General features: G+C 36.5%; 3 protein-coding genes and 1 long non-coding RNA gene across 4 annotated transcripts; 2 read left to right on the top strand and 2 right to left on the bottom strand.

The window, feature by feature from the left end:
* Positions 1 to 3,307: 3,307 nt before the first annotated feature.
* On the bottom strand, positions 3,308 to 21,447 carry LOC129279399 (signal peptidase complex subunit 2-like). Its single transcript, XM_064111047.1, has 5 exons — positions 21,196 to 21,447; positions 18,810 to 18,887; positions 17,644 to 17,804; positions 16,411 to 16,545; positions 3,308 to 6,557 (listed from the first exon to the last, which is right to left on the bottom strand). The coding sequence occupies exons 1-5, from the start codon at positions 21,220 to 21,222 to the stop codon at positions 6,371 to 6,373; spliced, it is 588 nt and encodes a 195-aa protein (XP_063967117.1). The 5' UTR covers positions 21,223 to 21,447; the 3' UTR covers positions 3,308 to 6,370.
* On the top strand, positions 8,303 to 13,809 carry LOC129258793 (uncharacterized). The gene is made up of 3 exons (XR_010296008.1): positions 8,303 to 8,393; positions 11,805 to 11,927; positions 12,536 to 13,809. It is a non-coding gene; the product is annotated as an uncharacterized LOC129258793 (long non-coding RNA).
* Positions 21,448 to 32,507: 11,060 nt separating the features above from the next.
* Positions 32,508 to 48,892, top strand: LOC129279398 (intraflagellar transport protein 81 homolog). Its single transcript, XM_064111043.1, has 13 exons — positions 32,508 to 32,730; positions 33,889 to 33,983; positions 35,123 to 35,303; positions 37,857 to 38,012; positions 38,688 to 38,798; positions 39,307 to 39,391; positions 40,991 to 41,154; positions 41,757 to 41,999; positions 42,609 to 42,758; positions 43,552 to 43,680; positions 44,348 to 44,524; positions 44,875 to 45,078; positions 46,454 to 48,892. Exons 1-13 carry the CDS (start codon positions 32,587 to 32,589, stop codon positions 46,640 to 46,642), a joined length of 2,028 nt encoding a protein of 675 aa, XP_063967113.1. The 5' UTR covers positions 32,508 to 32,586; the 3' UTR covers positions 46,643 to 48,892.
* A 1,775-nt stretch (positions 48,893 to 50,667) lies between these two features.
* Positions 50,668 to 71,495, bottom strand: LOC129278632 (carbohydrate sulfotransferase 15-like). The gene is made up of 8 exons (XM_064111603.1): positions 71,430 to 71,495; positions 64,078 to 64,311; positions 60,808 to 61,015; positions 60,129 to 60,251; positions 59,124 to 59,277; positions 57,829 to 57,988; positions 55,791 to 55,935; positions 50,668 to 55,287 (listed from the first exon to the last, which is right to left on the bottom strand). Exons 1-8 carry the CDS (start codon positions 71,493 to 71,495, stop codon positions 55,067 to 55,069), a joined length of 1,311 nt encoding a protein of 436 aa, XP_063967673.1. The 3' UTR covers positions 50,668 to 55,066.
* Between the last annotated feature and the right edge of the window lie 594 nt (positions 71,496 to 72,089).

The raw sequence follows: 72,089 nt of genomic DNA, 5'->3' as shown, positions 1-72,089 counted from the left end.
TTATTCACAAAACAGTGATATGCACAACTACACTGTAGGTGACTCAGTCGATGATGTCAATCACTCACTATTTCTTTTGTTTTTTATTGTTTGAATTACCGGTATACAATATTTAATTTTTTATAGATTTGACAATAAGGACCAACTTGACTTAACCATATAGTATTAAACAATGCTAATTCCACATGTTCAGGGAGGAATTAATCGTTGTATCATTGACAATGAGGAGAAAATTATAATATTTCACAATTCATATAATAAAATACAAAAGAAATAGAGAGTGGATGATATGTCATCAGTCTGCCAATTTGCATACCAGCCAGGATGTGCATATAACTGTTTTGTGGATTTAAGCGTAACTTTAAATGTCATAATTTTCTTATTTTACATCCGATTTTGATGAAATTTTCAGTGTTATGCTTGTTGGATTTTTCTCTTCTTATTCAAATCAACTTTTTGTTCGGGTGGACTTGTCCTTTAAGAGCATCCAATAAGGAATGCAGGCTTTTATCACAACATGCTGAATTTATAAATGTTTTTAAGGTTACAGCATTAATGAGTCAACTAGTTTATCCTAACGGGGTCGTTTCATAAAGCCGTTCGTAAGTTAAGAGTGTCTTTAAGAACGACTGGTGATCCTTTCTGAATTACGTGAAAAAAACAAAGAGATTGGAATAAGAATATTCCACTGATCTCTCTCCATCTCTTTCTCTCTCTCTCTCATCCTTTTGTTCTGATGATTAGTGATAATTCTTAGACTACTAAAATTGAGCTTCGACCTAGCTTCTTATATAAGTTTGCATACTATGAAGTACAAAAACGCACATTTAATGGTGGTGGTATAACTAATCATAATTATATTGCACCTTGCTATATGACAGGTCAGACTAGTCTAACGCCGAGGACATTGATGCGGGAATTAAGCAACTAACTCGGAAACGACCTGGCGCAGATAATCTACCAGATTGAAGAGCGCCAACTTAACTCCAACACCAACCAACCAACCTTTCTTGTGGTAAATGATATTCACCATTAAATGTTCATTGGTAATTATTTAGCGCATAAGAAAGGTTCACCAGTCGTTCTTAAAGTCACTCTTAACTTACAAACAGCTTTATGAAACACCCAACAGGTCTACTGGCTTTGTTAATTAATTGACATAAATAGATCACTCACCAACCTAGTGGAAGGGGTGGCATTTAGTATGCTGAGATAAAATCCTCATTTGATGCGCTCTCAATATGCATGCCGAATAAAGCATAATCAGTGCATGAAATCTATATAAAATATTTTAGACCATGGATTCAAATCATTCAATACAACTTTTGAGAATTTGTGCTGCTAATGTTTTGAAGTGTGTCAATGCTGTTCTACATTCCAACTGGTATAATCATATAGAGTCTATAATTTAGCAATAAAAGTAATATAAATATCATATCAATGATTATGTGTATGTCAATTCTTAATGACTAGCTCAGTGTGTAGATTCTTTTAAACATTGTTCTCCATCGACAAGAAATTTACTCATGCCACATTAGGCGGTGCTGCACCATCCCGAGTTTGCTCAATCTTGAGATTTTAGCCCGATCGGCCCTCTTCGCGATTAATCTCGAGATTCAAGAAACCCTGTCTCCACCATCGCAAGAGCGATTCCTGCTCGAGCGAGGCATCGATGCATTATGGTCTGACGCCGTTAATAAATAATCCCGAGTGCGTCTGCACCTACGAATTAGCGCAATAATTCGTAAAATAGCGTGCTATTTTTGCAAATAATTTCGAGATTAATTCTACGAACTAGCGCGATAATTGCGTCTCCATTGCAAATAATCTCGAGATTGTTCAGATCGGGATAATATGCCGGATCAGAAATAGCGCGCTAATTTGAAAACTCGGGAGGGTGCAGACGGCCATATTGAGGGTAGAATTTAATAATCCATCTCTATAATTTATGAAGAAATGATTTTTGTGTGGGTAGATTTCAGGGGAAGGTTTGAAGGGCTCTGAAATTAGAGAATGCCCACAGGTCATAATGACGATATTCATAAGAGCCGCTAGGAAGAACTCGTAAGTTCCCATACCCAAATGATTGCTGGTCATAAAACAGAAAGGGGGTCACTTTTCATTATTCACTATGAGGGTCATTAATCATAAAATTGCTGTTCATAATCCAAATCAGGGTCCTTCAAATCTAATATGAAGGGTCAGAAGTCGCAAAATGGAAAGGGGATCAGGGGGCCCTTTTATAAAGAGTTAAACAACTGTTGTAACTGCCATTACGGCAACAGGGCTCAGCAGCCAATCAAAATCAAGGTTACCATGGTAGTCGAGATAATGGCAAAGTTACAACAGTTGTAACTCTATGAAAACGGCCCCTGGTGGGTGTTTCAGAAACCTGTTCGTAAAGTTATGCACAACTTTACGATCGATTGGAACATGTCCTTCATAAGGATGCATGTATATGTATATATATGTCATTTGGCACAAGAAATGGTTATCCAGTTGTTAGTTATAAAATAGCTTTATGAAACACCTAAATGTATTCATAATTCACAAGGAGGGTCACTCCTCAGTCATAGGGATTTCTATTCATAATTCATAATCAAAGTTCATCATGTAACTGAAGGGCAACTAATTGTAACATAAATTGAGGGTAACTAATAATGACCATTAGTCATAACATGGAATGAGGGTCTCTGGTCATAAGCAGAGAAAGGGGCCACTACTCATAAGAGGTTTGCTAATTTCAGGAGTTATTTTTATAAAGAATAGTGACCCTTGTATTTTTGGTCCATTATAGTGACTCAAATCATACTTAGTTATGAATGTCAAACACAGTGGCGGATCCGCCAGGGGGGGGGGGGGCACATTCGGCCTGTGCCTTCCCCCCTATTTAGAGTCATAATCAAAAATTTAATGTAAATATGCTTTATTTACACATGTGTGCCCCCCCCCTTTTGAAAGTCACAACATATATTTTGATGGGAATATGTCATTCATACACAAGTGAGGACCTTTTTTTCTTTTTTTTTTGCTTGTCATAATTTTTCCTCGGGAAAATGTGCCCCCCTTGGAAAATCCTGGATCCGCCTCTGATCATACATTAAATCTGTTTCCCATAATATGAATTGAGATCCTTATTATTGACAACTCCTCTTGCAAATTATTGCTAGCGACCCTTTTCTTTGATTTTGAATAGCAAGCCTCTTCTAGTGGATGGATCCCGTAATATCCTTTCCCTATAAACTTTACAGCCCTTGCCTCCCAAATTTATCAAAAATCAAAAGAATATATCAAATACAAATTAATATTGAATTGTGGAATGGAGCAACAATTTATTGACAAAACAAATGAAGGAACAATTTGACAAAACAAGTAAAACAAAGTATATGAATTACCTACTACATAGAAAGGAAATTGCCTCGTATAATTGTACATATTCTGAGCAATGGAGGCTCAAGTAAAAGAAGCTAACTAAAACCCATATCAGAACCGACCGGAACATATCCATGGAAATTACACACAGAATTTGTTCCTGCATTACATTCATATCCTCAAACCATTCCAATGAAATAGTAATTTAACAGTAGTTTAACAAATCAATTAATCATCAAGTATTTGTAGTTCAAGTAAAATTGGTATCTTAAAGGAGAATGAAACTCTTGGAGCAAGTTAGCTTTTGTGAAAGCAGAAAAATCAAAGAATAAGATCAACAAAACTTTGAGAAAAATAGGACTAGCAATAAAAGAGTTATGAGCATTTGAATGACGAGATCACTAATGCTATGGAGATCCTCCCATTGGCAATGCGACCAAGATCTGTGATGTCACACACGTACAACTCTCCCATTTGGACACTGAAAATATACCCCAAAACATCTCTTTTTGCTCATTCTAATCATATGACAAACGATTCATCAATGATATAATGTTGTGAAACCTCTGTACTTGTCATCTCATAAAGAGAACACCTCACCTTGTGATAGACTCTATAAAAGTGAGAATATAAGTGAAATAAGTACTAAAGTAATGAGGGAGTTGTACGTGTGTGATATCACAGATCTTGGTCGCATTGCCGTTGGGAGGATCTACATGGCACTAGTGATCTCAATATTCGAATGCTCATAACTTTCTTATTATTCATTCAATCTTCCTCAAACTTTCAACAATATGTTTCTTTGATTTTTCTCTTTGATATGGATTCAGCTGGTTTCAAGGGTTTCATTCTCCTTTAACATGAAAAACCTGTATGTGCATTGTGCACATATGTACTTGAGGTGGGAACTCTTTAGTCTGCTGGTTCATTCGACCTTTTAAAGGGCAATGTTATTTTTTAAAAATGCATATTCTGGTCTGAAATAAAGATTCTTATATGTCAGCAGGGTGCTACATAACTCATTAGAAGCGCTTGCCCGGTCGGGCAAGTAAATTTTCAAATAGTTGGAATATACTTGCCCAAAAATCTATTTCACTTGCCCGAAAAAATCCTTGAAAAAACAGTTTTACATGTACCTCTTCAAAAGAAAGTTTTGCGGTTTTGTAAACCATTGTCCTTTTTCTCTCTTTTGACATGAACTGATCTACCTTGTTATTGCATTTCTTTTTCCAAAGTGATTTTATCTTGCCTGCCATGACCAAAATTAGGGTCAAAATCATATATCGACCCTAATTTTGGTCATTCTACTGTGAGAATTTAGCTTTCTACTGTGTGAATTTTGCTTGCCCAATTCGGGCAAGTAGTTTTGGTCTTTACTTAAAAACACTTGCCCGACTCTAACTTTTACTTGCCCCAGGAAATCGGGCAAGTTCTTATGTAGCACCTTGGTCAGGAAGTACAAGTTATGTAGAGTCTACCGTACACATAGATTTACAACGTACTGTATGCTTCAGCTGACACTGCATTTACATTAAAATACACAATATGTTGAGATCATACATCTGAAATACATTATCTTGATTCTGTGGAAATAACGTTTGATAACAATAAATGCAATTGGTTGAAACACACACTAGGCACTCTAATGGTGTGTTGCAAGAAACCTGCAATTGATCGCAAGTCAATTTCACATCCTCAAATCAATTAAAATTAATCTATTTCATCGCAAATTTGCAATTGATCAATGGTCTGCTTCATACATCAACAAATATAATTTGATTTGCTCCAGTTAAAATCGATGTACCGTTTGTAAATCTGCATCTGAAATTTGTGATTGATTGCAAATATTTCCTTGCAACACCCCCTAAGAGCTTCAGATGTACAGTATTACATCTAAATAAATAGTTGGACTTAATGATACTACTGGTGAAGAAAAAATGTGAAATAAACATGATGCCAATGAGAACTATCCAGCAAATCATATTTCACTTCCAATGAAATCCAAAGATGGCCGACTGTAAAACAGGAATGACTCATTCTCTAAAGTAAAGGCAAATATAGGTATTCTGATAATTAAACCTTGGTTCAACCAAAGAATAAACAAGAAATATAGTCCATGCTTCTATGGAATGCTGGGTTTCAACTTAATCCTTCAATAATCATGATAAAGATAAGGTACAAGAAACTTTTGCAAGTAATTGCATTCTGAATAAAACATATTCGTCTCATTTCACAACACAATTTTTTTGGGGGACTGCTTTTTGCTGAAGGCTGATAACAACTTTTACTTAAAGGAGAATGAAACCTTTGGAACAAGATAGCTTGTGTGAAAATAGAAAAATCAAAGGAACAGATCAACGAAAGTCTTAGAAAAATCAGACAAATAATGAGAAAGTTATAAGCATTTGAATATTGCGATCACTAATGCTATGGAGATGCTCCCATTGGCAATGCGACAAAGATGCGTGATGTTACTTGTGAACAACTCTCCCCATTACTTTAGTATATATTTCACTTAAACTGCCTCTTTTATCACATCTATCAGTAGATCATGTGTTCTTTCTATAGGAGAGCATGTAATATAGATTTTCAAAGAATACATCATGGATGAAGAGTTTGTATCACCATAAGAAAAAGCAAAAAGAGACATTTTGGTTTTTTTTAGAGTCGATCAAAGGGAAAGTTGTTCACATGTAACATCATATATCCTTGTCGCATTGCCAGTGGGAGAATTTCCATAGCATTAGTGATTGCAATATTCAAATGCTAATAACTTTCTCATTTGTCCGATATTTCTCAAACTTTCTTTGTTCTTATTCTTTGATATTTCTGTTTTCACACAAGCCAACTTGTTCCAAAGGTTTCATTTCCCTTTAAAAGTTTATTGGTTGGCAACTAGCACTCCATAAATCTGTAGTCAAAGTTAACCTAGGATTAATTAAAAACCATGGCTATGAGTATTACCACCTAACAAGATGAAATGTGGGGGGGGGGGGGACTACTTGTCTTTCTTCTCCGCCAACAAACTATCGTGCAGCTTACATACATCACTTTGGAAACGGTCATGTAGAAGCAGACCACTCTCATCAAACCAGGCCCCGACCGATTTTGTGATGCTGCTTTCTCTTTTCTCCTTTGATATCCCATCCTCAAACTGAAGAACAAGATTGTACTCGTCGTCGAACCTGCAGGGAATTAACGAAAGTGGGGAGAGGTTTGAGATAATGTTGACCTGAACGGGGGATGGGGAGGCCCGGGAGGGGTTTCCAAAAGTAGGTGGTTGATTGAACCATGCGATCTGGTTGAGGAGGCATAGTTTATGGTTTAAATTTAGACAATGATGACCGAAATAGGAGGGGCTTCAAAGAAGTTGGTTCATTGGGATGCATGATATGGAGGAAAAGGCATAGTTCATGGTTTAAAATGAATGCTGAAATAATTACATTATATTGGATGGCTCAGATTGGAATATCAGAAATATTCCAGGAGTTAGGGCCAATATTCCACGAATAGCAGACGAGTGTAATATTGTCCCTAACGAGTGGAATATTTCTGGTATTGCATGATATATAGTCATCCAAAATAATTATTACTATCTATCACACCCATCCCACCTTACTTTTATGAGCAAGTCATGTAACGTTAAGGACAAATCCACCCCAAACAAAAAGTTGATTTGAATAAAAAGAGAAAAATCCAACAAGAACAACACTGAAAATTTCATCAAAATCAGATGTAAAATAAGAAATTTATGACATTTTAAAGTTTTGCTTAATTTCACAAATCAGTTATTATGCACATCCTTGTCGGTATGCAAATGAGGAGACTGATGACGTCATCCACTCACTATTTCTTTTGCATTTTATTATATGAAATACGAAATATTCTAATATTCTCTTCATTGTCAAGTGAAACAACGGATAATTCCTCCCTTAACATGTGGAATTAGCATTGTTTAATACTATATGGTTCAGTCAAGTTGGTCCTTATTGTCGAATCTGTAAAAAATGAAATATTGTCTAATTCAAACAATAAAAAACAAAAGAAAGTGAGTGAGGGACATCATTGATTGTACAACGCCTTCTAAGCATGTTGTACATGAGCAAATGGGAGGATGAATATCAAACATTTGTACCGTTGCACACAAGACGTACCATCCAAAATGTACCGTTGCACGGCTTTAGGAGGTGACGTCACAATACGATTTAATTCATTGCGCTCAGTAAAAATGAAGGTGCAATACGCGTATAAGCCTGCTGGCTTAATGCGCAATGCTGCCCAAGGTCATGTGCGCTTGTGGGATTTTGCTTTTTGCTTTCAATTTTTATGCTCCATTTTTCATAGATTACTGCAGGGAATTCGGACACCTCTTTTTTTTCATAATTTCGCTAAATTCCGAGGCGTTGTACAACACAAATAGCGAATATTCTTATTCATGCAATGGTGCGAGATTTCGCACCATCGCACTCATGCCTATTCGCTATTTGTATACTGTCTCATTTGCATGTCACTGAGTTGTGCATACATGTATCACTATTTTGTGAAAAATATTAGAAACTTAAAAATGTCATAACTTTCTTTTTACATCAGATTTTGATGAAATTTTCAGCGTTCTGCTAGTTTGATTTTTCTCTGTTTATTCAAATCAACATTTGTCTGGGGTGGACTTGACCTTTAAATGCAGTTTATTATGACATCATTTAGTATCATTGTGCTCTCTTCATATAAAAGTCACAATATCTGGGCCCTGTTGCAAAAAAATTTATGTCATAATGACATAAATTTCGATCATGACATAAAATCATGCATAGCTTATGCCGTTGACATAAATTCTGTTGCATAAAAATATTTATGTATTGTTTTAGCTTATGACGCGATTTAATCATCATTACATAAACTGAATAGTCATGAACGAGCCTGTTGACGTAAACTTGGCATAAGTTGTCATTTTTCAGCCGCAGCAAGTTCTTGCGAAAAAGGGTCATCGGCTTCCCATTTTGACGGGATAGAGGCATATTTTGGTATGTATCCAATTTCATTGTTATATATCATAGATAATAGATCTATCTCACGTTCTGACTAAAAATTAAAGTTTCTTAGTATAAAGAGATATTTTAAATTAATCATTATCGCCGTCAATTTTATGCAATGATTGCTTGTAAACTCTCCGGCTGCTTTTAGCCGTACAACGCCGGCAGTGCTAGCCGGAGGTTCCGGCGTCTGACACAGACAAATAATGCATGGAATCAACACCGTCAGAAAACAGTTTTAAATGATCTTCACGACATTGGACATTATTTTTAAGGTTCCTGTGTCGGATGAACATGCGTGTCGGATGAACATGCATGTCGGATGAACATGCGTGGAATGAACACCGACAGAAAACAGTTTTAATTCATCTTCACGACATATTAGACATTGATTTTTAAGGTTTTTTTTAGAGCACCCCCGCCCTTTCTGGAAAATTCTAAATCTAGTCAGTATATTGGTAGTCTTTCTAGAGTCTAAATTCTAACGTTAACAAGTTAGATCTAGTCTAGGCCTAATGTTAGATTCGACTAGACTAGTCTAGACCCTCTAGTTAGGGCCTAGACTAGAGTCTATCCAGCTCTGTCACTCACTGACCGTCGCGTCAGAGCCAGGCCCTAGACTTTCTAGCCCTCAGTAAAGTCTAAGACAAACTAAGTAAGAATAAGTTAGGGCCTAGCCAGGCCAGACCTATAATAAGTTATAACAGAGCCTATGTTAGTAGATAAAAAAGAATTAGGCTAGAGAGTAGAGCCTAGGTATGGCCTACCTCAAGCGAGGGTTCGTACATGTATAGGCTCCACTATAGATAGTACGTACTTCACTACCGCTACCGTCCGCTCCACTATCAGATACAAATGAGATAGGTTGAGTGGAGGGTAGCGGTAGTGAAGTGTATTGGAGCCTATAGTATACGAGCCCTCGCCTGAGGTAGACAGGGCCAGGCCCAAAGCCTATATGAGCTATATTAGCTTGGCCCCTTTTATTTAAGTTCTAGTCTAGATCTGCAGTAGTCAGTAGATATATTCTGATCTAGTTTTCTATCTAGGGTCTTAGTTAGACTTAGACTAGTCACTAGACCTCCCAGGTCTAGATCTAGATCTAAGAAATTTTAATTTGTCTTGGTTAGCCGAGCTGGCTCTACCATTGGATTACTGCTTTACTAGATCTACATGTAGGCCTACCCCGGTTTGGGCCTTGGTTCTGGCCAGGGAATGAGGTGGTGCAGCCCTGCCCCTGGACCGGGTCTGGCTTGGGTTTCTTCCATTCATGCTTTTATTATAGATCAAAATCGAGACCTAATTCGGGACCCAATCTAGTTTAGCAATACAAGAGATCTGAAATAGATGTAGCTCAGGCAGAACGAGCGATTGCTTGTAATTTATTTGTATATTCTAGGGCCCAAAATTGAAACTGTCTTTGCATCATTAGTAAGCTAATCATTTGTAGGGCCTATCTATCATAGATTATCTAACACTATGGATCTACTAGAACTACAAATGTTACTCTAGATCCATTCTATGTCTAATCTTTAGCCTGGCTTCTTAACTCTGACATTAAAATTCAAATTGAGTCTAGTACTGTAGGTTCTAACTTAGACCTTTGGAAGGCGGGGCCTCTGCTGCCTACGCTACGGTGGTGGAGCCCCCTGGGTTTATGATAGAGCTATGGAATAGGGTAGTCTAGCTCTAATATTGTTTTCTAATGACAGGGGTAGAGGCCTAGATCTAGTCAAGATTCATCAGTTGGAAGATGTGCACTACAATAACATGTAGAGTATTAGACCCTAGCCCTAGGAGCGAGTTGGGGGGGGGGGGGGTCCCTCTCTGTTAAGCAAAAAAAAAAATGAAATGATTGGTGTGTATTGTGATAAAATAATATAGAAAACCCTGGGACACCCTCTGTGTTAACAAAGACTGGAGACTACTGAACAGGATGGGAAAGAAGGGGGGGGGGGAAGAATTACGCACTGAACTAATTAATTTAAACACTGAACTGAAAAGACATGTAATTTCACAAAAAACTTGTCTGATGAGACTGATGACTACATTGTATGTTGATATCTAATATAGATATTAATGTACATCTTCGATTTATATTTTAGACTCTTCCAATTTTTAACAAAAGCAATGAGTTGAACATGCAGTAAAAAAAAAAGAGATCTACATGTATGTATCCTCTGTGTTTTCTGATTTGAATATATTCTCTGCAAGCTGGCTGCTGGCCTGTAGACAAGCTACCTGTTTGCTAAGTTTAATACACTTCTGAGGATATAGTGCACATTTTAGTTCTTTGATTTGTTTAACAGGTTAAAAACCTTATCAAATGCCTTTTCTATTAATTTTAAACCAATGCACAAGTAATATGTTTGGAGAAAAGGCATTTCCATTACCGGTAACTACAAGATTTGGTTTCTGATCTGTGGATAAAAATAACCATGATAATTGAAATTCTCTTGGTGACTGTTATGAAGAATTTTTTATACTATTTTCTATTTCCTTTACCTATTTACTCTAAAGGATTTTTCAGATAAATTATTAAAGGGGTGCTTTTTTTTAGAAAAAAAAACCTTGGCAATTTGAATTTTTAAAAATCCCAAATTTTTGTATAAATAATAGAATTATAAGGCCTACAATTTTCTTACCTATCAAAACCTATCTTCATTAGAAGTATTCACATATTGCGTGTGTAAATCATTTTTCTAACATATTTTTCTAACAGAAAAAAGGAATTTGAAGCCTTAATGAAACACTTGTACTCTCCTTGCAATATTGCATCCTAAGTGATAAAGGTGCAAAAATTGACCTTGTCATTATTGTTTGCACCCAGAAATGTTCGTTTGCACAATAAAAGGGGCAACATTTTACCTTTTAAGGTGCATAATAGTATTACTTAAACATTAAAAATGTTCAAATCTTTTAACCTTTATTACATGGTTCAAATCTGCTACACCCATAAAGGTGCACAAATGAGCATAATTGCGCTCATTGGCACTCCTTATTGTACCAACCCCTAAGGTTCAAATTTGAACCTTCTTAGTGTTTTCATCAAACCATTTCAAGGTTGAATGACTAGACCTTATTTGCCTTTGATTAGTATTCTCAATGCACTCATGGATAGAATTCATTTTTACACAGTTCTGAAAATAGCCAGTGAAACTGTCCCAACACCCCTGTCAAATATATTTGACAAAATCTGTAATGATTAAAATGTTTTTTTTTAAAGAAGGAACTTCAGTTGTTTATTGAAACTGTCCCAACACCCCTGTCAAATATATTTGACAAAATCTGTAATGATTAAAATGTTTTTTTTAAAGAAGGAACTTCAGTTGTTTATTCAAAATGTAAATATGAATTCATTCTCATATGTCACTATTAAAAATTTTGTATTCACTTTCCTAACAGTTGAACCACACAAACGGTGAGAAGAGGTAGAAATAAAGAGGGGGATTGCAACTGGAAGGAGATGGAAGTCCAGACACTCTGCCACTGTGTGCCATTGAACAAGAAATCTCTTTTAGTATGAAGGTAAGTTTTTATATAAAGTTGTGTTTATTGAATATTCTACTTGTAAATACAAGTATACTATACGGTAATATTTATTCTAATTTATTTTATTGTTTTTAAGAGCGGTTGTAAATGTGATGTACTGTTATATATCATTCATTTTCAAATATGAATCTCTTTTACAATTCATCTCATACAATTCATCTCAACAAAGAGACTAACAATGTGAGCTTACAAGCATAAACACAATATAAGTGCATTTAGGAATAAAATAGTGGTAGGAGTAGAAGGGAGAGGTCGCAAGTTGATAACATAAACATGACCTTGACCTCAATTTTGTGTTGTTGTATTTTTTCGCCAAATATGAACATTTTCTCCAATGACTTGATTGAAATGAAATATATTCTTACAACCATATAAGGGTATACAAAATAATATTCGGAGACTATTAACCCATTTTTTATTTTACATTATATACATTTTTTTTATTTAAGCCTGTGATTGCAATCTCAAAAGGCTCTTTCATAATCTTGAAGAGATACATCATACATGCACATGTATGTGAACACTCTACTATTATAAAGTTGAGTTGCTAAAGTTGTTTTCACTTATTATTCTTATAATTTCAGATTATTCAAGAGTCAAGACTGTTGAAGACGTGACGACATGGACCTGGTTGCACATGGCAAGGGAACTATCTGGTTGTACCCTGAAGTATTCGCTTTAAGATTTGAAAATTAGCAAAAGTACTAATTTTCATTTTTTTCAGAGATAATAATCATTATATTGACATTGTGGATATCTCTTTATGATTGTTATCATAAAATTATTATAATGTTAATGATGATAGGTCATAATAATACAAATGAATTATAAGTAGAAAAGAAGACAACCAAAAATGAGGAGGAAAAGAAGAAGATGAAGAAGAAAAAGAAGAGGAGGGGTGGAAGAGGAGAAAAGGAGAAGAATAAATAACATCACTGTGAGTTCCTCTTCATGATATTACATAAATATTTGTCTCTTTTAAATGAAAATATTTATTAAGCATAAAAATAGGATTTAGTTATTCTTGTTTTTTAAGATGTATTATTATGTATCATGTTTGTAGTTGTACACTTGATTGAGGTACATGTATTGTATTCATTTAGGATATAAATAATATGTTTTATTTGAATCCATGTACCTCTTTAAAGGACAAGTCCACCCCAACAAAAAGTTGATTTGAATAAAAAGAGAAAAATCCAACAAGCATAACACTGAAAATTTCATCAAAATCGGATGTAAAATAAGAAAGTAATGACATTTTAAAGTTTTGCTTAATTTCACAAAACAGTTATATGCACATTCTGGTGGGTATGCAAATGAGGTGACTGATGACGTCATCCACTCACTATTTCTTTGGTATTTTATAATATGAAATATGGAATATTCAATTTTTCTCCTCATTGTCAAGTGAAAGAACGATTAATTCCTCCCTGAACATGTGGAATGAGCATTGTTTAATACTATATGATCAGTCAAGTTGTTCCTTATTGTCAAATCTATTAAAAAAAAAAGAAATATAGTATAATTCAAACAATGAAAAACAAAAGAAATAGTGAGTTAGGGACATCATCGACTGTCTCGTTTGAGTTGTGCATACAATGTTTTGTGAAAAATAAGCAAAACTTTAAAATGTCATAACTTTCTTATTTTACATCCGATTTTGATGAAATTTTCAGCGTTTTGCTAGTTTGATTTTTCTCTTTTTATTTAAATCAACATTTTCTGGGGTGGATTTGACCTTTGAATCATATTTATACAGTCATGATTAAAGGACATGGGACAGGTAACAAGATTACATTGTTTTACAAATTTTAGTGTGATTTTATTTTAAAAGTAATAAAATTTACATAAAATGTCATTCTTTTTGCTTCATCTCTTTGTTCGTTTTTTTTTATTGAATCGGGAGGGGGTGGGGTGTGGTAAAAAATATGATTTGCCCCTCAGAACACACTTGTTTCCCTACTAAAAATAGTAATTAATATTTGTAGAAAATTGTATGATTGTTTTTTTATGAACTCTGAATATTGTCCCATAAATTGTCAAATTAGGAAAATAATTGATTGAGATGAAGATTTGAAGTAGGAAGGGCGAGAAATTAAAAGGAAATTCATATAAAAGTGAGAAAGATCCAGAGATGCAAAGATATATATATATATAGGGAATAATGAGAAAGGGGGGCGAGGTGAAGTAGAATGGGAAAGGGAAAGAAAAAGTACTATAAATGTGAAGGAGTCATTAACAGAGATAGATGTATTGAGAATTGAAGAGATAAGTTCCGAGAATGATAGTGGGCCAATCTCGGAGGGAGGATGATAATGAAAGGGGAAAAGAGGATAAAGCATTTTTTTATGGGGGGGGGGGGGGATTACATTTGATGAGAGAGAGATAGACAGAAAATGGCCAGGTGCTCAAAGATGAAAAAATATAAATGATGGGTGACAGTGGTATTGACATATTATATAATGTTACCATGGCAACACGATTTCCGACACATGTAAAAAAATGTCCTGTATTTGTCTTTACCTCGAGACCAATGTGTGAGCCAAATTTCATGAGAATTGGTTGAAAACTAATCAAGTAGTTGGAACCAATATATTTTTACCCAATTTGGGGCTTATAATATGTTGTAACCATGGCAACACAACTTCCAACACACACAAAATATGTGTCTCTCACACCTTTACCTCTCACTCAATGTGTGAACCAAATTCCAAGAGAATTGGTTGAAAATTTATGAAGAAATTAAAACTGAAAGTATTTTACCCATTTTTTGTCATATAATATGCCGTTACCATGGCAACATGATTTCTAACACACAAAATAGGTTTTGGAGCTAGGGGAAGCAATCGCAATTCCAACACCAACGCCAACACCGGACTTGAAGTCATCCAATGTGTGTACCAAATTTCTTGTTTAATCACATCTGAATTAAGCACAAAAGGGGCGATTCTAGACTGAAAGTCAAAGTTATTATCATTATTTCGGGAGGGAGGGGTGGTGCTTGAAAAACATGAGACGTTGATATATTAAATTATAATATTATTCTAAGGAAAATGTCCTATCCTAAAAAAATAAGCACAATAACTTTTATGCTTAGGCCTAGCTTTGCTTATAAAAATAAGGGAAATATTTACGATAATTATATTTTTTAATATTGAAAGAATACATCTTAGGCTATCCAATGACACAAAAATTATTTCGAAACTCCAAGTAAAACTCAATATATCATCAAAATTACAAAGGGCATAATTATAAAAAATAATCGTAAAATTTCCCTTAAGTCACTTATTGCGGAAAGCCGCCGTTTATGTCTTGATTTTAATCACGACATAAATTTATGTCATTCAAATGGATTTATGTCATGATTTTATGTCGTGATTTGTGACATAAAGCTTTATGCAACGGATTTATGTCAATATTTGTGTTTATGTCATGATTTATGCTGTATGACATAAATCGTGACATAAATCATGACATAAATCAATACATAAACTTTTTTGCAACAGGGCCCTGGTTTCATTTAAATGTACATACAACTAACTTAGGTAATTAAGCATGGGCAGGTTAGTGAAAATCACCTCTCCATGTAGGAGTAAAAACACCTGGGGGGTGTTTCACAAAGATTTACAGTAAGTATGAGTCGCACTTAAATGCCTAGTTGTCTGTGATATAAAAGGCATTACCGCATTGGTCAGATCATGTACAGAGGACAGCAAATTGATCAATTAGATTGCGTGTTGCATTTCAGATAGGCGTCTGCATTTAAGTGCAACTTAAGTCATAATTAAATCTTTGTGAAACGCCCCCCCAGGTATCACCATGGTCAATACAAGCAAGTAAGTATGAGCATGGGTAAGTAAGTGATAATTACTTCAGGTATCACTAGGGACAAAACAAGCAAGTAAGTATGAGCATGGGTAAGTAAGTGATAATTACTTCAGGTATCACTAGGGACAAAACAAGCAAGTAAGTATGAGCATGGGTAAGTAAGTGATAATTACTTCAGGTGTCACTAGGGTCATTACAAGCAAGTAAGTATGAGCATGGGTAAGTAAGTGATAATTACTTCAGGGCTCCGTAACACAAAGGTTTGCGATGAATTGCAAATATGAAAGTACCGCACTGATTGGTCCCTGGTCAGTATTTTAAACCTAATGTGGGTGTAACATTGATATTGATTGGTCAGTTCATTTAGCGATTGATCGCTAATCTTTGTGTTACGGAGCCCAGGGGAGCGTTTCATGACAGGACTTGTCGGATGTTTTATCCGACAAGTCCTCTTATCCGACAGTTACCATAGTAACAGTGCCTCACAGCCAATCAAAATCAAGGAAAGATGTCAGATCTGACAACTTGTCGGACAAAAATCTTGATGAAACGCTGCCCAGGTGTCACTAGGGTAAATATCAATAGAAAAGTAGAAATACAACTGAGGTAACTGAGCATGGGTAATAGTTACCTCTTCATATAGGAGTCACAACACCAGGTATCACTCGGGTCAATACCGGCAGGATCCTTCTGATTCGTCACCAAAAAGTGATTCTTCTCTATCATGGTCGTATACAAGGTCAACAATGACATCATGGCAAAATAAGTATAGTGGTCGTCAAGGAATAGAAATTATATGATGCAATTAATAATCTACTCAACTTAGAATGATGCAAACCTATTCTATTTCTTGTTAGTTCTCCTCAGAGCTCTCACAACACACAAGATCGAAATCTCTCTGAGATAGAAATTAACTCATGAAATTAAACTTGCAGCCTTATTTGTCAAAAGAATAAGGAGAATCTGACGAATGAAATTGACTTACCGGTACAGTTGAAAAATACATACATGAATCATTTTACCAAACCTAAAATTTTGCCTAACTATAAGCTTCGAGTTTGGAGTAAAAGCAATATACAGTGTAATATTAATAATAATATAATAAACACAGCATTTATTATGTACCATCTATCTAGTAACTATTCCGAGGCGCAGAAGGATGGAGGGATTATGGGAAAAAATATGTTTGAGTGGGTGTATGGTCAGATCAAATCACATTAATATATTTAACAAAAGTAAGAAGAAAACAGAAAGGTTTGTGAACAGCTGTGATTGAATTCGTTGCAAATTAATTCATTTTTTTAGTCAGAATCACTCTACCTCATAAAAAATAATATTGGGGGGGGGGGTGATATATCACCTATTATACAACTCCCAAGAATGTTCTGTAATCTGATTGGTCCAAATCGGATCACATGATATTCAGCGAATTGCACTATTGTATCCAAAACGCACTATCCTGCACTCTGACGTCATACCAAAAGTACTGACGTCAGAGTGCAGGATAGTGCGAGGTCTGGAATTATCTAGAGTTATCTAGAATTTAGATAAAATATAGCATTTGGGGCAACTCAGTAACATGGGGGGTTGTATAAAACAAACAATGCACGCATTCTTGTGCATAGAGGACCTAAATAATGAACTCTGTGCTCGACTCGCCAAATGGATATACCGCACTCAGTCCTGCGGACCTCGGTGCGGTATATCCATTGGCTCTTCTCGCACATCGTTCATTATTTGGCCCTGCATGCATGCGCTTACGTGCATTATTTGTATACTGTATTCAGCATGTTTCATTTGCATGTTTGTGATACTGACAGGCGACATCCCAAATTGACATTAATAAGAGGTTTGTAAAGGATATGCTAGCACACAGAAGGCAAGGACAGTTCTGGATTCAGGAAACGGATTGAGGTAGTCGTAGATGAGAGCTACGATGGCGAACATGCAGGCTACGCTGCAGAGGACAAGACGGTTATCGATCAAAGAATGGTTCTCTTCGTATTCAAACACTTTGGTGAATATCTGTGCAGAAATCAAAATATTGAAAGCATATATTAAAATAGTGCAAAATAAATTTTATCTTTGATTTCGATTAGACTTGTGTTGAACAAAATTTATCATATAAAGCTTAAATATGAAATAACAGTATGTAAAAATTTCAATACATACACAAAACAAGTGACAACCAGTGAGTGCTTTATGTTCAGCATCTTGAAGCAGTCCTTACATGTACAATGGAAGAAGAAGAATATTTTGCAAGGAGTACTAAAAGAATATTTGAGAGTGGGTGAACACCCTATAATTGTTGAAATTTCAAATAAGTTATCAAAACAAAAACTATCTTAAGTAAAGGAATCAAACTAAGAGTAGATCAAATAGGGTTTGACTGAAACTAATGCAAGGACTTGCAAGTTATGCAACTTTTACACTACCAATAATTACCCGGTAGATAACCAATCAATGGGGTTTATTAGTAGAAATGGGAGCCATATGGGACATTTAATTTGCTTATAGCTATTAATAAAGGACCTTTATACAAAATTGTATTTGGGAAAGGCACCGACTCAAGATATAACCAATATTCAAGGAGGTCAGAACAGGGTCGAGTCTCAAAAAGAGTTATGATTGATCTGATCAATCTCAGCTAAGGATATCCATCAATGCCATCATTTTTTATGCAGGAAATTTGCACAATGTCCCTTTGTAAACAAAGAGGAGCATACTGCTTGTCAAGACAATGTTGCCTGCATTTACATCATATCGTTGCCTTCCTGCAAAAAGGCCATTAGCGCGCATTGCACGTCGCCTTCCCACAGAAAGGCCGTTATCGTGCTGTGAACAATGCACGCTAACAGCCTTTGTGCGGGAAGCCGACGCGAAGTCCGCGCCAACGGCCCTTTCGCGGGAAGGTGACAAGCGGCCTGTGTGCGGGAAGGCGACGATATCTAGAAAACAGTTTGAACAGACATGTATGGCTGGCTTTCCACTGTTGTGTGCTGGATTGAATGAAGATCTTGAGAATCTTACCCTCCGGATATCATCATCCAAGGCGTTCTTGACCGCCGTCCCGTTCCACTTATCCACTCTGCACGGCTCTTCCTCCATCTGGAAAAAAAAAAAGAGAAGAGATACAAAATAACAAGCCCACTGATGAAAAATGCCAAAGACAGTCTTCACATAAGAATTTTGAACATCGATGAAAAAGGGCCAAAACACATTTGAAAGTCTTTATTTTCTCAAAACTAAAAATATGGTTAAAATATATGATCAGTAATTTTGTAAATTTTCCAACTATTCCCGCAGAAAAACATTTCTGGTCATATACCATACCAATACCAACATGTATACATTTCAAAGTCAGTGACCAAATATTATGCGAAGAGGGGTGGGATAAGATACTTCAGAAGTTGATTTCGTAAAAAAAAGAAAACTGCATGATCTTAGGTATTTGGGGAAGAGTTCCTTTTTTGTATCCATGGTCATTAGAGGCGCTGGTCAGTTTATAGGGACCGTCTCAGTTTTCAAAGATTTCTCCACACAAGAAATATAGGAAAGTTCATTCACCTGTCAAGTGCCAACGTCAATTGAGTGCGCTAGTCAAGGTATTAACATATCAGGTTTCATAACAAGATTATTGGAAGGCGGCAAGTCATGAAAAATAGACAGTGAACTTGGGGAATTGAGGTCACTGAATCTATTTTTAGCACTCTCAATCCCCGTAATTGCCTTGAACTATGTCCTGCAGGGGTAAGTGAAAAAAAAACCTGTCCCCATAATCTGGCCCATATAGAAGGACAATCCAATCTAAATTTATCAAGAAATGATTTGTCTTGGTTTTTGATGATATCCTTGTTTTCTGGGACAATCCCAACTTTTGGACCAGCACCTAATTTGATGAATACCAAGATAAATTTGCATTTCCTGATTGAATTTATGAATAGTATTTCAGTAATCCACTCCAGCTCCCCTGACAATTGACACTACAACATGCTCGGGTTACATCATGCATGCAATTGGTTTTCATGGTTTTGGATGAGAATATTTTGTTTTGTGATGGCATTAGGATCTATACCCTGACGAATATCTTTTAAATGTGTGCTAAGTTTGGACACCCAATAAAATCTAGAATGCAAGTCAACTGCAGCTGCATAAAATATGATCTGGGGCCCAGTTTCATTTCATGACATAAGCCATGAAAGTCAAGCCCAAGGTCAGGAGTGAGGGGCCTGTTTCATAAAATGGTGTTTGGTAGAATGGCTCTACGAAAGAACGAGATATTGCTAGACTGTTTCCCAAAGCCAATTTGGGCGATACGAAGAATGGTCCTTGGAAAGACACCTCTAGACATGTCCTACGAAGGCAGGTTCTTCTCTGCACACCGCCCGCCACCGTCCACATTGAGAGAAAATGTATTTACGGCAAGCCACACTGACATATACCACCTTTAAAAATTTTGGGGGGTCATTCAATTGCACTCTGCACTGATGCATTTTATTTGGGATGGCGCCAAGTTATCTTTTTAATATATGGGGGCTGTCATTGATTTCATGGCAAAAAAGATGCCATTTAATTAACTTCTCCAGGGTAATCTAAGCCCAAATTTAATATTTAAAAATATGTTTTCTTTTGTTTTCTCCCTCTTTTCCCCACCCTTTTTCCATTTTTTTTTTCAAGCAAACTTGAAATATGCATCACGTAGCTTGGCAAAGAACAAAAGAAACATGATGGCGACGTAAACACCGCGGCAGGTTTTCCCCGTCTCTTCCACTCACACGTATTGCGAGGTTAGTAGTATACTAACCTTGCACCATGAACCGCGTTTGGCAGTGGATTTCTAACTAGTGGGTCGCACGTGCTGCGATCCCACTTGTGTCCACAACACACGACTTCTATTTCTATGCGCGGCGGCATGTAATGAACCCTTGACCGAGTGCGTCTCTTCATATTTTTCTTGTTTTGTTGATGAATTCTTGTTTAAAAATGAAATCAATGTCATATTAATCTCGGAAAAGAAGTTGTAGACTTATCCCATTTACAATGATTTAGAAGTTAACTTAGTCTGACTTAGTTAGGACTTAGGGCTAGATCTTTTTTAGAAGGAAAGTAGAACTAGAAATCTGAGTCTAAGCCAGGGGCAAAAGTTTCAGTTTTTTTTGTGGCACACGCATATGAATAGGACGCAATCCCTGGCACCTCCGTGGAGGGTAAGCATACGTTAGTAAATGATTTTTACTCTCTAGTCTAGGAGCCTCCTGGCTAGTCTCCATGGATAACAAATTATAAATGGCAAAGTTAACAATTTTTATTTCAACTCAGACATAGGGACCTAGGCCTATATTGAAATTGAATTTTGAAAAAGACTTGAGTCAAGAACCTTAATTAAACTTAAAGAAAGCTAAATTTCTATTCTTACCAAGGTATCTCCACGTTCACTTGACATAATATGAGCACTTGTTTTTCCACTAAATCCTCTATTTTCGTAATCTAGGCACGGGTAAAATTGCACCAGTTTTGACTTTTATTCTGTTGAATGTAATGTGTGTAAAACATATGGCCAATATCGCTCCTCCATTCACTTTACACATGCAGTCCGGAATACATTGAGCTAAGGACACGTCGACTAAATCCCCCCATGGCCCTCCACGTGAAAACCGCTTAGAAGAGTAAAAATTGAATACTTTTTAAGCTATCCCATGAGCCTCTAGGTCACTGAGCGACGAAATACTTTGACTGACGCTCTTCTTCGCGACAAGGAGGGAAAAGGCAAAATATATTTAGTCTGTTTTCTCAACAAATGTAAAGAGTAAGTATCCGAAATCTCTACATTTCCAATACCAGCTTTATCTAATTTTTCATGATCATCATCACTTTATTAATGTAAAAGGTACATTCTTTTTAAAGCAGGTCAAACTGGGGATAGGACACCGTGCCGTGCAGCGCTGACTCAGGCTAGCCCGACCGGGCCGAGACGGGCCGCGTGACGCCGTGAATACGTAGATGTGTCGGAGCCTGCTGCCAGTGTCGAGTTGTGGATATGGATGGCGGAGTCTGCAGACTGACAGGCTGAGAGCCTGAGTCTGAGAGCTGGTCGCACTCACACATGCATGCGAGGTTAGCTATACTAACCTCGCACAACGCATGTGATTTCATAATGCAATTTGATGTTTTCATTCATCACACGAATGTGAGACTGAGAGAATAACATGCCAAAACAAAGCCAAACTCAAAGGCAAAATTTTTACATTTAATGATTTATTCACTACGACTACGTCTACGTAATTTTCATCTATCAACTAACTTAATTTTAAAAATATATTCAAAATTATTTATAAAAATGATTTTTTCACGCTTACCTCCAAATTTCGGCCAAGATACTCCGTCTGTCCGAATACTGCGGTGGAAATCAAGCAAACAACAATCGAAATGCGAATTTTTCCTATCTAAAAAACTAACAGTCTCTATTCAAGTCGTCGGCGCATAATAGGAAATTGTACAAAAAATCAACAGGTTGCTTCTCATGTATATAGTTATAGGTAGAGTTACCAAAAGGTCGGCCGATCCACTGAGCAAAATTGCTATGGGCAAATGAAAAGCCAATTGCAAGTGCGTAAACAGTGTGCATTGCCACCATCGTCTGTTCTCGACGGCAAAAATGAGCATTGAAATGCTTTTCCTCAGCAAATTAGTTCATCTTAGTGAAAAAAATTAGGCCCTGTGTTTTCTTTATGTAAATTGACTTATGTGGGATGAAGTGTCTTACCTTCATGTGGTATCGAAAGTGACGTTTGGAGGTTAAATCCACGAGAAATCCACAGAGTTTCGTCGCGTGTATTCGCTATGGAGAAAAATGCGTGCGATCGCATGCGTTATTGCAAGCTCGAGACGGCGCTGTTGAACTTGGTCTGGAAATTCATAAAAAATAAACAAAAATCCTTGAGTAGGCTCACAATAAAATCATAAAAAATATGCTTTATGGCTAAAACGGTAGTTCTCTTGCCCACACATATCATACTTGTTGTTGCGTAAGAAATCCTTTTTTCATGATAAAAATATAGCAATAAATGTTTTAAAAATTATGTTACCCACATGGAATATGTTTGAAACATCTATATTAGAAGAAAAATGTGTTTTTTGAATGAATTCAAACTAAAATGAAGTTTATACATGCTTGCACTTTTTCATACTACTCAAAAAACAAAATGGGCCGTCAATCAACGTTGGTTACCTCGGCAAGTAGGCGTGGTCTATCGTGAAGTTCGCTGGTGACGTACCTTTCTCGCTAGACTTTACTCAGCCGCCGAATTTAATTCATTCTCCGCGCATGTGCAACTGCAACTTATTATCGTCACTGCACTGCTGGTGTTTGCCGCATTGAGGACAGATGAAACAATTCAGATAGAGTTGCGCGTGTACAATGAGTGAAACAGCGCGATCGTTTCATGATCGAATGAAACAGTGTGCCTGTCGAGATAAAATTCATCTGCCATGTTATTTTCTATCGTGTTTTATGCAACTGCAATTGATTTGTTATATTATTTTCTTTGATATTTCCTGTATACAATATGTATGTATGAATTTTATTTGAAGTGAATGAATTATGCTGGTGTCCTTGCCATTGAGGACAGATGAAGATGAAACAACACTGATAGAGTTGTGCGTGTACAAGGAGTGAAACAGCGCGATTGTTTTATGATCGAATGAAACAGTGTGCCTGTCGAGATAAAATTCATCTGCCATGTTATTTTCTATCGTGTTTTATGCAACTGCAATTGATTTGTTATATTATTTTCTTTGATATTTCCTGTATATGTATGTATGAATTTTATTTGAAGTGAATGAATTATGCTGGTGTCCTTGCCATTGAGGACAGATGAAGATGAAACAACACTGATATAGTTGTGCGTGTACAAGGAGTGAAACAGCGCGATTGTTTTATGATCGAATGAACAGTGTGCCTGTCGAGATAAAATTCATCTGCCATGTTATTTTCTATCGTGTTTTATGCAACTGCAATTGATTTGTTATATTATTTTCTTTGATATTTCCTGTATATGTATGTATGAATTTTATTTGAAGTGAATGAATTATGCTGGTGTCCTTGCCATTGAGGACAGATGAAGATGAAACAACACTGATAGAGTTGTGCGTGTACAAGGAGTGAAACAGCGCGATTGTTTTATGATCGAATGAACAGTGTGCCTGTACTGTCGAGATAAAATTTATCTGTCATGTTATTTTCTATGATGTTTTATACAACTGCAATTAATTTTTTTTTTCTGTGATATTTTCCTGTTTATGTATAAATTTTATTTGAAGTGAATTATTATAAAGATTAATCCAAAACAAAGCAAATAATTGTCGGCTTCATTGTATTCGTGATGAACAAGTTAAGGTATCAAAAAATGATGCTTATTTTTTTTATTTGAATGACTTTGAGTAAATTGGAATTGAATAGGACGTTTAGTGTTTCCTGTTCAGTGCAATTTTTTTTTCTTTTTTTCATTTCACATTCTCGGGATGCGAACCTCCACTATAATTATAATTAATGAATACCATTATAAACAAAAATATTTGAAAAATAAAGACTCGCAAAAATTTTAATACTAGTGCAACGGTGATTTTTTTTATTTTGTTATTTCATTTACTGGGAGGTACGACAGACAAATACCCGGTGTAGATCAAAATTTTGCTAATGGGGGGGGGGGGCTACAATTTTTACCTTTTAAATTTTCGCACCGCCAGTAGGAGGGGTTGCCGCCGCCCATAATTGGGTCCGGCACCTGGATCTGCCTATGGAATGGATGAGGAATAATGAAAGGGGAGAAAAATAAAGGTGCCCCCTCCCGTAATATATCATATATTTGTTAGTGGATTTTGTCGTTCATTCTCAAGTGAGGACTTATTTTTCAACTTTTCCCAGGAATTTTGTGTATGGAATGATTTTTTCTTAGCATACTAGGTCTTGAATGCCCCCACTTTGGAAAATCCTGGATCAGCCCCTGTCAAGGTGTATATAGATGAAACTAAACTTGAATAGGGCTCCACATTAATGATTTTCAAAATTTAGCCATTTCCTATTTTCCCCGTTTAACACTGTGAGGTGAATAATTCAAATGCTTTCACCAGGCGCTACCATAGAAGTATCCAGGGGGGGGGGGCGGTCATCCCCCCCTAGCTGTTGGCGGATTAAAGACCAAACAATGGAGAAAGGAAGAAACAGAAGGAAAAGAGAGGGGAAAAGGAAGAGGGGAAAGGGAGGGAGAAAAGTGAATAAAATTAGGGAGGGGAGACTTCGATGATTTAAAAGAACATGCAAAATTGAAATTTTCGCTCGCGCTTCGCACTCGCATTGCTCATTTTCGAAGAGTACATATTGCTCAATAGGCTGATATATATGAGCTTGACATTTAAGCTTTGCAGTCAAAATACAAAACAAATACTGTACGGTCAGCTAGGACATTGAACTTTCATTATTCTTTTTGATTTATACCTCGGTCACATTTGCTCTGCGGCGGCCGTACTGAGAGTCAAAATAGCCGTTTTATTCATTTTTATTCAAACCACCTATATTGTGCTTAATTTGACCTTTTCACATCGGAATATCCAATATTATCAGTTCGCGCTTCGCGCCCGCATTATTGATTTCCGTGGTAAAAAGTGTATTAAGAATGCACAAATTCTAGAACACGCATGTTTATTGAGACGGGCTGCTTATCCTTTATTGAAAACAGCATGCTTAAATTATCTCGCTTCAGATTAGAATAAAAAAAAAAATTATTCTCGCTCTTGCATTATAAAATAATGTAAGACGGTAACCAATTACCCACCCTTTTCACGATTTAGAAAACATAAATATAAAATAGTGTTCCTTTTAGGTCTATATATCTCAATTGTTATCCGCTCACGCTTCGTGCTCCCACTGTGTTCTGTTCATACACAAAGTGCTTGGAATGTCCATTTTTATGGTCAGAATTTCAAACATTTTAGCTCGAGCTTTGCGCTCGCATTATTTTGATTGAAATATACATTGTCCTCTTGGCTAACTGTAAACCGCCATTAGCAAGTCCCTTTTCGATCAGGCCAGAACGTATATTTCTCTCTTTTCTTACTTACTTTTTTTTTGCTCCTTCACGCTCGCAGCAATTTTAGTAAAATACGCATCTTGTTCAAGTTCACAAACATTGCCCAGAATGTTCAATTTTGAGGATAAAAAACATGAAATTTCAAAAATATTTTAGCTCGCGCTTCGCACTTGCACTATAGGGGCTATGAGATTATTGTATATTGTATTTTGTGTATGCTGTTTAATGAGAATAAAGAAGTGACTGTTAGGACTACCCATATTAACTTTGAGCGGCTGATTGTGGAAAATACGGGTGCAAATATTTTTCGACCCCTTCCCCGGTTTATTTCCAATTTGTCTAATTGCCAACTCGTCTACTATCGTTTGGTCCATCAGTTCGTCAACTCACCACATAGTCTTTTTTTTTCTTCATTTAGTCTAATGCCATTCCGTCTAATGACCAGTGGACCCAAAAGCCATTTGGTCCATATACCATTTCATCTAATTGGACTATAAGTGTATTATTGTGCAAAATGAATGAAAATAAAATGGGTATTAGACCAACCGGTTATGAGACTAAATGGTCATAGACGAGATGGTTATTAGACGAAGTGATGATTGGACCAAATGGTTAATGGACCAATGGCTGTTAGACGAAATGTTGATGGACAGATTGGCATTAGACTAAATGAAAGTAGACCATGTAGTGAGTGGACAAGTTGGCCGTAGACGAATTGGCACCCCCCCCTCCTATTGGCGATAGATCCGCCCATGCACTACTACTTCTTTCTTATCTCATTATGATCTCTCAGTTCCATATCCCCTCTCTCTCTCACTCTTTCTACGAGGACTCTTTTATCGTATGCATATCTTCCTTCGATTTCCTCCCCCCCCCCCTCTCTCTCTTTCCCTCTCCTGACTGCTGTTCCTTTATAGTTAATTCTCCTCTTTTCTCTCAAACCCCCTTTCTGTCTCAACATCTTTGCCCCCCCCCCATCGGCTTCTCTCCCATTCGTAAATTTCATTCAATTATTCTACCCCTTTCAATATCTCCAACATGCTTCTATACTCCTCAATGTGCCATACACACCTTGAGAGAGAGAAAAAAAACCCTCAAGAGATAAATGGGCAGAAATAGCATGGGTCAAAGAAAGAAGCATTAATGGTTCAAGATTATGGGATTCACAGAATTTAATGCATATGTAGAGTAAATACATGATTATAGTGTAGTAACATATTGATAATGGCAGTTAAAAGGAGGGTAATCCTTGTGACTTGGCCTTATAAAAATTTTGGCTCGCGACTTGCACTCGCATAAACGGTTAAAAATATTACCTGATACATCATATTCATAATTACAAAAGTGCTTGAAATTTCCAGTTTTCATACCATGTTATCATCAGATTTCGCGTCTCATTAGGCATTTATAGATCAGATATTAATTGTAATGGTTAAATTGTCCTTTCTGTTTCATCTCGCGCTTAGCAAGAGGAATAGGAAGATATCCATCACTTTCATGTCCCGGTCCTTTGTCAAATCCATCAGCTCTTTATTAAGTGCGATCCAAATCCACCTCACAAAGTACTTGAGCTGAAATTGACCCCTTTTTCAGATCAGAATGTCAAATATTTTAAGGTCGCGCTTCGCGCTCGCTTTGATTTTCAATTTCATGTTAATATATATATTCAGAATTCCTAGATTGTAGGCCTAAATTGGAAACACGCGAGCGCATGTCTATCTAGATACTCAACTTGTTAGTATTTCAATCATTATCCAGTTTCTGAAAAACAAAATTCTGCTAGCGCTTTGTGCTCGCATTTTTTATGTAGGAAGAACCCCTATTACTCATCCTTATTATACAAAACATGAATAGAGTGTCCCATTTTTTAAGGTCTAAATCTCGATTTTTTCCCGCTCGCGCTTCGCGCTCGCATTAATTGTTTTATAGCGACGATCCTGTTCATGGTCACAATAATTGATTAAAATTTTCCATTCTTTATGTAGAAGTGTAAAAAAAAATCGGCTCGCGCTTGCATTATTTTATTGTTGAAATATGTAACGTCTCCATGGCTAAGTGAAATAAGCAGTCCTTAACAGGTACCTTTTTGATCAGTTCAAAACGTATACAAAAATTATGCTCGCGCTTTGTGCGAGCATTATTAAAGTAACAAAGATCGGCAATTTGGACATCCTTTCCATGATGATTTAAAAGACATGACTAGACATGTCTCGTTTTTAGGTCTAAATCTTCCAATTTTGTGCTCGCGCTTCGCATCAATTGCCAAGTTATATATACCTATCCTGTTTAAGTTACAAAAAGTGCCTATGATTTCAATTCTGTTCGCACTTCGCGTTCTTAGTAATTATTTAGTTGCATACACATCTTTTTCATGATAAACATTGCCCAGAAATTTCAAACTTTGGGGAAAAACATAATTTTTTTTAATAAATTAGCTCGCATTATATAAAAAGGTTATGATATCATATATTTATGTTGATTATAAGACAAAAGCTAAGAAGTGACAATTTCTTCATAGAAACAAATATAAATCATATTCGCGCGGCCGATTGGGGAAAAATAATGGTGAAAAAAAATTTGCCCCCCCCCCCCCTTTGGCTGGATCCACCCCTTCATCCTATTTATTTCTCTCCTTCCGTCCATCTCTCCATTCTTCCAGGAGCCGCGGAATGGTTTTGAAAAATGTTTTTTTTTATATTTCTACCAATAAAATTATTAATGAAAATAATGCGGTACAAAAATCAATGTCGTTCTTCTTCCTGTTTTAAACTATATATACGTGTACAAAAAACGCACCACCAGCTAAAAATAAAAAAAAAAAACCTGGGGGTCACAACCCGAGCACCCCACTTCCCAGGGCCATATACAAGGATTCTAATTTATTAATTTTAAAGAAAGCATGAGACATCATTTGTTGAAAAAAAAATTAAAGAGACCTATTAATGACTGCATGTGGTCCTACCGGTACGCTAGATCTGCGCACAAAACTGCTTTCATATGACACGCAAAAGGGATGAATCTTAGTGGAAAAGTGGAATAAAGCAAACAGGATTTAGAAACTGCCTTCGTTGGCGTTCAATAATATGGGTGGTATGATACAAATTCTGCTAGCTTATTCGTACTATTATTTCTGGCCATTGTACTTAGATCAAAATTTTAATGTGGAAACATTTTTATTTTTTTTTTTAATGATACAAATCGAGCGAGGCAAGGACAATGATATGGGGCAGAGTTCCAAGTCTTCATGCCCCAGACTGAATATATTTTGACATCAACTTACTCTAAAAACAAGTGTTTATGTTTTATTTTGTATTATTCATTTTTTAAATATAAGGTAAAATTATAAGTCTCGGAGTGTCAGTTAATGCTGCAAAAGATGTATAAGGCCTACTCTTTTGCAGCACTATCCAGCTACCGCGGCGAGGACGCCCTCCGAGAAGGTAGCCATATCAAAACTAAAAACAAAAAATTCCCCTTAGATTACTGGTGGATCCAAGGGGCATAATTATCGAGAGCCAAAATTGTAATTTGTAATATAAGCATGCCCTTTTTACCCAAGCATGCCCCCTTGAAAGTGAGGATATATATATATATATGCCCTATTTTTTTGCTTGTCAATTTTTAGGGACGAAATGACTTTCAATTTTTGGTAAAAAAATATTTTGTAATGCTCATCAAATTCGCATCGGGAAAATGTGCCCTCCATAGGCCCTGTCCCCCCTAAATTTGAGGTGGGGACCATTGGCAGCGGAAATCAAAAATTTAGGGAGGGGGACCACCAAAATTTTGTGACAAGCCCCCTCCCCAAAAAAAGTTTATCAACCCAAATTTTAGGGGAGACCACATGAATTTTTTAGGGGGGTCCACTGGAATTTAGGGGGCACGCAGGAAAAAAAATTGAACGGCAAAAAAAAAGGTTATCAACAAAAAAATTAGGGGGGGGGGACGATCGTCCCCCCACCTCAAATTTAGGGGGGGGGGCACGACCCCCCCCCCCCGCTGCCTATGGGGGATGTTGTTAGCTTTTTTGGGGGCTAAATTTTTTTTTCGGCCCCCCCCCCCTTTGATAACCTTTTTTTGTCAAAAATTTTGGTGCCCCCCTAAATTTTTTGACTGCCGCCGCTAAAAGTGCCCCCCCCCCCTTTGGAAATCCTGGACCCTCCCTTAATTGCCTAGATATAGATGTTTAAATAATTAATTATTTTGAAAGTCAGAGTGCCCTCGCCCCCCCCCCCATGCTTTAGTTATCATGGCATAAAACTTATGTCATATCTAATCCTTATATCAGCAAGAGGTCAGAGCATACTATCCGTCACCAAACGACTGCATTTGAGCCATTAATTTTCCCTTTTCTCTTCTTTCTATTATTTTCTTGTTATTTAATCACTGTTTATTTGTATAAGCTCGGATCTGAGACTAACTGATACGGTGAACGCACTTTCGTTCGAGTTGTGTATTTGCGTAATAATAGACCGAGGCGAGAAAGGACACGCCCACAATCCCTCGTTCAGTGCCGAGCTCTGTGCGTACGTGTCGACCAAATTTCAAAGAGAAAATTTGTACACAAATCTGTCACAATTCGGACCTAATTTCGCCTCAGATTAACAGATATTTAGATCTCTTTGGAACACTAAAAGTCATTCACTTGGGGTTTTTGAATATGCTGATTCAGGTGAGGTACTTTTCAATGCTTTTAAACATAGATTTAAAAAATTAGATTTTCGTTTTGGGATCCCTATTATAGGTGAAGTACGCCATCTTTTGACAAGATGATGAAGAAAGTGGACTGAAGGAGCGAGAAAATAATGCTGATTTCGATGATAATTTTTTCAAAACATGCGGAATGATAATCATCTCATTGCAATGGGATATAATCCATGTCGCACGTCGACATGTTACCCATTTACTGTGTAGCACGAAATGCCAGGCTCCGCACAGGTCACGGCAGCAATTCGGAGGCCGCTGATTATTGGTTCATCGTGCAGATCACGTCACGTTATGATTAGCCAGGAGGCTCCTAGAGAGTAAAAATCATTCACTAACGACAATGTGTGCTTGCTCTCCACGGAGCCAGGGATTGCGTCCCATTCATATGCGTGTAGGCCTACTGTGAAAAAAAAACCTGAAATTTTCGCCCCCGAGATTTCTACTTTCCTTCTAAAAGATCTAGCCCTAAATCATGTAAATGGCATACAACTTCATTTCCGACATTTCTAAAAATTGTTTACTGATTTCATTTTTATTTTTTAAACAACAATTCATAAAAAAATGGTGAAAAATATTTTAAAAAGACGGGGGAAACTTGCCGCGATATTTACGTCGCCATGTTGTTTTCTTTGCTTTTCGCCAAGCTATAAGACGCATATCCTCGATATGGAGCTCGTCACCACTTTTGTGTTTTTAACAATGCAAATAACATAAAATTTTTGTACACATTGATTCTTTACTCAAACATCTCACATTAAATGTGGGATTCCAAGTTCTTTTCCGGGAAAAACAAAGGAACCAAAATTGGCGTACCCTGTCCAATGTGAAAATTAAATTGAAATTGAATATGGGAGAGAGTGTTGATATTAAGAGAGCATGCATGCGCAAGACACAAGGCAATGGTTTTTGTTAATAATATATATGCTGTTGAGATCGTGGAATCCCTGCCTTTCTCATTTTTCAAGCAGCCATAACGTACTTATTTTGTGCCTGAAATCTTTCAAGGGTTCACTGCCCTGTTTTTATTATTTTTCATTTTTCACACAAGTCACTGTGTAGTTCAGATTCCTCAATATATACATGTACACGCTTCATGTTTTGATCTCTGTTGTTGGGAGATTACTGTACAGTGCGTCCACAAAAACGAAACCGAGATCTAGCAATGATTTATCATAACTTTAATCATAAAAAAAATAGACAAATGACCTACCAATGTAAAGCTTAGAATCTCCTCTTTCATCTAAAATAACTTAGATTAATGAGTGAGCAAAAACAATTTGAAGGAAGGATACCAAAAACTCATTTTGCGGGGGTATCAGAATTTCAAAAAGAAAGTCATATGCCTAAATAGTTCAATATCTGCTCTTTTATTTGATACCTTAATCACAGGAAATGGTCAAAAAGTAAAAAAGTTCTGTTCCCTCGAAACAATGCTTGTATTTCCATAATTTCATTAAATAAACATGTTTTCACCGGTTTCCCACAGAAGCTATCGCATGGTTAACAAAAGACTGATGCATGGCTGATTGTCAACAAAACAGAGTGTCGAGTGAGTCTGAACGCTAGCCTGTAAAACCTTTTCATTTTATGAAATTATTGAAATTCAAGTCTTATTTCAAATAACCAGAACTTTGTTATTTCTTGACCATTTTCTGTAAATTGAGGTATCAAATGAAAGAGCAGATATTGAAATTTTAAACAATGTGGTTTTCTTTTTGAAACCCAGATACAGCCCGCCAAGTGACTTTTTGGTATCCCCTCTTCGAATTGTTTTTGCTCACTCATGCATGAATGAGAAAGTTTACATAAGTTTTACAATGGTAGGTCATTTGTCTATTGTACTTGTGATTAAGTTATGATAAATCATTGATAAATCTTGGTTTCGTTTTTTGCGGGACGCACTGTATGTGGAATAATACTTGCACCTTTTTCTGTTTCTTCCCCATTAGGAAAGCATGTGAAGATTCTCTTCTGGCCATTCTCCCGGAACGACAATAACCTTCAAGAGATTCAAGATGAGCACCCAGCTCAAGTATGTGGTTGAGCAGCTCAACAAAGATCCCTTTCGGAGGAACTATAACCTGATCAGTTTTGATGCCTTAGAGCCACTTCAGCTGTTGCAGGTGCTCAATGATGTCTTGTCTGAAATCAACCCTCAGGTAAGATTTCACTGGACTTTTGAGTGCCAGTTCTGTTTGCGACTTTTACAAGTTTACTCGGCTGCAATTCTGCAGTTGAGTAACTAATGCCCGTCTCACACTATGCGATCCGGTGTGACACGATTTTTCAAGAAATCGCATTTTGCATTAAATATGAAAGTTCCAAGAAGTAAAATTATTGTATTTAAAGTTTGGCATATTGTTACGAAAACTAAAATCATATATTTACTTTGCGGCAAGCCCTCTGGTCGGAGTAAAGTCTAAATCGGCTTCAAGTCGCAGCCGATGATGACGTCATTACGATTTGGAATTGAATTTGTTTTTATTCATTCAGGGAGGCTCTAACTGGACTGAATTTTGATTTCAGTTGTCCTACCACTATTCTGAACTCTGATCTGTATTATTTTATTAGTTGGAATTATCCATATCAAATGTTATCACAATTAATTTGAAATTGGGATTGCAACAAATTGCATAGTGTGAGACGGGCATAAGAGTCGCAAGTAGAAAAAACAACATGGTTGCGCCCATGCACGGGGATTATAAGGTTATAGGCCGATAAATTCAAGTAAGAAAATTGGGAAATCTTGCTCAGTATGATTATTTTCCCAGCTCTACTAAAGGTTGGATAGTATTGTGTGAACGTGTCATATTTCTTCATTTTCTTTTCCATAATCATTGTTAACAATCATGTCTTTTGCAAGAACAGCCTGTTACACAGGCCACCATATTGTGCCTGATTTTTCACTGCAAAACACAATCTTACAATCTTGAATGTGGAAGTTGGTTCACAGTTAATTCGCGCGGAGGTCGCTTGCACCCATTGTGGCAAAGAAAGGTGTGCTAATTGTGACCTCAAATCTATGGCAGACATTCTAGAATTTGAATTTGTGATTTGAATGTGAATCTCAATTTGAATTTGAAATGGAAATTGACAAAATATTACTTTTGATATGAATGAATCCCTTTCCATATCCAGCACAAGTTTGATATCAAGGGGAAATACTGCATTACAGAGACAGCAATATAAGCTGAATTTGAATTTTGAAATCAAATAAAAAAATTATTTGATTTGAAATTTGGAATTGGAGTGGACATTCAAAGTGGATTTAACATCGAAATTTATATTGGTATTGAATTGCCCTTTACCCTCTCCAGCACAAGCTTGACATCAGAGAGGAAACACCAGATGCCACAGCAATGAGAATGCTGGCTGAACTCAAAGTCCTCAAATACAAGCCTTCGGTGGAGCCGTAAGTATCAATTTCACCCTTTCCTCAGTGGTATTGTGTAATTCCATTAGAAACCATATACAGTGGTTAAAATGCTGTTATGTCCATGCTGTGCATGTTGGTGCTTTAACTAGGGGTACTCCAGGGCCCCGTCTTCAAAGAGTTGCGATTGATCAGATCAATCGCAACTATGGACGGCCAGCAACGTCAATATCTATTATGCATGTTTGTTCAAAATATTTTCTAGCATAGATGATGTATATTCATGCATTCATTGTTTTCTAGAAAATTCACTGCACTTCTCTTTGCATACAAAGGTCATTGTGCATATTTTTCGTAGAAAAAAATTATGACACTGATGGATTTGTGAGACGGGGCCCAGGTTGAAAATGGTAAGAACTATGATTTGAACAGGTGAAGTAAAATCAGACAAACAACACTGTAAATTTCATCAAAATTGGATGTGGAAAAACAAAGTTGATAACATTTTAAAATTTTGCATTAATTTGGTGAACTATGCCCAGGGAATAATTTTCCTGGTATTGCATCGCAATTTGCTCCACATTTTTGAAAGACTGCTAGATGCATAAAGTCTTTTGTATAGCATATTTTTACATAGGACTGAAAATTACTTTAGTTGAGAGCTTTTGTCTTATGAGCAAAAATTCTATTCAAATTTGTAAAGCAAAATCATTCCCTGATGCCTGTCTTCATGAATATGCAATGAACAAGCTGATGATTTATTGTATTTTATTATTCAAATTTTGTCATCCAAGAATGATCGTCTGCTGATTTAATAAGATAACCATTGCTGCAACTTATTTCGTCACAAGGGAGATATATCACACACACACTTGTATGAGAATATGAAAATACTTATGATTTCATGTAATAACAAAGGAACAAGAGTACATTACATCATCAGCCCACCTATTGCATATTCATAACAGCGTGCATATAACTGTTTTCACAAAATGTTTCTAAACTTTAAAATTTATATTTGTCTTCGGATTTTGTTAAAATCATAAGATTTACTCTATAGATATCATGAACACGGTCAGAATGGACACCAATAGCCACACAACCATTTGTAAAACCCCCCTTAACAATCCATATGATCAATTTGACTAATTTCCCATTTTATTTTATTTTTTTATTAGGGCTACCTTTCGGCAGGGCCTTGTAGCTGGCAACAAGCCTGTGGTCTATTCCATCTTAGAATGGTTATTCCAGAAGATGCCCGAGCTGAAGAAGAGGGCGTATCTAGCCAGGTTTCTTGTAAAGATTGAAGTACCTGGGGAAATTCTGCAGGAGGAGGCTGTTATGGATACATACGCACAGGTGAGGAATGTCACATTTTTTTTAGTCTTTCTGTTTTTGTCTCACCTGCATAGCAGAGTGAGACTATAGGCGCCGCTTTTCCGACGGCGACGGCGGCGGCGGCGTCAACACCAAATCTTAACCTGAGGTTAAGTTTTTGAAATGACAGCATAACTTAGAAAGTATATGGACCTAGTTCATGAAACTTGGCCATAAGGTTAATCAAGAATTACTGAACATCCTGCCTGAGTTTCATGTCACATGACCAAGGTCAAAGGTCATTTAGGGTCAATGAACTTAGACCATGTTGGGGGAATCAACATCAAAATCTTAACCTAAGGTTAAGTTTTTGAAATGTCATCATAACTTAGAAAATATATGGACCTAGTTCATGAAACTTATACATAAGGTTAATCAAGTATCACTAAACATCCTGCATGAGTTTCACGTCACATGACCAAGGTCAAAGGTCATTTAGGGTCAATGAACTTTGGCCGAATTGGGGGTATCTGTTGAATTACCATCATAACTTTGAAAGTTTATGGATCTGATTCATGAAACTTGGACATAATAGTAATCAAGTATTACTGAACATCCTGTGCAAGTTTCAGGTCACATGATCAAGGTCAAAGGTCATTTAGGGTCAATGAACTTTGGCCAAATTGGGGTATTTGTTGAATTACAGCCATAAATTTGAAAGTGTGTTGGTCTAGTTCATAAAACTTGGACATAATAGTAATCAAGTATCACTGAACATCCTGTGCGAGTTTCAGGTCACATGATCAAGGTCAAAGGTCATGTAAGGTCAAAGAACTTTGGCCACGTTGGGGGTACAGTATTTGTTGAATTGCCATCATATCTCTATAAGTGTATTGGTCTAGTTCATAAAACGTGGAAATAAGAGTAACCAAGTATCACTGAACATCTTGTGCGAGTTATAATAATAATAATATAGGGTATTTATATTGCGCACATATCCACCTTGTTAGGTGCTCAAGGCGCTCCTATATTACCCGGCTAAGCTAGGCGTTCATAGCGCACACAGCTTTTTAAGGAATTACTTCCTACCGGTACCCATTTACCTCACCTGGGTTGAGTGCAGCACATTGTGGATCAGTTTCTTGCCGAAGGAAATTACGCCATGGCTGGGATTCGAACCCACGACCCTCTGTTTCAAAGTCCGAAGACTAATCCACTGGGCCACAACGCTCCAGTAGTTTTCAAAATCAGCACTGCTGCTATATTGAATCGCGTGATGCAGGTGAGACGGCCAGAGGCATTCCACTTGTTGTTACTTATTTATAATATTTTTTTGGTTATTAATGTTTTATTGTTTATTCATTTTTTCATTTGTTTATTTTCTGTATATTCATTTGTTTCTTGATATGATTGTCTTTTTTTCAACCCTAGTACACAGAAGCTTATTTGAATATCATAATACATCACACTGTTCTCTTATCAGTGACAAAACTCTGTGAATTACATATAATATCAAATTATTGTATTAAACGAATTGCCCCACTTATATGTATGCTGATAATCTTGCATTATACTCAAGACAGCATTTCTGTCACAAATTTGTCTCACAGTGCACACCTCTGGAAAAACATTGATTGCAGGTTGGCCTTTTAACCCTTATTAAACTGGGGGGGGGGGGGGGGGGACAAATTTTGCTTCAACGCTGCCGCACAAATTTTTTTGACCTTTTTACTTCCAAGTCTTGCGCATCTTTTGAGACCAAATTTGCGCATCCGGGTATGCAGTTCCGAAATTATGCAATATTTTGTAAGCGCATGTCGGTCCCAAAATCGCTAAAAAAAACGTGATTACGTGTACAAAGTCAATGCAAATTGTGTTTTGCAACCAAAAATCATAATTGTATGATAATTTTTACTTTTGTTGGTTTAGATGTATGTATTTTATGTTATATATGATTGCAAAATGGTCCCAGACAAAGTTTAAAAAAAAAAAACAATAAAAAATTAAGAAATACATAAGGATTAAAAGACAATAAGATACATAGGAAATTCACTATTTTCCAGCAATTTTTTTGTAGATTTTTGTTAGAAATGTAAACATTTATATGTTCACCAAAAATTAGCATTCTACTAGCTATAGAAAGTGGGTTAAAGGCAAAAACATACAGAAAAAAACAAAATTAGGGCAACTTTCATATGCGTATTTGCACAATTAATAAACAAAATTTAAGCAATTTTTTGAAAATGTTAACATACAGTCTTGTAGTTTCTATCTGGCTTTAAGCGCGTGCAAATTTTCGCGGCGATCGCGCAATCAATGGCCGAGATCTGAGGGGGGGTCAAATTGACCCCCCCCCCCCCAACTAGTATATGTTGGTCTGAAATAGCCCAGTTAAGATAGGGTTAATGAATTTAGCCCAGGCGGAAAAAAAGAAGTCTCATTGCTTTGTCACTTTATGCTTGAACAAGTCTCTACCTTTATTTGTTACCTCTTTCTTTTTTTGGTGTACTTATCTGGCTAGCTATGGGTCCGTACAAACCTATGTGAAGTGCAAAACTGAATTATCAATTACATGTACCGTTGCTTTGTTTCTAGTACGAGGCGCTGGTCGATGGGTTCATGGAGCTTCACAGGACCTCAGAAACACTGAAGACGTCGGGATTCTCTACGACGGAGATCAAGAAAGATATCTCACAGATGGAAGATGAGAAAGATCAACTCACAAAGAGAATTGAAAGACTCAAGAAAAAGGTGAGAGACAGGAGTATTGGTTGTAAAAGGAGGAGAATTGATACAAGTATGAATCATGGAAAAGGTACCCTGTAGTAGCAGTAGTGGTAGAAAAGAATACATGTATATCATATTACATAGGGCTATATATTATATATAGGTAGAGGATGATGATGATGGTGATGATGATGATGATGATGAATGGTGATGATGATGGTGATGATGATGATGATGATGATGATGATGAAGATGATGATGGTGATGGTGATGGTGATGATGATGATGATGATGATGATGATGGTGATGGTGATGATGATGATGATGATGATGATGATGATGATGATGATGATGATGATGATGAATGGTGATGATGATGGTGATGATGATGGTGATGATGATGATGATGATGATGAATGATGATGATGATGGTGATGATGATGATGATGAAGATGATGATGGCAGTGATTTTTGTTAACAAGAAGAACATATCATAATGATAATAATCATGAGGAACATGAAAAAGTATGATTCTTAATATATTCTTGCAAAAAACATATATGATTGATTCATCAATATTTATCATTAATATCTTTGGTTGGCTCACCGATGAACTAGCTGGCTGATATTTTAAAGTAACTGATAAATCATTTCTGGGAGTGTAATCTTTACTTTCACTTTGGCAATCTTGTTTCATAGGTGGAGACGGTTCCTAATTATGAGCATATGATGTCCATTGCAAGGAATTTCAGGAAGGAACAAGAGAGAGAAGCTTCTCTCGCACAGCAGAGGCAAGAGCAGAAAAACCAGGTACACATCGAATCAAGAAAAAGAAAATTACCAACCATCACTTAGTCTAACTATCATTCATACCTCGGTCACATTTGCTCTACGGCGAGTCTAAAACAGCCGTTTTAACATTTTTTTGTACCAGCTACATGTAGGTGGTTTGAAATAAATGAATGTGACCAAGGTATCAGTCGAATGCCTCAAAAGGTTTAATATCTACTTATTATCTTGCACTTTGACAAATAAATATTAATTTGGATCATGAACAGTTATGTAATCATGTAGGCTATAACGTAGTGTTAGACCAAGTAAATATTAGATCAAATATATCGTCCTTGAAATTAGACAAGTATGGCCTAATATTTTTCCTTGTGATACATGGTTGTTTACCATAATAATGTATGATGTAATTAGTCTCTCACAGAGATTATCTTGTAATGTACATGAATATCTTAATTTCATTGGTGCAGACTGACAATGTCACAATACAAATTGAGTACATTATATCTCATATTCTCTTATTTCACAGCTACACCATGCCGAGCAGAGATTACAGCGCATGAAGCAGCAGCTCAAAGATTTAAAGCAGTCTACAGTTGGAGTATCGGCTGATGGTATTTATTTTTATTTTTTCCGATCATTTAATATTCATATGTCATGAAGTTATATGGAACGTAGAATTATATATAATTTATAAGAAGGCAGAGAGTGATATTGTTGTCTCTTGTTTGTATATCACCATGTTATGCATATAATTACTGTTTTGTGACAAATAAGTTAAACTTAACAATGTCATAACTTTTTTATTTCACATCTGATTTTGATGAAATGTTCAGACTTGGTTTTTGTCTCGCCTGCATAGCAGAGCGAGACTATAGGCGCCGCTTTTCCGACGGCGGCGGCGGCGTCAACATCAAATCTTAACCTAAGGTTAAGTTTTTGAAATTACATCATAACTTGAAAAGTATATGGACCTAGTTCATGAAACTTGAACATAAGTTTAATCAAGTATTACTTAATGCCCTGCCTGAGTTTCAGGTCACATGACCAAGGTCAAAGGTAATTTAGGGTCAATGAACTTAGACCATGTTAGGAGAATTATTTTCAAAATCTTAATCGAAGGTTAAGTTTTTGAAATGACATCATTACTTAGAAAGTATATGGACCTAGTTCATGAAACTTAGGCATAAGGTTAATCAAGTATTAGTGAACATCCTTTGAGTTTCAGGTCACGTGACCAAGGTCAAATGTCATTTGGGGTCAATGAACTTTGGCCAAGTTGGGGGTATTTGTTGAATTACCATCATAACTTTGAACATTTACGGATCTAGTTCATGAAACTTGGACATTAGTTTAATCAAGTACCACTGAATATCCTGTGCGAGTTTCAGGTCACGTGACCAAGGTCAATGGTCATTTAAGGTCAATGAACTTTGGCCGTGTTAGGGGTATTTGTTAAATTACCATCCTAACTCTGAAAGTTTATGGATCTAGTTCATAAAACTTGGACATAAGAGTAATCAAGTATCACTGAGCATCCTGTACGAGTTTCAGGTCACATGACCATCGTCAAAGGTCATTAAAGGTCAATGAACTTTGGCCGTGTTAGGGGTATTTGTTGAATTACCATCCTAACTCTGAAAGTTTATGGATCTAGTTCATAAAACTTGGGATATAAGAGTAATCAAGTATCACTGAACATCCCCTGTGAGTTTCAGGTCACAAAACCAAGGTCAAAGGTCAGTTAAGGTCAATAAACTTCGGCCATGTTGGGGTAATTGTTGAATTGCCATCATAACTTTGAAAGTTTATGGATAGAGTGAATGAAATGTGGACATGGGTGTAGTTGACAAGTCTTAAGTCACCGTTCAAATGTCATTTATGGTCAATGAACGTGGTATTACATGTATGTCATTATATGAATGGTGTTTTTGTGAATGATTATTTTATAGTAGTTTTCAAAGTTAGCACTGCTGCTATATTAAATCGCGTAATGCAGGCGAGACTGCCAGAGGCGTTCCACTTGTTTTTAATTTTTTGTCTCCTTGATAAAATCAACTTTTTGATATGGTACATTTCCCCTTTAAGGAAGGAGCAATTGTTGAAAGAGCAGATGTCAGTCACTGCATGGGTGATATAACCAGCATTATTACTCATCTGCATACTTTGCATACTATCTCTAGTAATTCCTTGCATATATATCTTTTCAATAGACCTGGTGAAGAAACTTGATGAAGAGAACAAGGTGAATGCTTACATGTGCGAGGAGAAGCTTCCAAAAGACCTGGAGAACTTGAGGAAAGCCTGTCAAGACCTGGAGAGGGTCGTCAACGAGCCGGCCATGGGACAGGGAGACCTTGAAGAGATTCAGAATCAGGTAGGATTGACATATGGCATATGTGGGGGGCGTCGTGGTCTAGTGGTTATGACTCTCGTCTTTCAATCTGAGGGACGTAGGTTCGTTTCCTGCCCATGGCGTAATTCCCTTCAGCAAGAAATTTACTCACATTGTGCTGCAGTCAACCCAGGTGAAGGGAATGGGTACCCGGAAGGAAGAAATTCCTCTAATGCTTGAGCGCCTAGGTAGCTGAGATAAAGCTGGGGTAGTAATAATAGTAGGGCCCGCTGAGAAAACAGTTATTGGAACTGCAGTTGCTACCCTGGGTAAAATCTTGAAAAATAACAAACTTTGCGTTTAATTACTTGTTAGTAATATATCAAAGCAGTCAACTCTGAAGTTAATGGGCTGATCAAGAAGTGAATGTTGTTAAATGGAAATTTGTTTCCCTTGTCATGATTATTCAGGTAGCAGTAACTAATGAAACTACTAATTTTTGTCACCGAACAGATCAATGCCGTAAACCCAAAGTCAACGGCCTGATCAAGAAGCAAATGTCGTTAATTGAAAACTTCTTTCCCGTTGTTATGACAGTTGGTTTGCAGTAGCTAATCAAATTTGTGCTTTCTGTTACCTAACAGATCAAAGCCGTCAACGCCGAAGTCAACGGCTTGATCGAGAAGCGAATGATGAGCAACGATCCCAAGGACGACAAGCTCTCCCTCTTCCGCCAACAAGCCTCCATCATCGCCAGAAAGAAGGAAGGTCGAGCGGATGCCCTGCGAGAGGCCAAGGAAGAGCTCATTCAAGCCAAGCAGGAGCTCACTGAGAAGAGGGAGTCAGCGAAAAATCTGGAAGGGGAGGAGGTCTTGAAAGGAGATGAAGTGAGTTGGAAATCAGTGGGAAGGGTTTCATGAAGCAGGTTGTCTGTGATTTTCTCTGATAATTGTTAAAAGCTACTGAAATACTTGCATCTTATTGGCTGAGAGCCAAATTGTCTGCGAAAATCATTGACAAGATTATTCATGAAACGAATTCCAATGGTCCAAAATGCTAACTTATCACGATGATAACGTGTAAAATTATACAAAAAGTAGGTTGTTTACTTATATTTGAAGAGATGAGTAATTTTGAAACAATTAGGGTTTGGGGAGAATTTTTTATGAGATCAATACTGTATATGTTGTTTATTTGTGATATTCCAAAATATATCAGGAGTAATTCCATATCCTTAACCTCCCCTCTTTTCTTTGGAAAGAAAAAAATACAAAACTATCTATATATTTGTGATAATATTTATAAAATACACATTTGGATCACATCCAATCTAGATTTCGTTAATTCCACATCCCTCACTGAACCCCTTGTATGATTGATGAGTTCTAGAAAATTACATTTTCAGTACTGGAAAGTCATGTAAGGTGAGGAAATCTAAAAAATGTGAATGTTTAATAATCCAGCATTCATTTCCTTTTCTTTTCTGACCTTTCTAGTTCAAGCGATATGTCAACAAGCTGCGTGGAAAGAGCACAGATTATAAGAGGAAGCGTCAAGAGTTGGCAGAACTGCGTGCCGAGCTTGGTGTCCTCTCTCGGACAGAGGAAGTCCTCAAGCAACGAGACGAACAGATACAGCATCGCCTGGTGAGTATGTGATCTGATAGCTTGATAATGATTGATAATGATGAATGATAACAATGATGATGACAATGGTGATGATGGTGATGATAATTATGATGGTGATGATGATGATGATGCTGGGAATAATTTTCCTGGTATCGCATCGCAATTAGCTCCACATTTTTGAAAGACTGCTATGCATTAAGTCTTTTGTATAGCATATTTTTACTTAGGACTGTACACTACTTAGTTGAGAGCTTTTCTATTATGTCCGAAAACACTATTCAAATTTGTAAAGCAAAATTATTCCCTGTGATGACGATGATAAAGATGATGATAATGGTGATGATGATGCTGCTGATGATGATGATGGTGATAATGATAGTGATGATGATAGTGATGATGATGATGAATGAGGGTGATGGTGGTAATGATAGTGATGATGATAGTGATGATGATGATGAATGAGGGTGATGGTGATAATGATAGTGATGATGATAGTGATGATGATGATGAATGAGGGTGATGGTGGTAATGATAGTGATGATGATAGTGATGATGATGATGAATGAGGGTGATGGTGATAATGATAGTGATGATGATAGTGATGATGATGATGAATGAGGGTGATGGTGGTAATGATAGTGATGATGATAGTGATGATGATGATGAATGAGGGTGATGGTGATAATGATAGTGATGATGATGATGAATGAGGGTGATGGTGGTAATGATAGTGATGATGATGATGAATGAGGGTGATGGTGGTAATTGACAATTTTCTCATATAAATGACTGTTTATATATTATTCAACAGTCCAAATTGGAAGCGAAGAAGGGCGTAGCTGGTTACCATGACACCCAAGAGGAGTTAGAGAAAGTATCTACAATCAAGAGTGAATTAGATGATGTTAAAGGTCGCACACTGGAGGATATGTCACACCTGGTAAGATTTATGTCAATGAGTAATATTTTGCTGGCTGTTTGTTTTTTTGTTTTCTGTGTGTCGCTGTAAAATCAAATCCTTGAAAAATTATGGTTTTTGGCTCATAAATGTTTCTAGCCTCGTCTGCAAAAATAAAAAATGTATTGTTATTAGTAACTGCGGGATGCAAGAAATGTTTTTGCATTGAACAATCTTCTTTGACATGAAGTAAAAGCTAGGTTTATAATATCCGGAGTCTCCTTTAAACGCAGAGAGACCATCTTTTTGTGTGCTATAAGAGTATGATTTATTATTAGTATCATTTACTGAAATATTCTGAGTATTCTAAGATTTTCTTCATTTTTTTTTAGTTTTTTTTTCTTCATTTAAATGGAATGTTGACAAATAAATTACCAAACCAGAGTCTAATCAGTACTGGAATGAACTCAAGAAAGAAATGTTTCTTTTTTTTGCAAAGTTTCTAAATCTAAAACAATCACCGTGAAAATGAAAAAATGCTGGTTGTTCCAACATTATCTTCATTTATCACTCTGGGGTAAAATTTGACTTAAATGAAATGTCGAGACGAGAAAACCCCAGCCTATATCGTGGTTGTAGTGGATGAACTCGCGTGTGGATTGAAATTGTTCTAATCTGTCTATCAAAATCTTATCCAATCACCATGCAGGTACAAAAGTTGAATACGAGTATAGCATCCAAGAAAGCAAACCTGGCACCCATCATTAAGGAGTTGCGCCCTCTACGTCAGCAGGCACAGGAGATGCAGGGGGTTTATGACGACAAGAAGACGGCGTATGACACCAAGGCAGCTGGGCTGGAAAGCAATCGTTCAAAGCTTGAGCAGGTTAGTGCACACTGCCTGTGTATTTGCTTTATTTATTTACTTTATTTATTTATTTATTATTTTTTTATTCATTTATTTATTTATTTATTTCTTAATTTATTCACTTTTTTTTTATTGATGTGTATTTGCTTTATTCATTTATTTATTTATTTATTTGTTTATTTATTCATTCATGTATTTATTTGTTCATATTTCTCTATTTATTTTTATTTTTTTATTTACGTGTATTTATTTATCTATTTATTTATTACAAATATATATTATTAAATGTAGTACTTAATTATGAAATGTAGTACTTAATTATCTTGTTACGGAAACGGTCAATATTTTCTACTGCTTTCCCCTTTCAGGAGGTGAGAGCTTATCGCGAGGAATGCAGTCAAGAGGAGAGCCGATATCACTACCTTCATTGTATGCTGCAGATTGTTGAGATGCAGAACCAGCGGGTCGCCAGCGAGATGAAGGCGTACACCTCGGCCGATCAGATGGAGAAGAAGAAGGCTTTCAGGGATCAGTACACGCGCAAGCTACAAGAGCAAGAAAATCTGGGCAAGGTGAGTTTGTAGATAAGTTCCAAGAGATACTCAAAATTTGAAGTCACCTTCTGAAGAAATGGTACAAACGGGGCCAATGGGGGAGGTTTATGTTTTACCATGTGGTCAGTTCTAAGTAGGATTGTTATGTATTGGAGAGATAGAGATGAAAATTGAGAGGCGAGAAAGAGAAAGGTGAGGTTGAGAAGTATCTTTTGTGATATAAGATTTAGTCCTTTATAAGGACTGTAAACCAGTTGAGATGAAATTAGAAGTCTGATAGTGAGTGCTAGATGAGTAGGTGAGTAGTCCTGGCAGTAATGAGTAGATGAGTAGTGAAGAGTAGAAGCGATAAGGCAGCTTGATTGTCTGTCATCGGGAGTGCTAGACCAACTCACAACAGAGCTCTTACTTGATTGTGTTTTTTTTGTGACTTGTGAGGGAAACAAACATTTCAACTATTATTTTACATAAGTCTTTTATCGTAAATATATGTATGGTTTAATGCGCAGTAGTATGTTATTAATGGCATTTAGTCTGTGATATTTGTGTACTTTTTAATTATGTAAATCATTCCAATTTTTGAGACTGTACATTTTTGATATTGTATATCCATGTGCAATTCAGTCTTTGTAACTGCGATGCATGACTTTAAAAATAAATACCATACCAATTCTTTAGGCTGTTCCTAAGTTACACATGAGTTGACACACAACTGGTGAAGCTCTCTTCTGCTAAATTATCCTTATTCCTCTAAATAGCACCTAACAACATTTTCCAGTCTTGCGGAAAGTCGTCCTGTACTTTGCAAACAGCTTTTTGGAACACCACAGAGATTCATTTATTTTTTAATGTGTTGTAGTAAGGTGTTTAGCCACAGATGTGTAGGAATCTGGCAGGTGTGGTGTTTCATGAAAGTGAAAAACAAGAAAATCTTTATATCTGGAGAATCTATTAGAATCTCAATCATTTTCTATTACTTTAGTCTCAAGATCCGGGCAATGTAACACGTAATTACATTGATCATTTTGTGCAATTAAAGGTGTGCTCCGGGCTGAAAATAATTTTATCCACATGTGAATAAAAAAGAGTAAACTTCACCTTGCAAAATGCCGGGAATTTCATCAAAATGTGATAGCAAATCACAAGGTTATTGAATTTTAAAGTTAACCAATATTTTGTGAAAACAGATATAAATATTAAATAGGTGGGCTGATGATGTCATGTCCCCACTACTTTTCCTTTATTAAAGTTCTCACATGAAATCTGGTATCCCTTTCTGAGCATCTAATATAAATATGCATTAGTAATCGAACAAAACAGTGGTGTCTTTAAAAACCTCTCACTTATAATATATGAGTTAACATTGATCTTATTTCTTTCACCACCATTTCAGAGTTTACGTGAGAAGCAGAAGGCGGTCAAGGAGAGCCATGGTCCAAGCATGAAACAGATGAAGATGTGGGGTGACTTCCAGCTCCTCATGGAATGCAAGAAGAGATGTTTCCTCGACCAGAGGCAGGACCAGGACGCCGGGAGGATAGTCAGGGATGAGGCGGCCAACGAGGAGAGGCTTGTTCTCTAGGACATCGTCATCCAAGGGTAACAAATATGATATTCGGGACCACATTTTAGGTTTGACCCAATAATCTCTAATGAAGATTCCCTCAAAATATTTCAAAATACATTCAATATAAAGAGAGAGAAAATAGCCACACACTAAGTGGCCATTTACATTGTATGGCAGGAGTATCTTTTATTAAATATTTAGAAATGTTTGAAGCATAACAAAAATTAACTCAAATCCTAAGTTGACAACAAATATCCATAAATGTTTTGACCATTTTGAAGAAAATGAAAATCACTTCAGTCTTTAAATTGGCAACCCGGTGGAATCTTCAATATGTCGCCTCAATTATAGGCAGGACCAGGGTGCCGGGAGGATGGTCCGGGATGAAGCGGCCAACGAGGAGAGGCTTGTTCTCTAGGACGTGGTCATTGAAGGGTAACAAAAAAATGCTACATGTATTCAAGATGAAAGTGCGATTTGGTTAAACAATGTTTGATGCAGTCCCAAAGTTGCTACATCAAAATAAAGGGGGGAAATCCACAAAGTAGCCATTTCAATTGCATGTATGTCTATTGAAAAAATAATAATTGAAGAATGGAAGAATTTGAAGACATGTGTTTGCAAAACTGTAGGCATCGTGATATAAAGAAGAGAAATATGAGGAATACCAAAGTAATTACATGTATATTATAAACAAGTTGTGACTCATATACTGTTCATACATAGTGTACAACACTATTTGATGAAATTACATAAAACCTGTAGCTCAATTTCTTTCTTCATATTTCATCCGTTTGTTAGTTCTTATCCTTTGGTGGTTGTGAATGTTATTTGAACTGAATTCTGCACAACTTTCCCCTTTAGTTGCTACGATTGACTATAATAATTAATGTCTAATCGATGATAAATCTTATGACCAAGATTCAATTTCAGTTTTACACATGTTTTCCATAGACACTAGACCATGCTTTCTGTAGCATAGGGCTACATTGGTCAAAGCCTAGCATCGTGGGTCACTGTGGGTATAAATAGAATAGATAATGGCTCGTATTCTGAAGTCGGGTTTAAGTTAAACTCAGGTTTAAAGTTGTTGTTTAAGTATGGACAGCCAATTGTTACATAAATCACTAACAGTAGAGATATAACATTTCAGCTCATTTGGCTCTCAAATCATTCATAATTGTCTAGGAAGTATAAATAAGTTATTGTCTTTACAATCGATGAATCAGGAAAGAGCACAGTAAACATAAGAAACATACAACTTAATAAATATTTTGACACCTTTGGCTTCCCATAATTTTAGCACAGAGTTACCATGGTCTAAGTTAAACCCGACTTCAGAATACGGACCAATATGTTTAATATTTATACATTATATGTACACATGTATATATCAACAGAAATCACCTTGATCTGATAAAAAGTTATATACATTCATAGATTGTGATAACATGTAAATACCTCTATAGCAAAGAAAAATTAGCCTCTTTATTACATGTACATGTAACATACACGTATGTCAGTTAAAAGTGACTAACTATAAGATTTTATCAGCACAAATACATGTAAATCTAGGTATATTGAGTCAACATTACTTTTATTGTCACAACACTTTAAATACAATAGGCTTCAATTACGGTTCCATGACATTTGCTCCGGCGACAATTGCTCCGATGGAAAATCTACACATTAAGCAAAACATAAAACATAACCTCCAAAACTAAATAAACCCTAATCGTAATCATTACAATATTCTGAACCAAACACTCTATCACAATCCTAACTCTAATCCTATGCCTTCTGAGATATTGAGACCAGAGCAATTGTCGCAGGAGCAGATGTCGTGTCACCTAAATTACAACCATGATAAATGACATTAAATTATTTCCAATACTTGCATTTGAAAGATGGAATAGATGAAGGCCTGTGCCTATAATTTCTGTAACAATGTGTATTGTGAATCAACATTTAAATCACCTATTGCATTTTTTAATTGTTCAGTTGCTCATCTATTATAATGCTTCACGCAATTACTTGATACATTTTAAATTAATTTTGATTTGGGATATCAAGTCAACTTTTTTTTTTCTGTTAAAATAACATGGACTTTGTGAACTGTAGAATGTGTGTGCACCTTTGAAAACTTCTCAAATATTTATAGTTTGAATCCTGTAAATGTGTGAAATTGTGTATTGTACTACATTTGTATTTAATGTATTTGCAGGAGTAAAATAGATTATTAAATCTCCTAAAATAACTTTACAAGCCTTTTCTGTTTATCATGAAATATTTTGGTAACTTGGAAAGCACAATTCGATAACAATCTTTTCTTTTTATAATATCAAGAGATTATATTTCAAATAAGTGTGATTTTCAATACATGCATATTTTAGGCATCAATATTATCTCAAACTATACCTAGGGAATGTTGCAACAAAATATTTGCAATCAATTGCAAATATTGGTTGCAAATTTACATGTGATAGAACAATTGTAACTAGATCTAAGAGGCTGTTCTCACTACGTTCCTTAAACTAGTTTAGTGGAAACTAGTTTAACACGTAGTGAGAACGGTCAAAGCGGTCTTGGAAGCGATCTTCCAAACCAGTTTGGAAAACCACCTCGCGATGTAGCTTTCAAGATCGCTTTGCCTCGTTAAACTGGTTTTAGCGTAAGTGAGGACACAACCGTTCTTCGTGAAGCGATCTTCGCACATTTTGAGCGCGCTACTCCACACGACAGGTGTAGAATGCCTATGCTGCGGTTTCGAATTTCGCGCGAAACATGTCACCCCACTGAGAGCGTTTCCATAGCAACAAGAGCGCTTTACGTGAAGTGATTTTGAAAACCACTTTCGTGTGATCAAGTGGGAACGCTAGCAAAGCGATCTTCCAAAGTGGTTTCCTGAATCGGTTTCCAGTAAACTAGTTTTAGAAAGCGTAATGAGAACGGCCTCTCTAGCAATTCAAATGTTGATGCAAGAAGCAGACCATTGATCAATTGCAAGACTTATGATTGATTGTGAAACCTGAAATTGACTTGCAATCAATCGATTACAAGTTACTTGCAACACCAGGGAATAATTTTGCTTTACAAATTTGCATAGCATTTTTTGGTCATAAGAGAAAAGCTCTCAACTAAGTAATGTACAGTCCTATGCAAAAATATGCTATACAAAAGACTTTATGCATAGCAGTCTTTCAACAATGTGGAGCAAATTCTGTTGCGATACCAGGAAAATTATTCCCTGAACACTCCATAGATCTGATAGCAGGCCATGAAACCTAGACTCGCTGCATCCAACTTACATGTACAAGGTTCTGATAGAAAGGGTCTGTAAGCGTTGACCATCACCAACATTTTTCCCGCTCCAATGAAAAGAAATTGAATTGTAGGTTATATGCCAGAACCCATTGTTTCACATCCCAACGCAACGTCAAAGATGTGCTCATTCTAGACAAAGAACTTAGATGGTTTTGAGAGGGGGGGGGGGGGGTCTGTGAGGCAGTCTTTGTCACCATGGAGATCCCTTCTAAATAATAATAAAAACGTCATATTTAACCCAGGAAAGCCACTTCAGTTCTGAAAACTGTTCTATTACCCCTGGCTTTAGTATGGCTACCTTGATCGGGCGCTCGAGCATTCGAGGAATTTCTTTCTACCGGGTACACCTCACCTGTGTCAAGTGCAGCAGTTTGGATAAATTTCTCTCAACAAAGGAGGATTACGACACGACCTCATCTCTCGAAATTATAATCCATTAATCCAGAAAATTCTTCGATGTCCCAAAGACAATAACATCTATAAACATCTTCGTAAATGTATTTCAATATTTACATATCTTGTTTATGAGTTTGAGTGGTTGAGAAATCAAATCAATTATTTTTTCACCTCTGTAACTTTCGTTTAAATTATTATCACTGCAATTTAGATAACATCAGTTCCCATTAAAAATAAAAGGGAGGGGGGGGGTGGGCATACCCATATACTTTGTAAACGTAGGTCAAAATGAAAACACTCTCACACAATTTGATTTGTTTCAACAAAATTCATCCCATTTATATAAAATTCTCATTTACAACTCGTAAAACAACAGCATAGTGTGAATTTCATGACATAAATATGATTATTGACATTTGGGCCAAGTACATAAAATGATTGGCATTCAAACTCACTTGATCACCAAATTACCTGTACATTTGGAAGATTTTGTTAAGGCCTCAAAATACCAGGGCCGGTATTCAATTGAAAATATTAATATGGTATGTATTTTACTTAGCATTTTACTTGGCTAAGCAAAATTCTTAAACTTTTATTCAGATCACATCTAAGTATTTTATTTTAATCAAGCCAAATTTAAGCAAAATACTTACTAATAACCATTGTAATGTCCAAAGTTTGAGCCAAATAACGCGCAATGTAAGAATCCATCTGTGTGCTGAATGTATGACTGAGCATATTACTTTTGTAAACTGCATGCAAGCCAGGCTTAAGTCTGGCAGGCGGCTGACTAAGATTTAAGCAAAATACTTTATGCAATTGAATACCAAAGATGGATAAGTATTATACTTTTGAAAAATAATGAGTAAAATACAAAAAATTCTGGCATAAGTATTGAATTGAATACTGGCCCTGATAACTATTTTCTGGATTTCATACCCACTTACACCATATCCTCTCAGGGAAAATTTCTTAGAAGTTATAAGCATGCACAGATTGGTCTTGGGAGCAGACAAAGACTGAGGTTTGTGTAAGGGGTCCCTGAAGAGATGAAAGGGGATCCTACTAGAAAAACAGGAGGGTGTTTCATAAAGCTGTTTGTAAGTTAAGAGCTACTTTACAAACGACTGGTGATCCTATCAGAGGTAAACTGCCGATTCGTCTATTGCCAACTCGTCCACTCATCACGTGGTCTACCTTCATTTAGTCTAATGCCATTCCATCAATCAACATTTCATCTAACAGCCATTTGGTCCAATAATCACTTTGTCTAATCACCAGCTTGTCTATGACCATTTTGTCTCATAACCAGTTGGTCTAATACCCATTTTCTTTATATTAAATTTGCCCAATTGACACTTAAGTCCAATTAGACCAAATGGTAAATGGACTAAATGGCTATTGGACCAACTGGTTATTAGACAAAATGGCGAGTGGACGAAATGGCATTTAGACCCTGGGGATAGTGGACGAACTGATAGTTGACCGAATGATAGTAGACGAATTAGTAATCGGACAAATTGGCATTAGACCAATTGGAAATAACTATCGGAGAGGAGAGATCTGCGGGTCAAAGTGATTCAGTTCACTTTTTGCCTCCCAGGCACAGGTGACGCCAAACAAATAATAATGGTAATTATGTGACCAAATTTTCACTAGTGTTGATTACGCTTCTAAGAAAGGATCACAAGTCATTCATAAAGTCGCTCGTAACTTACAAACAGCTTTATGAAACATCCACCTGGGGAGATCTGGGGCCCGTCTTACAAAGAGTTGTGGTTGATCCGATCAATCACAACTATCGAAAGCCAGCAAAGTCAACATATGAAAAGCATGTTTGCTCAAAAATTTCTCTACATATGAATGTATATCCATAAATTCATTGATTACTTGACAATTTGGTGTGTTCTCCTTTGTTTACAAAGGACATTTTGCAAATTTCCTTTAGAAAAAATTATGACACTGATGGATAGAGTTACGATTAATTGGATCAATCGTTACTCTTTGTAAGACGGGGCCCAGAATAGATTATGGAAAAAAAGGCAGTGCAAATAAGGAGGAAAGAAGAGAGTGAGAAATAAAAGAAGGAAAAGGACATTTCATTTATGAATCAACAGATATACATACAGTCATAGCACATTCTAATCCCAAATGTCTATAAGAATAAGTTTCTTTTAACAACTGATGAAAAAGGCTTCATTCTAACTGAGCCATCTCCCTACATACTGATAAAATGATTATATACATCCCATGATAATATACAATGAAACATTAAATAATATATGTATGAAAAAGTCACATATTACACATACAAAATGAAACTTAAAAATACGGTCTTTGCTAGACCAAAAAATTACCTTTTCCCTCGGGGGATAGGATGTGCTCAGATTATGTCTGGCTTCACGAGATAATCAAAACATGTTTAATATAGAGGGCCCCTCTTACAAAGAGTTATGATTGATCTGATCAATCGCAACTACGGACGGCCAGCAACGTCAACATGTATTATGCATGTCTGTTCAAAATATTTTCCAACTATGATGTATATTCATGCATTCATTGTTTTTTTTTTAAATTCACTGTGCTTCTCTATGTTTACAAAGGACATTGTGCCAATTTCCTATAGAAAAAATGATGACACTGATGGATTTCCATATAGAGTTACGATTGATTGGATCAATAACTCTTTGCCAATCAATCGTAACTCTTTGTAAGATGGGGCCCTGATTGTTCCGTTTACATGTGGGTATCTAATTCCTCTTCATCAAGAAAGGTCACCGTACACTCTCATTTGATTGCTACGGGGATTCGCTAGTTTATTCTGCTATTATTCTTGAATGATTATTTTTCCTGCATGATAACATTATGCAAGTATATGACTAAAAGGCTTCCATTTGTATTAGAAATTAGGCACAAAAGTTAATTTTGTCATAAAACTATAGCACCAATAATAACTTTAAAATGAACTTCTATGTATATCACACAATGAATAGAATTTGTACCTGAATTAGAATTAGGACATATTTGAAAAGAAATTCCTTCCAATTGACTTGATTGTAACTTTCCATCTTTATCTTATTTGTCACAAGGCCTTTTCACACACAAAAAAAAGTCATTTGTGAACAAAAATTCTTGTTAGTGATGGACAAAACTGATGAAATCTACAACATAAAAAAAATCCTGTCATTATTGTGATGTAGGTTTGTGACTTTAAAAGGTTTGCATCAAAGTGCAGCATTTTAATTGATTTGCAGTTTATTGCAAAATAATGGCAAGAAAATATGTACATGTACATCTAAACAAACCATCGGTCTAATTTATACACCCAAGAGCAAGTTTTCCCGCTAATCTTTGCCTGCATAGTGAAAAACAAAATAAGTGAGGTTCCATTTTCCAGAGCAATGGCCTGTGTTCGTCTGGAGTTCTGTGATTCTTTTCTGTTTTCTGTACCACAGAAAGTTGGGACTGGAGACTACATTCCTTCAAAATGTTCAGGTCTGTTTTCCACATGATTTACAAATAAGGGAAACAATGCGGAAAATTTTCAATCAATAATAATAATAATAAACAAAATAGATAATAAATGTATAGCGCATATCACATTACGATGATGACATCTCTATGCGCTTCCAAAGGACCTGGATATTATTACCCCGGCTTCAGCTTGGCGACCATAATTCTTACAGTGCACACGCATATCAATAGTAGAAGACAGAAAAATAACCTTGTTAAATTGTACTAATACTGTTTTCCCCAGCATGAAGAACGCAAACTAATGCAAAGTCACATCACCGTAACCGACTCCAGACCGATCGAGGCTATTACATTGTTTCAAATGGTACATCATCGACCAGTTTGGAGTTGGATCCGCCAGTGTGACATGTGACTGTTCCATAAGTGAGAAAGACAAACTCAAGAGAACATTCTCTCTTTAAGTACAACTGTAGATCCTACAGCACATAATCCAGGAGTATAGACAACATCAAATGACATTCTAAAAAATAAAATGGTGTTATAAATATAAAACGTCTCGAAGGCAAGAACATATATTTACAAAGTGGACAGAATTGCAGATTTATGTCCAATGAGTGAGGGCAGAATATAGTTCCCAAGTGCAGCTGGGATTTGATATTCTACTTATCAGACTGTACAGTCCCTGGCACACTTTCCCGTGCAAGCTTTGCACGTGACTTGCGGATGACTACTTTTGCTACCTGCAGGTCACCCGCATTGACAGTATCTCTCGCATCGCTCGCACGCATGCATGTTGCCCGCAGGAGCGCACGCAAGTCTTGATTTGCCTGCAGAAAAGATTTGAGCATGCTCAAAACTCTGTTGCAGGGGAGTTGCGGGTGATTGCTTGCAACTCACCCGCGAGGCTTACAAGGAACAATGTGACAAGGCCTTAAAACAGATAAATAGCACCTCTTGGATTATCTGTAAGTGACCAAATTTTTCTCATAATATGTGATTGAAACATCACCATAACATCATACTCCAAAGTTAAAAGCAGCTGGCAAGGAAAGAGTCAATCCTGAAAATAAATACAAGTTGTAACTGTATATGTCTTCATAAAAACACACCAATCAATTATCGTATTGTTAACAATTGATTGACTCAACGGCAAATAGTCAGAAATGACTTGCATAGGAATTTTTGCACACGATCCCCGATCTGAAGTTCTTGAAACTAATAAGGCGTAACCGCGGTCTGAAAGATTCAAGGCACGGACTCCTCGCTGCTGCCAGGCCCCCTGTCGTCCCATAAATACCGCTCGTCGCCCAGCATTCGTGCAAGTTCACGATTAAAAGGAGCGTAAAATTCATCAAGTAATTGTTGCGTCTCGGGAAGCATTGGACCAAGGCTTAGTTTGTCTGGAGAGCGAGTGTTTTCCGCATCGTCTTGACATATCTTGATTAATGCTGGAATTCGAAGTGGTTCTGTAACAATAAATCAAGTATGATTATATTGTTAAAATGACTTGCATATAATGATAATAACATAATTGTACTGGCTTATATAGTGCATCATCATCATCATTCCTCCTTATCCTCCTCAGTATTTTAGTTATATTCTGAAAGCATATCTTGAACTTGACTTACCAAATTTCAGATCAAAATTCTCATTATCCAAAGAATAAGATAAATTTTCAAAATCATTCCAAACGTCATATTCCTCCCTTCCAGTGATTTTATAAACCATTGTATCCACACTACAGCATTTCCCTGAATTAAGAAAATTTTGAATATTACAAAAAAAGAGAATTTTTGCTTTAAATTCTCATTAATAATTGCTGTGATTCCCTTTAAAGCACAAAGTAAGGAGAGTTGAAAGTAAATCCAGACTCTGAACATGATCATCACAAAAGCTTCTTTTGGAGACCAGCTAAGGAGTCAAGGACTCTGTAAATTCAAGTGACGATAAAATGGGAGCCCAAACTCACCTATGGCTAAGAATTCATAAAGTTCTCTCAGTGTTTTAGCGCACTGCCGATGCCATTCATCGATCCGGATTACTTTTATTCTCTTCCTTGGGAAGAATGATAACCAGTCTCGAATGTAGACACTGTATAGACCGACTTCTAATCTCTGAAATAAAAATGAAAACAGAGGGAAAAGGTTTCCATAGAATTATATTTTTTTCTCTCATAAATATGCTATCTATGATATATTTTCATTACATGTACCGACTAAGGGAAATGGTACTTGGAAAAAACACGTAATTTTTTATTATTGGTCCAGAACTTTCCTTGCTACTTGTCCAAAGTTGCCATTTTTGTCTCACCTGCATAGCAGAGCGAGACTATAGGCGCCGCTTTTCTGACGGCGGCGGCGGTGATGGCAGCGGCGTCGTCAACATTGAAATCTTAACCAAGGTTAAAGTTTTGAATTGTATATGGACCTAGTTCATGAATCAAGTATTACTGAACATCCTGCCTGAGTTTCAGGTCACATGACCAAGGTCAAAGGTCATTTAGGGTCAATGAACTTAGACCATGTTGGGGGAATCAATATCAAAATCTTAACCAAGGTTAAGTTTTTGAAATGTCGTCATAACTTCTAAAGTATATGGACCTAGTTAATGAAACTTGGACTTAAGGGTGATAAAGTATAACTGAAGATCCTGCCTGAGTTTCAGGTCACATGACCAAGGTCAAAGGTCACTTAGGGTCAACAAACTTTGACCATGTTGGGGGTATTTGAGGAATTGTCATAACTTTGAAATTTTATGGATCTAAATCATGAAACTTAGACGTAAGAGCAATGAAGTATCCCTGAACATCTTGTGCAAGTTTCATATCACATGATCTAGGTCAAAGGTCATTTAGGGTCAACGAACTTTGATAATATGGGGGGGGGTATTGGTGGAATTATCATAGCTTTAAAGTTTGTAGATCTAGTTCATGAAACTTGGGACATTAGAGTAACCAAGGGTCCCTGAATGTCTTGGGCTTGTTTCTGGTCACATGACCGTGTTGGGTGTATTTGTTGAATTTGCATCATAACTTAGAAAGTGTATGGATCTACACATGTAGTTCATGAAACATAGACATAAGGGTAATCAAGTATAGATGATTGTTTTGCACATGTCTTAGGTCACATGATCATGGTCAAAGGTCATCTTGGGTCAATGGACATAGTATTCTTTTGTGAATAATTATTTAATAGCTGTTTTCAAAGTCAGCACTGCTGCTATATCGAATTGCGTAATGCAGGCGAGACTGCCAGAGGCGTTCTACTTGTTATTCTTAGTGATCAATCTCATTTAAAGCGCATAGAGATTCTGTCGAATATTATCTTCAGGATATTATATTGGTCTATTTTGTCTCTTAGTCAAAATGTAAATTTAGTTCATAAACAGTTTATCTAAGCATATAGACTAAGTGGTGTTACACCAATTAGATATTAGACAAAATGGGAATAGCTAAACTGGAAATTGACAAAGTGGTAAATGGGCTACCTGGCAATAAGACCAAATGGTTAGTAGACGAACTGGAATACTGGATGAAGACAAAACAAGACCATGTAAGCTGAGACCAGTGTAAAAGCTACAGTGAATGGCAGTGATGACGACCCGACCGGCACAGAAGATTTCTGGCCAACACTCATGAAAAATACTGCTTCCGTCCACCACTAATTTCAAATGAAAAGTGCTTCAAAACTAACTCCTTGAAAAGAGGAATTGCACTTGTGTTCATTTCTATCTTTCATCTTGTTATATTTGCATGATTGATATTAAACGTTCTTATATTTGATTTATATTAGGTTATTTGCAAAGATTTGCTTATATTAGATTGTTATTACATTGATGTTCCGACGCTTTTAGCTTCAAGTTAAGACCACTAATTCGGCCTGAAAAAACTTTGTAATATGTGGTGAAATGGCGACCACCACTAAAATGGGTCTAGCTAGAACACTGACTGAGACCAAATGGGTGTGGACCAAATGGCAATCAACCATACGAGTGTTCAGGGGACTTACCACAAAGTCCTTTAAGTTACTGGTATCGTACGTGCACGTACGGACATCTAATCTTTTTGTACATTCATGGAACTTCTCTATACTTGTTCGCACTCTTTCGTGGAAGTGTTGAGGTGTTAGCGTACTTGCAGGTGTGAAATAGAGGTAGTCAGAGTATAACCTGCAGGAAAATGTAGACAGAAAGTGAACAAAAATAAAGACACATATTTTGACAGTAATATAGACAAGTGTATTTTAATTGAAGGAACCCCATCAACTTAAAAAAAACAAAAACATATTTAGCGCCAAAATAAACATACTCATAATCATTCCAATTACTACCACAATCAGTACCAACACGACCAATTATCTCTATCACCACCATCAATATTTTAACCTGCCATCGCGGCAATATAAAATATAAGACCATCACTACCACAATTTTCACCATTGATACACAACTGTTATCATCAGTGGCGGACCGTGACCCGGAGGAGACAAAGCATTGGAGGGGCACAGCATTGTTCACAAACAATACAGTGTCACTCCAACGCTTTGTCTCCTCCGGCTCATGGTCCGCCACTGGTTATCATGATCATGTATTCACATCATCATCATCATTATTGTCATCATCATCGTCGGCAGCATCATCATCATTATCACCATCATCATCACCATTATCATTATCATCATTACCATCACCATCATCACCATTTCATCGTCATCAAGATCACCACCATTATCAGATGTATCCATCATCATCATCACCATCAACATCATCATCACCATCAACATCACCATCATCAACATCACCATCATCATCATCACAGTCATCATCATCGTCATCACCGTCATCATCACCATCACGATTATCATCACCAACATCATTATCATCACCAACATCATCATCATCATCATCATCACCATCACCATCATTACCATCCCCACCACCATCATCATCATCACCACAGTCATCATCATCATCACCACCACTATTACCATCATTATCATAATCATCACCATCACCAACATCACCATCAAAATCATCACCACCACCATCATCATCATCACCACCACTATTATCATCACCAACATCATCATCATCATCATCACCAACATCACCATCATTACCATCACCACCACCATCATCATCATCACCACCACTATTACCATCATTATCATAATCATCACCAACATCACCATCAAATCATCACCACCACCACCATCATCATCATCACCACCACTATTACCATCATCATCACCATCACCATTACTACTGTATACTCCATCACCATCATCATCTGCTAGAAATTCACCTGTCTGAGGGGTTTCTCAGGATAGCTATCGCCCTTGCATCTGGTTGGATCGTTACAATCAACTCTCCGTTGACATGGGCGGGGCCATGGGTAGCGTTAGGATAAAAATACCTCCAATATCGGTTATCCCACATGGTAGAAGCAGACCCATCACCTTGACACCAAGATAAAAACATATTTCATAGATAATGCATATTTCTTAAAGGGATGGTCCGGGCTGAAAATATGTATATCTAAATAAATAGAGTATAATGTACATTAAAAATGTTGAAAATTTCATCAAAAATTGATAACAAATAACGAAGTTATTGAATTTTAAAGTTTATCAATATTTTGTGAAAAAATTATATGCACATCGTCATGAATATTAATTAGGTGGGCTGATGATGTCATATCCCCACTTTCCTTTTTTTTAATGTCATTACATGAAATCATAATTGTTTCATTTTTTCATACATGTGTAAATGATGTGTCTCCATTATGATGAAATAAGTTGCGGCAATAATAACTGATGCACTTAATCAGTTGTCAGTCCAATTGTTTTAGTTCTCGGTAGAAATTTTTTTGAATAAACCTAATTTCATATAATAAAATACAAAAGAACAAGTTGGGATATGACATCATCAGCCCAACTAATGAATAGTCATGAACACATGCCTAGAACTGTTTTACCGGAAAAATGCAAATCTTTAAAATTCAATAACTTCATTATTTGTCATCCGATTTTGATGAAATTTTCAGCATTTTGCTCTGTGAATTTTACTATATTTATTGAGATATAAATATCTCCAGCCTGGACTATCTCTTTAAATAAGTGAGTGTTGTTTGTTGGCTGACACATAAGATTCCAGTCAGTTTATACGGTTTATTAACTTTGAAATCTTATATTTTTAGACAAATTTTTACGCCATTAAAGTATCAGGTATGCAGAGAGATATGGATTATGATAGTATTCTTTTCTTTCAGACCCAATATTGTTACAAATAGATTTCAATTCATTCTCACCAATGATAACCTTGCTTATGTTGCGATCATACACCCTTGTGTAGTTGACAACTATTCTGGCAAATCGAGTGTAGTATGAGATGGGATTGGAGTTTAACTTTGTGTGGTTCGCATTGCCTCGACCTATAAAAAGAGGATAATTAATGATCATGGTAAGAATAATAATGATGATAATGATAATAGTGAAATGATAATAATTGGAATAATCACAATAATAATAATATGGGGTAACAAATCTGGTATGAGATTTGTTCTGAGTGTATAGCTTTGTGTGGTTTGCATTGCCTCCACCTAAGATGACTAATAATAATACTATGAATGATGATAACAATGGCAATGATACACTGATGATGATGATGATGATAATAGTAATAAGGATATAATAATGATAATAGCAATAATAATAATCATAACAATAACTTGAATAATTACATAATTATATCTTACAAATTTAGTGATTGCATATCCAGGGGCAGCTCCATAATATTTTGATGAACATACTAATAACTAAGGTGACATCATTTTTTGTGTCAATTCAATAATAAGAGTATTATAGAGTTACACAGGCCAGACCTGTCTTTTTCATACTCTTCTTTCTCCTTTTCTTCTATTTTCTTATATTTTCTCCCACTTTTTCTAACATTTATCTCTCTCTTTTTCTTTGACCCAAAATACGAACCCATTCTAATCCTACTCCACCAATGGGGTTCCTTCTTGGTGTCAGCGATGTAGGGATGGCGGATTAATTTATTCCACAGATCCGTGGTGCCGCACTTGGGCATCCCGATGAGATAGAAATAAGGTAGACACTGCCTCGGTTTCTTGCGGACGTCCCAGCATGGATTCCTAAACTTGGGGGAAAATGGCTGCGGAAGGGCCTCGAATAGCTGCAACAAAAAGAAGTAAATTATTTTACTAAAGTTATTTTCTTAAAACCATTTGGGCCATCGGTACATGCATTTATTATTCTACAAAAGAGTTGAATACACTCTTAGAAAAGAAAGGGTTATTGGAGGGTTATATGCTTGTCCCGTATTTGCAACCTTGTTCCTTAAAAGGATCTAAATTAAACAGCCACTTAGGAATCTCTTTAGGTTCTTTATTAAACCATTTAAGGTTCTTGAGCACATGAACCTTTTTAGAAACCCTTTCCTCGAGTGTTCCAATTCGGATTTTTTTTTTAAGAGTGTGTAATTTATGTTACATGGGGAACAACTAAAATTGGAAATAGGCGTCTAGAAATAGGTGTAATAGGGCGGTATTGTTTATTCTAAAAACATCAGTCTCTTTAAATAAACTATAAATAAAAACATGATTAAACAATTTTCTCACTTCTTTTTTCAAAATTAAAGGTTCATACAAAATATAAGGAATTTTATAGGTGTATCTGTAATTTTCCCTCCAAAGCAAGTTAATTTGACTTACAGAAACCCAATGCCTTGTAGAAACAATCTATTAATATTATGAAAGGAGGCAAGTTTCTCACCCCCCCTCCTTGGGGGCCTTTTGGCACATATTTCCACTACACAGAAACCCTGTAGACCTGAAATATTAAGTTTCCGAATACACTGTGACTGTATTATACTTTCAGGATCATATAATTTTACATTTATGTATATTTATGTACTTATATACATTATCATAAAAATATATCACAAAGTTGTAAAATATACTTCATGAACTTAATATCAATATACTTATCTGAGATCGGGATGGAGCTAGGTTATTTTGATGGGGGGGGGGGGGCAAAACGACATATGCGATACATATTTATCTCTTTTTTATAGTACATGTATTCTTCTTTCCTTTTCTCCCTTTTCTAACTCTATTTCCCCCTTTTTTCACTATCTGAAAAATCAAATGGGTGGTCACCCCTGCCCCTCCCCCATAGCACCGCCCGGCTGCGAGATAATAATTATGGCGAGTGATGAGAATGAAAACGACAATGCACGTTTCGGGGGGGGGGGGTTTCTTTCGTCGTCGTCAGCGATCAAAATTGTCTGCCAGTCGCGATTTGTAAGGGATCGGGAGCAATTTCCGCTTGATCTCACTGGATCTCGATCTCGCCGGTTTCGCTGTCAAAAACGTAATCTTCAGGACCAAAGGTTCCGACCTAAATTTTCCGGAGATTGTCCTTGATTTAGGAATGATTTCCTTTTAGTAGTCCAGGGGCCTGGCTGCAGAGAGAGTTGAAATCGAACGCAACTCCCCCTAAATCAAACACAACTTGCCTTTTCGATTGATAATTTTTTTTCAGAGGCTTTTGAATGTAACCCTTAATCGCATGCAGTTGCAGAATCTTCTTTGTGCAAAACAGGGAGAGGAGGGGATGAAGGAGAAGAATAGAAAGAGAGGAAGAAAGAGAGATGGAAACGAGAAAGAAAAAAAGAAAGAAAGGAAGGAAGAAAGAAAGAAACCATGAATGGGCCAAAGGATTAAAATGAACGAACGAACGAATGAATGAATGAATCAATGAAATGAAATGAACTAACGAACGAATGAATGGATGAATGAATGTGGATGAACGAAGGAATGAAAATAATGTATGGATGAATGGATGGACAGAATTGATATTAAATGAAAAGAAGAACTAACGAATGAATGAATGAATGAATCAATGAAAGAATGAATTAAATGAAATGAACGAACGAACGAACGAATGAATGAATGACTGAATGAATGAATGAATGAATGTGGATGAGCGAAGGAATGAAATAATATATGGATGAATGGATGGACAGAATTGATATTAAATGAAAAGAAGAACTAACGAATGATGAATGAATGAATGAAATTAAATGAACTAACGACGAATGAATGAATGAATGTGGATGAACGAAGGAATGGAAATAATATATGGATGAATGGATGGATAGAATTGATATTAAATGAAAAGAAGAACTAACGAATGAATGGATGAATGAATGTGGATGAACGAAGGAATGAAAATAATATATGGATGAATGGATGGACAGAATTGATATTAAATGAAAAGAAGAACTAACGAATGACTTGATGGGTGGTTGAAGGGATGACATTATTATGAATGTATGAAAGAATGGAACAATGAATGGATGAATGTAGAAATGAAATAGTGAATGAATAGATGTATGGATAGGTGAAAGAATTAAATAATAAATTAATAAAAGAATATAACAGGCGAAGAGGTGCATGAGGGGAAAACGGAAGCAGACCAATCGGAAAAGAAAGATGGAAATGAGAATGGAGGCGCAGGAAGCTGCAAGAAAATACAGACTGAATCTCAAATCAACAGCTAATCATGTTGTCATTGACCGTGATGTGTAAAAGTGGAAGGTCATTTATCAAGCCATGCAAAATTAAATGCCCAGACTAGAATTTCCTCTTGCATTACATACAGATTGGAAGGTTTTAGATTGGTGTCCTGTTATACTTATCATTTGAACCTTTCGGTTCCCTATTTTTCACATATAAGTTCGTGACCTGTGTGAATTTGTAACATCCCGATCCATCTGCCAGGTGTCACAGTCTCATCGGGAGTTCGTTTATGAAAAAAAATATATATAGGGCCTACTTCTTAAAAAGAATTAGGGGATCCGTTCCGGTTCTTTGTAGATATACAAATAACGAAATAATTTGCATTTTTATTGAATTAAACTTGAAAGATGTAATGAAATTATGAGGAGGAAATAAAAAAACTGTCAATGTTGAAAATGGAAGAAGAAGAAGAAAGAGAAGAAGGAGAAGTTGGAGAAACGAAGGAGGAGGAGGAGAATTAGAAGAAGGAGAAGAAGGAGAAGAAGAAGAAAAAAAAAGAAAGAGGAGAATAAGAAAGACAAGGAGAAGAAGGAGGAGAAGGAGAAGAAGTAAAAGAAGAAGAAGAAGGAGAAGAAGAAGGAGGAGGAGAAGAAGAAGAAAGACAAGAAGAAGAAGAAAGAGGAGGAGGAGGAGAAAATGTTTATACAATCACCTGAGGTGCAAGATTTTTCAAACTACTTTCCGGCGCATCCCTCAGTCTCTCAGCGTCATAACTCCACGACGACACCGAAGCCTTGTCTAAGGTTTGTCTTATCCTTATCTCGTTCACCGCTTGGTAGTCGTCGACCTCGGTACGGGCGAAAAAGTCCTGAAAGACGGAGCGGTTGTAGAAGCCGAAATAGAACAGTGTACTACATAGGGAGACGAAGGTCAGGGCATGTGTCCTCTACAAAACAATGATAAAAGAAATTATTGTTACTATGAATATTATTAATATTTTTATCAATGTGTAGCGCCGGAACCTTCTTACTTCACCAGGGTGCTACATAAGCATTTGCCCGATTGCCCGGGACAAGTAAAAGTTAGAGTCGGGCAAGCGTTTTGAAGTAAAGACCAAAACTGCTTGCCCGAGTTGGGCAAGCAAAATTCTCACAGTAGAATGATCAAAATTAGGGTCGATGATATATGATATTGACCCTAATTTTGGTCATGGCAGGCAAGATAAAATCACTTTGGAAAAAGAAATGCAATAGCAAGGTAGATCACTTCATGTCAAAAGAGAGAAAAATGTCAATGGTTTATAAAACCACAAAACTTTCTTTTCAAGATGTAAAACTTTTTTATTCAAGGATTTTTTTTCGGGCAAGTGAAATAGATTTCTGGGCAAGTATATTCCAACTATTTAAAAATTTACTTGCCCAACTGGGCAAGTGCTTCTAAAAAGTTATGTAGCACCCTGTTCACTCTAAAACTTATTGGGTAAAAGTGCTCCAGAGGGAATTATGTGTCCATCCAACATTGGGCATTTCTTTGGGGCATTTTTATTCATCCGGTGTGATGAAACTTTTCCCCATTCTAAAGTAAAATTTTGCTGCTTATGTATGTTTTAACCTTACTGGACAATACGCTTCCCGCATTGGGTAAAATACTGTCCAAAATTGGTTGGACACATGATTACCCTCGTGGTGGTAAAATTTTTTCCCAATATTTTGTACAGTGAAGTTGAAGATAGCCAAACAATTTGTTCTCTCTATAATAGCTGTCTTATGCCAAGATATATATCATATTACCTCGATTAACAATGATTAACAGAGACTTAAAGAGGTACCCCGGGCAGAAAATATATGTATCTAAATAAGTAGAGTAAAATTCACTTAGCAAATGCTGTTAATTTCATTAAAATATGATAACAAATAACGCAGTTATTGAATTTTAGAATGTAGCAATATTTTGTGAAAACAGTTATATGTACGTCATCATGAATATTCATGAGGTATGCTGATGATGTCACATCCCCACTTTCCGTTTTCTTATGTTATTACATGAAATTTTTTTTTTTTCATACAAGTGTGAATGGTAATGTCCCCCTTACGATAAAATAGGTTGCAGTAATGAATATCCAATGCATTAAATCAGCTGTCAATCTAACTGTTTTAGTTCTTGGGGGAAAATATTGGAATGAACAAATTTTCATGAAATGAAATACAAAAAAGAACAAGCGGGGATATCGATGTGACATCATCAGTTTGCTCGATGATTATTCATGACGACATGCACAGATATGTTTCACCGAAATAATGCAAATAAAAAATGTTATAACTTTGTTATTCCTTGTCCGATATTGATAAAATGTTCAGTTTTTGTCTCACCTGCATAGCAGAGTGAGACTATAGGCGCCGCTTTTCCGACGGCGGCGGCGTCAACACCAAATCTTAACGGAAGGTTAAGTTTTTGAAATGACAGCGTAACTTAAAAAGTATGTGGACCTAGTTCATAAAACTTGGCCATTAGGTTAATTAAGTATTACTAAACACCCTGCCTGAGTTTCATGTCACATGACCAAGGTCAAAGGTCATTTAGGGTCAATGAACTTAGACCATGTTGGGGGAATCAACATCAAAATCTTAACCTAAGGTTAAGTTTTTTAAATGTCATCATAAATATATGGACCTAGTTCATGAAACTTAGACATAAGGTTAATCAAGTATCACTGAACATCCTGTATGAGTTGCACGCCACATGACCAAGGTCAAAGGTCAATGAACTTTGGCCGAATTGGGGGTAGCTGTTGAATTACCATCATAACTTTGAAAGTTTGTGGATCTGATTCATTAAAACTTGGACATAATAGTAGTCAAGTATCACTGAACATCCTGTGCACGTTTCAGGTCACATGACCAAGGTCAAAGGTCAATGAACTTTGGCCATAATGGGGGTATCTGTTGAATTACCATCATAACTTTAAAAGTTTATGGATCTGACTCATGAAACTTGGACATATGAGTAATCAAGTATCACTGAACATCCTGTGCGAGTTTTAGGTCACATGACCAAGGTCAAAGGTCAATGAACTTTGGCCATAATGGGGGTATCTGTTGAATTACCATCATAACTTTGAAAGTTTATGGATCTGACTCATGAAACTTGGACATATGAGTAATCAAGTATCACTGAACATCCTATGCGAGTTTTAGGTCACATGTTCAAGGTCAAAGGTCATGTAAGGTCAATGAACTTTGGCCATGTTGGGGGTATTTGTTGAATTACCATCATATCTCTGTAAGTGTATTGGTCTAGTTCATAAAACGTGGACATAAGAGTAACCAAGTATCACTGAACATCTTGTGCGAGTTATAGTAGTTTTCAAAGTCAGCACTGCTGCTATATTGAATCGCGTGATGCAGGTGAGACCGCCAGAGGCATTCCACTTGTTTTGTCTGATTTTTCTTTATCTGTTCCAATCATATTATTATCAGCCTGAAGTTTAATTAACGGAAGTCAGCACGGAAATAATCGGAAAGTTCGGAAACTAATGATCCCATTTAAAATGGGGTTATATTGTCGGGGCATTTCCTTATAGTAAGCTTATGCAACAAAAGTTTAACAAAAGTATTAACAGCGGGAGGGCGAGGAAACCTCAAATTAACAATTTTGCGGTCATTACCATGAATAACTTCCCCATATGATCCAAATGATATGGCGTTTTAGTCTAATGGGATACAGTTCCATTTGGTCTACTTTGGTCTTATTATCATTTGGTGCACACTTAAGTTGGTGTAATACTTAATAAGTCAAATCCTCACTTAGCCCTATGTCCAAAATAGGCTAGTTCCAACTTTGTCCAGTTATTTTGCACAATGAAAATGCTTATGAGCCATGTTGAAAAAAATATATATATTGTAGAAAAGTATTAACTCGCGGCTGACGGAAAATGTACACATGGCCGTAAGCAGATTTTTTTTTACGGGGGGGGGGAGCAGTTAGCGTAAACTCGAAAACGACGGAGCGAAGCGACCGAGCTTGACATTGAGGTGTTTTTACATTTTGTAAAGTGAAATTGAAGGATTTCGTGCACACTTTTGGTGCATTTGTGAAAATCATCAGTAATAAAATGTAAGTTTTCAAAAATTTCTGCCCCCCCCCCCCCCCCCGCTGCGTACGGCCATGAATATACATAGGGGGAAATATGACAATTCTTATTTCAGATTTCGAAAATGGACGAGAAACAAACAACTAAAACAACGTGGTATTGGACGCCTTTTGGGAGAGAGGGATGGACCTTAAAAGTCAGACACCGTTTCCGCCTCCCTTACTTTCGGGGTGCAATAGGTCATAAACCGCCCGTCCGGTACACGAATGTTTGTGCACAAATCAAACACAGTGAATAGAGGTGACAGCCGTGAGGCGTTGCTCCAAAAAGTCGGCAAAAAGTCTGCGCATTCTTACATTTTGTTCCTAATCACAAACATTTGTGTTTTTTTTCAGTGGGTACTCAAAACTGATTTACATGGTACAAAATACGGGTTTATAACATAAATAAACTTTTGAAAGTGCTGCATAATCTTATCATGTTTTGCAGCAATAAGATATTCAGATTTTCTACTGCACCTGAAGGTAATAGGCTTTTCTTTCCTAAACTCACATCGATAAAATATAAAAACGAGTACAGAAAAGGAAAAAGATAATGTGATGGTCTTTGCTTCATCCAATTAAACATTATTTGAAAAGTTGACAATTGCATTCACCGTTTAATTTTCGAGCTCAAACATTTATCTCTGTAAGATCGCCTCGCCCAGAGTTGTGTCGGGCAAAAATAAGCATTTGATTCCCTTTTGTGTTCATTCGTTTCGAAAATATGGAAAATATATAGACCCAAGTGTAGAACAGGTGAATATGTCTATCAATTTCCAATTCTCAAGGACGTAATAACGGAAAAGTAGCATGACACTTTGCGAGGGCGGAACAACGCTTCCGCAGATGGCAATTATCCACCTGGTTCCATGGGGGGGGGGGGGGGGGGGGGGGGTAGGGGTTATTTTCAAACGAAAATGTTAGGTTAAGCATGGATGTAAATTATGAGACAGTATGTGTAGGCGGTTTATTTCCAATTCGTCTACTTTCATTTGGTCTACCACCAGTTCGTCTACTATCCACATGGCCTAATTGCCAAATTCGTCCACTCACCACTTTGTCTAATAACCAGTTGGTTCCATAGCCATTTATTAGTCCATATTCCATTTGGTCTAATTGGACTAACCGTTAATTGTGCAAAATGAATGAAATTGAAATGGATACTAGACCAAATGGTTATGAGACGAAATGGTCATAGACGAAATGGTGATTAGACGAAGTGATGATTTGACTATAAAATGGTTACTGGACCAAATGGTTGTTAGACGAAATGTTGGACGGAATGGCATTAGACTTAATAAAGGTAGACCATGTGGTGAGTGGACGACTTGGCAGTAGACGAATCGGCAATTTACCCGAGTAAGTCTATGTACGCCTATGACTAAAACACCAAACAGCAAAAACTGGTGTCAAAACCGACACCAGATGGTATCACATGAGGATCACACCCCGAGGTGTTAAAAATTACACCCTAGATACACCCCTGGATATCGAGTAGATGTAACACTGGAGTAAAATAGAGATTTTTCGCAATTGCAAAGGGGGCGGATTCTAGACCATATATTAAATACAATGATAATGCCCGTCAAATTACAATGTACAGCTTTGAGGTCTTGGTCGAAAATTGGTGAAACGTTTCAGCAGATCGTCCTAAGATTCGGCAGCTGACAAAAAATTGCAAATTTATCGTTTGCCCAGGCTCATAACATATTCGAATTACAGATGTCCAAGTATTCCTTTATTTCTGCAATTGAAGATTTTGCCTCTTGATGATTTAGTCTCCTTCAATTGTTTGATATTTATGTACAAATCACAATCCTTTCAAAACTGTTCATTTTTTAAAGATGCATTTGTTGTTAACTCAAATGTCCATTTGTACAATACACGGCAGAAAAATCTTATCCACCAACCACTTACAAGAACAAATACTGCTTTGAATTATTTTGTGATAGCTTGTACAAAAGAATGGAATAAGTTACCACAAAGCTTTAGATCCAGTCCAATACTGCCCATATTTAAAAATTCATGTCGAAAATATTTATTTGAAAGATTACAGAATATCTTAAATTGATTCTTGATAAACCATATGTGTGTGTGTGCGTGTGTGTTTGTATGTATTTTCTTATTTACTCTCTAGATTATCATTGTAAATATTTTTTCATCTCATTATTGTTGTAATGTACTTTATAAGGGGCCTCTCTCACAAGCTCTGCTTCCATGGGGTCCCAAACCTATCATGCATGAACTTGAGTCACGGACGAAACTACTGTTGTGATTCACCGAATGCGACAAAGACTTCTTTGCCATGAATGGCTTTTGGCAATAGATTCTCTACGTTCCTGAAAGCGTCTACGTAGTGGTTGCGAAAACTCCCTAATTATGGTCCTATTTATCAAACAACAACAAAATAGTAATTAGTAGGTCAAGATTAAAGGTCAAGTCCACCCCAGAAAAATGTTTATTTGAATAAATAGAGAAAAATCAAACAAGAATAATGCTGAAAACTTCATCAAAATCGGATGGAAAATAAGAAAGTTATGACATTTTAAAGTGTCGCTTATTTTTGACAAAACAGTTCTATGCTCAACTCAGTGATATGCAAATGAGAGAGTTGATGATGTCACTCACTCACTATTTCTTTAGTTTTTTATTGTTTGAATTAAACAATATTTCATTTTTTACGGATATGACAATTATGACCATCTTGTTTGAACCACAAAATGTTAAAACAATCAAATCCCACTTGTTTAGGGAGGTATGAAACTTTGCTCACATGACATTGAGGAGAAAATTCAAATATTTCATATTTCATATAAAATACAAAAGAAATAGTGAGTGGGTGATGTCATCGGTCCCCTCATTTGCATACTGACCAGTATGTGCATATAACTGTTTGGTGAAATTTAGCAAAACTTTAAAATGTCATAACTTTCTTATTTCAGATCCGATTTAGATGAAATTTTCAGTGTTATTCTTGTTTGATTTTTCTCTTTCTATTCAAATCATCTTTTTGTTGGGGTGGACTTGTCCTTTAAATTAAGAGCAACAGGGCAAACGGAGAAATGTGCCTTTAAGATGATTTCGAACACTACGAGGTCACTTCCACTTTCGCCTGTCAACAATATGATATCAATAAATAGATTATCAACATGGTCATATGTCAGCATATCAAAGTCTAGTAGTAGTCGCCAAAACAGACGTGAATATTGAAGAAAAAATAGTGGATCCAAAATCTAAATGATGCTAAAATAACCTAACTACGTTAACATGTCATAAAAGTATATGCATGCACTAGGAGCATGACTATTATCATGATTATAGGAAAATAGAAATACATTTGCTATTTAAGAAACATTGTTTGAAGAAAACAGAGAAAAAAGGGTTATGGCGGAATATTTTGGAAAATAAGTTTATATGGATGGAACGAGAATGTTTACAAGAAGCTATCAACATTCTGTTGAGCCATGCAGAGAAAATGTGACGGCAGAGGAAAAATAAACACCACTAGACCATTGAGAACACCAACGAATGTTTACATCAATTACATGGCCTATAAAAGAAGCAAGTCAATTGACGCTGTGTTTACACTGAACACCCACTTCACTCTCACACGATTGTGTCTTTACTCTCACACGATTGTGCCAAGTTCAACTTTTTTCCTACGATCACAAAGGGGGAGAGCGAATGGAAAAATAAACGACCGACGCCTTTGGTGTTGCCCAAAGTGCCAGCATTGACAAGTAACAAGAACGAGGAGTGATGGCAGAAAAGTTATCATTACTCAAGGGTATTTTCCGACAAATTGATAAAGAAAACTGGTCAAGATGACTGATGCCTGTAGTTTATTATGGCCCAATTATTATAGAATTAAGTAACTTGTGTTATTTGTAGGATGAGCAGATGATAGAGCCTACAGTCCAGTGGCCTACATACCTGGAAAACCTCACCAAGAGGCGCAAACTTTCTGACAACTAAAACAAGTTCAAAGCTCACCGCCATCGCCAGTAATACTTTCCAAAAGCCAATTAAAATTCAAGTCATTAATTGACAGATTCTCACCATGGAGCTATAGCTCCATGCTCTCACCAGGTCCATGCTCTCACCAAGGGATCCAGTTTGCCTACAGCTTCACCCGGGCCCTGGTAATTTACAATTATGTTTTGCAAACAACCGAGGCAAAATTTTGAGGCGGCTGAGTTTTTAATAAGGTGCATTACTCTGCAAAATTTGTAAGCGCTGAAGGCGAGCTCAAAACAAAGTTCGATAATTCTATATGTTGCCAATTAATTCAATTCAATTCAATTCAATTATTTCATTTTCCACTTTCAATTTCATATTTACAATTATGATACAATTGAAATAGTAACATATAATCACATTTGAAGTACATACAAAAATCAATAACATTATAAAATTACTATAGACAATTATCAAATCGAAATATAAATAATTGAAAGGGAGGGACATGAAATTCGACATGAAACAGGGCTGAATAGGCCAAATACTTGAGGGGTACAGTGATAGGCCTACATGTAATTATGATTTTTGAAGATTATTATTCGACAATAATATAAGGACTAACTTTTGTGGGGG

This window comes from Lytechinus pictus, chromosome 16 (genome assembly GCF_037042905.1).
Source record: "Lytechinus pictus isolate F3 Inbred chromosome 16, Lp3.0, whole genome shotgun sequence".
Taxonomy (NCBI): Eukaryota; Metazoa; Echinodermata; class Echinoidea; order Temnopleuroida; family Toxopneustidae; genus Lytechinus; species Lytechinus pictus.
This window is presented reverse-complemented; position numbering and strand designations above follow the sequence as displayed.

Coding starts and splice junctions, on each gene's coding strand:
- LOC129279399 (XM_064111047.1), bottom strand. CDS start 21,222: ATGTCAAGTGAACGTGGAGATACCTTG. Junction 17,805..18,809: donor TGGATGATGATATCCGGAGG/GTAAGATTCTCA, acceptor ATTTCTGCACAG/ATATTCACCAAAGTGTTTGA. Junction 16,546..17,643: donor CTTGCCTTCTGTGTGCTAGC/ATATCCTTTACA, acceptor CGACCACTATAC/TTATTTTGCCATGATGTCAT.
- LOC129279398 (XM_064111043.1), top strand. CDS start 32,587: ATGAGCACCCAGCTCAAGTATGTGGTTGAGCAGCTCAACAAAGATCCC. Junction 33,984..35,122: donor TACAAGCCTTCGGTGGAGCC/GTAAGTATCAAT, acceptor TTTTTTTATTAG/GGCTACCTTTCGGCAGGGCC. Junction 41,155..41,756: donor TTGAAGAGATTCAGAATCAG/GTAGGATTGACA, acceptor GTTACCTAACAG/ATCAAAGCCGTCAACGCCGA.
- LOC129278632 (XM_064111603.1), bottom strand. CDS start 71,495: ATGGCGGTGAGCTTTGAACTTGTTTTAGTTGTCAGAAAGTTTGCGCCT. Junction 61,016..64,077: donor TGAAAAATCTTGCACCTCAG/GTGATTGTATAA, acceptor TTTTTGTTGCAG/CTATTCGAGGCCCTTCCGCA. Junction 59,278..60,128: donor CATAAGCAAGGTTATCATTG/GTGAGAATGAAT, acceptor CTTGGTGTCAAG/GTGATGGGTCTGCTTCTACC.